The sequence below is a fragment of the Takifugu flavidus genome, chromosome 1 (assembly GCF_003711565.1).
Source record: "Takifugu flavidus isolate HTHZ2018 chromosome 1, ASM371156v2, whole genome shotgun sequence".
Taxonomy (NCBI): Eukaryota; Metazoa; Chordata; class Actinopteri; order Tetraodontiformes; family Tetraodontidae; genus Takifugu; species Takifugu flavidus.
Window position 1 is genome coordinate 17,862,102 of NC_079520.1, and position 59,124 is coordinate 17,921,225.

At 42.9% G+C, this 59,124-nt stretch overlaps 4 protein-coding genes and 1 long non-coding RNA gene across 6 annotated transcripts; 3 read left to right on the forward strand and 2 right to left on the reverse strand.

The window, feature by feature from the left end:
• Positions 1 to 2,838: 2,838 nt before the first annotated feature.
• ace (angiotensin I converting enzyme (peptidyl-dipeptidase A) 1) lies at positions 2,839 to 16,874 on the forward strand. Its single transcript, XM_057038072.1, has 25 exons — positions 2,839 to 3,518; positions 6,321 to 6,485; positions 6,591 to 6,678; positions 7,102 to 7,245; positions 7,352 to 7,543; positions 8,414 to 8,511; positions 8,622 to 8,791; positions 8,891 to 9,114; positions 9,200 to 9,344; positions 10,078 to 10,176; positions 10,572 to 10,694; positions 10,787 to 10,992; positions 11,109 to 11,245; positions 11,502 to 11,660; positions 12,406 to 12,493; positions 12,625 to 12,768; positions 12,866 to 13,057; positions 13,275 to 13,372; positions 13,492 to 13,664; positions 14,571 to 14,794; positions 14,876 to 15,020; positions 15,185 to 15,283; positions 15,401 to 15,523; positions 15,664 to 15,854; positions 16,365 to 16,874. The coding sequence occupies exons 1-25, from the start codon at positions 3,291 to 3,293 to the stop codon at positions 16,565 to 16,567; spliced, it is 3,858 nt and encodes a 1,285-aa protein (XP_056894052.1). The 5' UTR covers positions 2,839 to 3,290; the 3' UTR covers positions 16,568 to 16,874.
• Positions 16,875 to 17,067: 193 nt separating this feature from the next.
• itga3b (integrin, alpha 3b) lies at positions 17,068 to 35,565 on the reverse strand. Of its 2 annotated transcripts, XM_057038086.1 has the most exons (26): positions 35,257 to 35,565; positions 27,208 to 27,335; positions 26,176 to 26,258; positions 25,642 to 25,879; positions 25,047 to 25,139; positions 24,759 to 24,963; positions 24,344 to 24,537; positions 24,010 to 24,098; positions 23,792 to 23,928; positions 23,605 to 23,691; positions 23,452 to 23,519; positions 23,130 to 23,275; positions 22,892 to 23,038; positions 22,721 to 22,818; positions 22,284 to 22,452; positions 21,661 to 21,735; positions 21,503 to 21,582; positions 21,336 to 21,413; positions 21,152 to 21,254; positions 20,767 to 20,937; positions 19,934 to 20,059; positions 19,680 to 19,793; positions 19,477 to 19,575; positions 19,129 to 19,254; positions 18,806 to 18,958; positions 17,068 to 18,488 (listed from the first exon to the last, which is right to left on the reverse strand). In XM_057038086.1, the coding sequence occupies exons 1-25, from the start codon at positions 35,430 to 35,432 to the stop codon at positions 18,848 to 18,850; spliced, it is 3,141 nt and encodes a 1,046-aa protein (XP_056894066.1). In that variant the 5' UTR covers positions 35,433 to 35,565; the 3' UTR covers positions 17,068 to 18,488; positions 18,806 to 18,847. The 2 variants fall into 2 exon arrangements, with proteins under 2 accessions (XP_056894066.1, XP_056894060.1); XM_057038080.1 differs by lacking the exon at positions 18,806 to 18,958.
• Positions 35,566 to 46,335: 10,770 nt separating this feature from the next.
• Positions 46,336 to 48,886, forward strand: dlx3b (distal-less homeobox 3b). Its single transcript, XM_057050784.1, has 3 exons — positions 46,336 to 46,832; positions 47,474 to 47,658; positions 47,978 to 48,886. Exons 1-3 carry the CDS (start codon positions 46,493 to 46,495, stop codon positions 48,290 to 48,292), a joined length of 840 nt encoding a protein of 279 aa, XP_056906764.1. The 5' UTR covers positions 46,336 to 46,492; the 3' UTR covers positions 48,293 to 48,886.
• A 3,196-nt stretch (positions 48,887 to 52,082) lies between these two features.
• dlx4b (distal-less homeobox 4b) lies at positions 52,083 to 55,178 on the reverse strand. Its single transcript, XM_057049409.1, has 3 exons — positions 54,615 to 55,178; positions 53,772 to 53,965; positions 52,083 to 52,638 (listed from the first exon to the last, which is right to left on the reverse strand). Exons 1-3 carry the CDS (start codon positions 54,934 to 54,936, stop codon positions 52,387 to 52,389), a joined length of 768 nt encoding a protein of 255 aa, XP_056905389.1. The 5' UTR covers positions 54,937 to 55,178; the 3' UTR covers positions 52,083 to 52,386.
• Positions 55,179 to 55,835: 657 nt separating this feature from the next.
• LOC130534831 (uncharacterized) lies at positions 55,836 to 57,783 on the forward strand. The gene is made up of 3 exons (XR_008952974.1): positions 55,836 to 57,045; positions 57,293 to 57,401; positions 57,544 to 57,783. It is a non-coding gene; the product is annotated as an uncharacterized LOC130534831 (long non-coding RNA).
• The last annotated feature ends 1,341 nt before the right edge of the window (positions 57,784 to 59,124 follow it).

The following is a 59,124-nucleotide window of genomic DNA, read 5'->3' on the forward strand; positions in this document are numbered from 1 at the left end:
GAAAAAAAATGGTTGAGACTTTTACAGCTTTATTGCTGCTTTATTGTTTTTTTAGAATGGTTGTTTTCAATACTGAGCCAGCAATAAATTTGTCTCCGACAATAAACTGTAGCTGTAAATTTTGTCCCTGTTGATTTTCTGCACAATTTATTAGCTGGTCTGTCACTCTGCTTTCCTCAGCAGCTGGATGCAAACAGGTCCCCGTTCACAGCAACGGACAATTTCCATAAAACAATCAGCCACAACATCATTAACACTGTCCCAGCTTGATTAGATTTTTGATAATTAATTAAAACATTATCTTTCTTGCAAAGCTTGAAATGATCTTTAATAGATTTCTTAAATAAGGTGCCAAGCCACACCTCCTGCCTTTGACACACAATGCGCGAGCACACACACACACACACACACACACACACACACACACACACACACACACGTGTACGCTCTTGCATTTGGATCTTGCAAATGTGGCAGAAGAGATAGAGCTCCAGGTGTGCATCCAGGAGTTGCTCTCCCACGATGCATCTGTACAGGCTGGAAGACGCTCCCTTAGAGGGCCAAGGACACGTGCATATGGCCTACAGACACGAGCAGTACATGTGTGGAGCTCAATTTTATTTGAAACCTGTCAATGTTAGCAACTTTACAGCTTTGAATATTTCATTATGAAATTGTTACGTTAATGTTCTTCAACTATTTGATCAGTTTATGAGTTTTAAGTATTGAAGATTATGATAATTGCCTCATCTTTTTTTTGCAAAGTAATAGTAAATTTGAGTCTTGCCTTTATCAACTCGACTGCACACACACACACACACACACACACACACACACACACACACACACCACACACACACACACACACACACACACACACACACACAGAAAGATGTCCAAGGGTGTGCAACATATTTTGGTGTTTGTAGATTGGATATTTGCATCCGTAATAGCTTCTTCACACTTCACAGACTTCCATTAAAGGAAAAAGCAGATTCAATTATTGTGTTCCAGAGTTTGAGGCTGCCAAAATCACACACACACACACACTCTCTCTCTCTCTCACACACACACACACACACACACACACACACACACACACACACTGGCGTGCACGCAGACACACACCAGTTATTCTTCAGCCTTCTGCTTTTCATTCACAAACACACATTGTAAAAATGTGGCAAAGAAAATAAATAGGATTTTTCTGCTTGAAAGCATGATTTCTGTTCTCATCAAAGTTGTCCAACATGCAGTCATCAGCCACGGCTCAGTCTAGAACCTGGCAGGTCTATTCTGTGTAGCACATGTTCCACGCATGTCACGTGTTTCCAAATCAGGAGAACTTTGGCAACACCTTGTGTATCAGCTACTTTATTGTAATATAGCAGCATGTCAACATCAAGGAGGACATCTTCTGCCGTTGCTCTGTGATAAAGAGGAGTAGAAGGTCATAAACCAGACAACGTGATGTGAATCAGGTGATTAAATGTTTTACTGTGGGCTGATAAAAGCCTGAAAAATAGTCCTTAGACTGACAGTCAGAGTTGTTTTTTTTTCCTGCCTTCTCTAGCTGGGATCCAGATTAATTTCTGAACTCTTCCCCAGGCATCTTTTATGGCCTCTTTCAGTCCCTGTGTCATGCTGGCCTCACTGAGTAGCTTAAAACACAGTCTATCCTTCAGAAGTGCTGAATGTCAAAGGTGAAGCCAACATTTTCAAAAATAGTTTGCCATAGTTTAATCATTCATTGCTACGAGCTGACTCAGGCGTTCTTATGAGCGTAATTGGTGGAAACAGAAGCACAAGATAGAGAAGCACTTCAATTGTAAGCTGTAGTCTTAAACTTCTCCCATATCATCAAACCTTAAAACAAATGTGCAGTAGGTTATCTAAACATAGAGAAGATATATTTTTGATGATGCAAGTTGCAATTTGACAGGTCCAGTGTCAAAGCAACTATAGGTGAGCGAGGCTAATGCACATTACTGATGTATCAGGAATCTCATTATTCATTAAACAGCCCATATGTGCGAGAAGCTGATGCTAGAGGAGAAAGTTGAAGGGCTCTGAATTATTCAAGTCTTGCTAGGGAAGTATGGAGTCAGACTGTAGGCAAATATTCTCTTTTGCCTTAAAAAGAGTGTTGAGAAACCAGATATTTCTTTGTAGACACTGCAAACATGAGTGTGTTTCTGAGTTTGCACATGCACGCCGTATTATTCCAATGGGACGAAGAACCAATTTAATTTTCTCCAGAAGCATGATATCACATCTGGAATGTTGAATAGAACTCTTAATGAGTTCATTGTGTTCTCAGAAAGTTTTTGGGAGAAGTGACAACATGCAGAAGAGTCCAGATTGGCATTTGAAGCCCACCAAATGAGCTGGGTTTATTTACTCTGTACTTAGGCTAGAAAAGTGGACATGTGTTTCCATGTGTTTCCTTTCCCCCCCATCAGGCAGAAAACAGGAACCGCTAAGTGGAACATTCCATCTGAAGGATACACCAACAAGCTGGATGAGCTGCAGGCTGGTCTGTATCACTGATGTTTGCTGGACATCAGATGAATAGAATATAGATTCTATATAAAGAGGACCAGAACTGGTTTGGCAGTTGCTGTTTTTTTTGTTTTTAATGCAGAAGGAGGAATTTCATAATCCTCTCTCACCTTTTCTGTTGTCTGCATCCCTCAGACTTGAGTCCAGTCACACCTGCCTGTTTCATTCCTCGCTTCACATGCTCTCTTTCATTACCCCATCTTCATGTCCCCCCCCTCCCTTCTGAAGGAGGGGACTGAGAGCTCAGTATGTGGAGTCCCTCCCAGACTCTCCAGAGCTGGTTATTGAGTCTTCACCACTGTCCAGGCAGGCAGACAGGCACTTGCACTATCCTGGTGTGCAGTATCTTATCTATATCTATATCTTATCTAGCATCGCTCTGAGTAAGGGAAACGTGGATATTATGATGGAAAATTGCCATCCGTATTCTGACAGGGTGGTAAAATAAAGGTAGGGGAAGAGATATTGAGGAGGAGACCTGGGGGGTGGACATGTCTATCGCTGTTATGTGTGGGCAGGGTTAAACTGGCACTTTAAAAGAGACTTGAATTGACTTTTCTTCATTCATCAGAAAGGCAGGCAGGTTAAACAGGCAGGGAGAACTAGGTGGATGAGAAAATAGCTGGAGGGGAAGGTTTACGCTCACTCCACCGAAGATTAGTCTCACCAGTGAACTCCTTCAGTGTACAGGCTTTCTCTTTCTCCTCTTGTGGTGACCGGCCACGGGAATGGGAATGGACAGGATTCTGTGGACAGTCCTTGTGCTGCTGCAAGGGCTGGCACCTTCTGAGGCTCTGAGAGAGGAATGGCAGCCAGCAGACTATTTAGACTCTTTGGAACAAGCAAGGCAGTTCCTCGCTGACTACAACAGTACTGCAGAGGAGGTACTTTTCTTTTCCCAGTCTGCCTCCTGGAACTACAACACCAACATTACAGACTACAACTCCAAGCTTCAGGTAAGAGAGATTCGGGAGCTTTAGTTTAGATGACATGCTAGCAATGCTGTTAAATGTGTGCATAGTCAGGCATTTCCATTTAACTAAGCTCAGTTTGATTTGGATATCACCCCTATAGTCATCTCTGTCCAGAAGTGCACACAGTGCAGCCAGATCCGCTTGAAGGTTTCTGTAAGTGTTGGCTGCATCTTCTCCTTTCAAATTCGTTTCCCAGGGCTCATGCATATTTTTGAAATCAGCTATCCTTTGATATTAGCTGCTTATTTTGTAGTATTTTTGTCTATGAAAATGGCTTCCATCTAACTACCAGACAGAATCCATGGGTCAATATTTGATCAAATGTGTTACCATACTTCAGGATCATCTGCCTTATAGATATTTGTGTTGCAGTTGATTATATATTGATTTTAGAAAAGAAAAGGGAAGAGACAGGTGGAGCCACAGATGAAATCCATACATGTATATTTATAAATTACTAACAGTAATTATTAAAACAAAAGATCCCAGTTCAAGGCTTTAGGCATTTTAGACTAGCTATCATCATCCAGGTCTGCGGAGGACTCCAGGATGTGTCCAATACAAAAGGTAAAAGATGAGCAGGATGGACTTTTTTCTTTTGATGAGTCCATTTCTTCACCAGGACAGTGTACACATAGGATAAAAGTGGATTAGTGCACTGAGCTCATGTGACCTGGCAGCCACGACACAGAGAAATCCCCTAATTGTGCTGCACAAAGACAGGAGTGGACGGATGAATAGAGATGAGTTGATGCCTTTGTGAATAAAACTGGGGTGTTAGAGGATAAAACAGAGAAAGGATCAGCTCAGACGCTTCTAATCTGGGGGAAAATCAACGCCTGTTAGTCTTTAAACCACAGAACGAACTGCCAGCAAGTGTCATCATTAAACTTTTCATTTCAATGCTTTAGAATATCATTAAAGCAGATTATCATTTAAAATGATTGCAAATAAATCACCAGCTTTAGTTCATCACATTTGCCTCAGAAGAAATTGTGACAGGGTTGGACTTTAGTGCTTCTTTCTCCATGTAACTGTGACTCATTGGTTCACAAAACTGTTATTGTAACCATGGGCCTGTTCAAAAATTACCGTATAACAATGACAACATCCTGATCTCACCGCAAATCAGCCAAAAAAGGAGGTGAAGAGTAGTGTGTCATCCTTATCTTCACTGTGACTGCTGCAAATACAGAGATGGACCGTACGGCAGCATGCTGGAAACAAGATATTGAGAGGAAAAGGGAGATTGTGAGAAAGAGACAGAGGTCAGAGTTAATACTTCTACTCACTGTCACCAGATTAGCCTGTTATTTCAGTGAAGGCTTGGAAAAGACTGATAAGAAAGGCTTCAATGAAAACATCACTAGAATGAAGCTGCAGTCCTGCCCGTTAACGCAGGATGTGTGTTTCATTGACAGTACCTGCAGCCTTTTACATTTCAGCTCTTCCACTGAAGCTCAGTCTATGTTCTGGTGTGAACTGTGTGGAGTTGCCTCACAATAATATCGTTACACACTGATAATCCATTAATCTGAACAATGATCGTCAGCAGCCTTGACTCCTACTACTCTGTAGTAAGGCCTGTGTGCTGAGACCCCTCTGCTGTGACCTTCCACGTCGCCATAAAAGGAAAGCTGATGGTGTTCGCAGAGGTCCTGAATGAACACTTGACGCAGGCATTTTTCATACACATCATCCTTGGATCTGGTTGTTCGGCTTCTGTCCTTGCTCCTGTCATCCAGGAAGAGGGCTTCGTTTGTGAGCTTGAGTTCATAAAACTGTCAAAGAAGGAAGGAGATGAGGATGAATTACCGTAGTATGTTACATAACAAAACTGCCAAACCTGTACGTTATGCTAATCTCTCACCAGGTCGGTTCACAAAAAAACACCTTTGTCTGTGCCAAAATGCAACAGGTGTGAACTATTTCACTGAAAGCTGCAACTCTTAAGTCTTCTTAATGTGAATCATTTCTCTTCTACTTCTACTAAGTGGCATAAGTGTCATTTGACTATCCAAACATAAAACCTCTTTTTCTAGTTATTCACATTGTTGAGGGCTGTGCTTAACTGGTGTAGCTGTGTATTAACGCTAACGTTAATACATTTGAAATTAGAAAAAAAGGTCCTCAAGGAAAAGTACTTGTCAGGTACAGGTGACAACTTTCTTTATCAACGTTCCTGAGAAATGAAGTTTCTGCTGGTTATTTCAGCTGCAGTTTTTGGAAAAAGAATATTTATACTGTAGAAAAAAAACAGCTGACAGAATCCTCTTTCCATGGCTTCATCCAAGAGCATGTTGTTTCTGGGTTTTACCTCCTTTTTTTGGTCAAACCTTTCCTTTTGGATCCTAATCTGTCATCAGTCTTTCCTCTTGGCTTTTGTGAGGACCAACATTAGCTGGCAGTAAAGACAAAAACCCATTAATCCATCCACATCGTGCTTGACTGGTACCCCTGTGACAGCAGGGCTTCCTACTCTCTCCCTGGAAAACATGGAAGCCATAATCTTAATTTATGGAATGGGCCATTTGAGTTTAAAATGCTGTGGAATCCTGCTTGAACCGTCATCCTTTCAGCTCAACACAAGGACAAAACCACAAGCTGGAGCCACAATCACAATCTAATATCAGAGCAGATCATTTTTCACGCTGTCATATTAAGATGACCCTTGACCTCAACAGAATAAACTCTGTCACTGCTGCTCAGCCACAAAAGTGTACTACAGGACAGTCTCAGCCATTTCTGCAATACAATACTTTGTTTTCCTCCTCTTGCCTTCAGGTAAATGCGTCTCTGGAAGAACAGGCCTTTACATCAGCATGGGGGTCGAAAGCCAAGACAACTTTCGTAAAAGCTTTGGACTCACTTTCCGAGTCTGAAAAGAAACTGATGAATAAGATCAAAGTTTTGGGATCTGCTAATCTGCCCCTGGATGAAAGAGAGAAGGTTTGTTTCACAGCCGTTATTCCTAAAAGTCAAATCAGGGTTTTTATTTGTCATTCCAGTTGGGTCATCTGAGTCTGACCAGAAATGTCTTTCTTTTTTCTCCAGTATAACACAATTCTTAGCGTCATGGAGAACATCTACTCCACGGCTAAGGTGCATCCACAGCCAAATGTAAGCTGGAGCCTCGAACCTGGTGAGTAAATGCAGTTTTGGAGTTTGGGATCAGACCAGTCTTGAACATGGGGTGTAACAGATCAGGACTAAAACTATCAGGATGGGAAAATTAGTGCGGAGCAGTCGCCAAAGGAAGTGTTACTGACAACCCGTGAAGGTTAAAAAAATACAACCGTAGAAAAAGCTTTTAAGGCAGGCTGCAAAGATCGTGAACAATGGTTCTGCGTTTAACTGTCATCAGTAATCGTGGGAAATTCCTGCCAGCTGACAGCCTGATGAGAGCTTGGTTTATTAATCTTGGAGGAGTTTTCAAACAAGGATACACTCCTTCACAGACAACGTGGATTTACAGCTGTGGCTTTCTGCCTTTGTGCCTTCCTGCCATTTTTAAAAAATTCCGTTGCATCCTTCTATATTTCCTCATGTTGTATTTTTTTCCCAGAGCTTACTGACATCATGGCAAATTCTAGGAGCTACAAGAAGCTGTTGTACGCCTGGGAGGGCTGGCACAATGCATCCGGTGATCCTCTCAGGGAGCACTACAAGAACTTTGTGGAGCTCAGTAACAAAGCTTATCGAAGCGATGGTGAGAACCTCACCTTCAGCAGCCACAAATGAACACTGCTGGCAGTCACACGGGAGCGTTGGCCGAAAGGATGGAAAATAAAAGGGAATGTTTTTCTCCTGTTCAGGTTTCGCAGACACTGGAGCCTACTGGCGCTCTTGGTATGAGAGTGACACCTTTGAGCAGGATCTCGAGGAGCTCTACAAAACCATAGAGCCCCTCTATCACAACCTGCATGCCTTTGTGAGGCGGAAGCTCTACAACCAATACGGCCCCAAATACATCAACCTCAAAGGTCCCATCCCTGCCCACCTGCTAGGTACGATCAGGTGTTTTTCACCTTTGACAGACAGACGCACTGGTCTGCTGCCTGAGTCTTTAAATGCACCCGACACACCACTTTATCAGTAGGTTTAAATTTTTTTTGTTTTTTTTTGCTCGACAAACATGCATCTACTTTAGTTTTTTTTGTTTTGTTGCATTTTCTCTATAAAAAATAGACGTGAATCATTCCTACTAGGATTTCCAGATAGGACCTAACATTTCCTCATGAACTAACAAGGTCGTCATCATCATGGACTGATCTTTGTTTTATTATTTTCTTTTGTCCTGTGGTGGCATTAACCATGCAAGTTTTTTAACATAGCAAATTCTGATGACATTTCGTCCTTGGTGCTTTTTTGTTGGACTGCTGTGTCAGCAGAAAGTTTTTCATGCTGGCATTGTGGAAGTATTTTATTGGAGGTGAACATTAACCTGAGGAGTTAATCGTTGCAGCTCTTACGCTGCATCATTTGCTAGTAAACACAAGGCTACAGCAATTGGCCCTCCTCCTTATCTTATCTAAAGCATATCATGCTTCGATAAAGGGTAAATAGGATTTTTTCCCCCTCAGCTCCTTGTGAGAATGCCTGCTCCACCTCCAAAGCAAGGCATTTCATATTTACAGAAGTTTTAGCTGGCTTAATCAGAGCATAAACACACAAATACTGGCTTGCTTTCTTGCATGAGCGTACATTGTATGGCATCATAAATTCTAACAGCATTGCTTTAGCCCTCTTAGACAATACGATAGTGATCTTAAGTCTTTTTTCATCATTGCTGTGGAGGAAACATTTTCCTAGATTCACTCTGAGCAACGAGCTGGTTGGAAATTCCTTCCTAATTATGTTTTCTTCCTCACTTGCAGGAAACATGTGGGCCCAGTCTTGGAACAATCTGTATAGTTTGATGGTCCCATTTCCTGACAAGCCCAACATCGATGTGACCGACGAAATGGTTAAACAAGTAAGTGTGTATTCCACTGCTGCTGGAAAAGCAATCATTCTCGAGATCACTCACAAGTCCTTGTTATCCCAGGTCTGTCTGCTAACTGGATAATTCTTTCCTGTCCACAGGGCTATAACGCCACACATATGTTTGTCGTGGCTGAAGAATTTTTCACGTCTCTGAATTTAGATCCCATGCCCGATGAGTTCTGGGAAGAATCTATGCTGGTTAAGCCTGCAGATCGAGAGGTAGTGTGCCACGCGTCTGCCTGGGACTTTTACAACCGTAAAGACTTTAGGTAAAACCAGCAGAAATTTCCTAAGCTGACCATCACCATGAGTAACTGAGGGTAGAATGCACCATTGATAGAACACAACCAATTTTCCATCCGCTGCAGAATCAAGCAGTGCACCACGGTGACGATGTCGCAGCTCTCAACTGTTCACCACGAGATGGGACACATCCAGTATTATTTACAATACAAGAACCAGCCAGTGGGCTACCGCCGTGGGGCCAACCCTGGCTTTCACGAGGCCATCGGGGATGTCTTGGCACTTTCCGTTTCCACGCCCAAACATCTGCACACCATTAAGCTGCTGGACTCTCTAGTCTCAGATTCTGGTAAGGAAACATCCCATCCTTTAGATTACACTCTAATGAGTTGGATGAATGGAAAACATCCTTAAAGGGCCTATTGTTTGTTCAGAAATGGATACCAACTACCTGCTAAAGATGGCTCTGGAAAAGATTGCTTTCCTTCCTTTTGGCTACCTCATTGACCAGTGGAGATGGGGTGTGTTCAGTGGACGCACACCTCCTGAGAGCTACAATTCTGAATGGTGGTACCTCCGGTGGGTAATATGGAGAGTTTAAAATTTAAAAGCATTTGATCATATTCAGTGATCTTTAGAAGGTCAATTGTGGGTGGTCGCTCAGTTTTGGGGGGTTCAAGCCCTGCTGCAGACAAAACTTGGCAGGTGTTCTGGCAGCAGGGGGAGGTGCTACGACACCCTCAAAGCACCACTGATGTACCCTTGGGCAAGGTACTGAAACCCCCAAATGCTCACACAGGTCAACTCATCCAGTGGTGGATCTGGCCTTTGCCCATAAGCAGCTGGGATTGGCTCCAGCACCATCCCTGTGACCCTGAGGGGTATGGTAGTCATGTTTTTAACCAATGCATGATACCTATAAAAGTTGCCCTTGGATGTCATCATAGTTCTGTAACTAATGAGGGAACACACATTTAAGATCTATTATCAAGGCTCCAAGATAAAAACAAGCCTAAGGAAACACAACTGGTTTTCAGCCAAGGTTGCTGCCTGGTGAAAAGGAGCCAGTGTACCTTCAAGCCCTGTGAACAGAACACATGCAGTTTCCCCCCAAATGTTCTTATTCTGCCCCTGTTAGAGCGAACTAAAACCAAAGTCATATCAATAATTATCTGCAGGGTCTTCACCATTTACGGACACTTATCATTGGTTTCACGCCATCGTTGTTAAATATTGACAAAATAATGACAGGGTGATATCAGTTGATATTTAACTCATGCAGTGTGGTTTCAAGTGTCTTTTTCTCAAAAAGGACAAAGTATCAAGGAATCTGCCCGGGCACCAAGCGTACCGCGGCGCACTTTGATCCTGGAGCAAAGTTCCACATCCCTGGAAACACACCATATATCAGGTAGAAACTACCATATTGTGAACACACTCACTATTCTACTTCTAGCCAATTTTTCTAGAAGACAGCAAGGTTATAACTCTTTTTTCTTATGCATACCTTTACTGTATATCAGTGCCTGTATTCTATACTCTGTGGTGAATTACCACATGAGAGGGATTCTTAAACAGCAGAAGTCCAACAATAGCAGGAAGTTCCATAATGACTTTCCCGACCGTGGATTTTATCTTTAACAATATAGGACACAACACCCAGTTACTTAACAGCAAATTTCTCTCTTGATATAATAACTGATGTAATTAGGCGTGATGAAGAAACTCATTTTAAAATGTTGTCCATGTGCTTGGATTGAAATGTAATATCCTGAAAAGATAACTGAGCCAATCCCTCCCCTGCAGGTATTTTGTCAGCTTTATCTTGCAGTTCCAGCTTCATGAGAAACTGTGTGCGGCAGCGAATCACACTGGTCCCCTTCACCAGTGTGACATCTACCGCTCTGAAGACGCAGGAGCCATTCTGAAGTTAGTAATCTGACTGGTCTTCTGTTAAACCCAACATCTATAAAATGCTTTGTAGAAGCACCGATGTACCATAACACAATTGTATCATCCAGGAAAATTCTTCAGGCTGGTTCATCCAAACCTTGGCCAGAGGTGCTTCAAGATGCCATTGGGGTCAACAAGTTAAATGCTTCAGCTCTGATGGAATACTTCAAACCCATTACTGATTGGCTCAAAATGCAAAATGTGAATGAGACCTTGGGATGGCCTGATTTTAATTGGGTTCCACCCATTCCTGAGGGTTACCCAGAGGATATCGGTGAGCCATAAATCCAAACTACTAACACACAATGAATGGATTACCTTCTTATAGAGTCCACTTGTTTGTACCAGCCACTGGTTGAACCTGTTGTTTACATTGTCTTCTTCTTTCAGGCATGAATACAGATGAGGTTGATGCACAAGCATTTCTGAGTGAATACAACAGCACGGCAGAGGGTGTGTGGAACGCATACACCGAGGCCTCCTGGAAGTACAACACTGACATCAACGATGCCAATAAGAATGCGATGGTGAGATCAGCTCGCTGACTGACTCCACTATGATCACCTCAATACTGTTCAGCCATCACCTATCAACAATCAAACAAAAACCCGTCTTTGATTTTTGCTTGCAACCAAATAAATCAAATTATTTAAATATGTCTCAGTGAATTAACATCCGGAACTAATCAACATCTATATGCATGTCTCATCTGTCTAATCATCATTAACTCAGCATGCTCCAACAAAAAATAGAACATTCAAAGTGTCTGTTATTCTTCATTAGCTTGAAAAAAACCTGGAGATGTCTGCTCACACGCTGCGGTATGGACAAAGGGCCCGCGAGTACGACACCACCGACTTCCAGGACGTCTCGGTCAAACGCATCATTGAAAAACTCAGTGACATAGACAGGGCAGCACTGCCGAAAGAAGAGCTGGAAGAGGTGTGAAGGGAAATCTTTACCTTTTCTTTCATAACACACAACTGTTCTGGACACACAAATAGTTGTGTTGGTTGGTGGTGAAGTGTCAGCTGTCTATGAACACATGAACAAAAGACACAAAATATTTCCTGTTGGCTGCACCCCAGTTAAGGAACACACATAACCTCTGTGGTAACTCCAGCATATACAAAAGGTAGCGATTACATGACCCTGGACATAGATCCATTAAAGTGGATGCATTTCAACTTCAAGGTAGGATAAGAGCAGAGTGTGTGTCAGGGTGTTACACACCCCACAGATAATGTACATTAAACACTGTCACATAAAGTTTCTGATGGAACCTGTAGTCATGGGAACCAAACTAGGTACACACAGTAACTCCGGCACAAACTTGAAACAGGGTAACACACAAAAACACTCACATCCACACAAGCACACACACATTCACGTACGCACGCGCACGCATGCGCACGTACGCACCCATGTCATGTAAATGCCAGATTTGCATGTGAACACAACTTCTTCAACAGAATTCAGGTTAAACCAGATTTCCTAGTGGTAAAATACATGACCAGGTTAATAGGAATTGTTGCTGGTATCTTTTTAGTTATACATTTTACAGCTCTTTCATTATGCAGCCATATCCAGTCTCTGTTTAAAGGTTATGAATCCTTCATCTGGTTATATTTATTACTAAAACCATATACCAGGTTTTCTTTGTTGCTAATATTTTTCCCCCTTTCAGTTCAACACCCTCCTGTCCAACATGGAAGCCAATTACAGTGTAGCTGTTGTCTGCAGAGAAGATGGGACATGCCATCCACTGGATCCAGGTATGAAACTGAAGCCTTGTGTCTGCCTGTTGAAAAAGAAACGTAAAACAAATGTATAAGTGTTTGACCAGAAAGCAATATATGCCCTCTTAGAAAGGCAACACGTTGTAAAGGAAAGAGTTCTGTTTCAGATCTTCAGAAGATCATGGCAGAGTCCAGGGACTATGATGAGCTTTTGTTTGCCTGGAAAGGATGGAGAGATTCTGCTGGGAAAGTGCTTCGCCAGGGTTACAAAAGATATGTTGAACTGGCCAACAAAGCGGCTACACTCAATGGTATGGCCTCTGTAGGGGTCGTTTTACACGCACACCCACATTCAGGATTTTAGTGCTCCTCATTGATGAATGGTTCCGTCCCTGGCTGTGCTCGCAGGTCACTCTGACAACGGAGCATTCTGGCGTTCCCTGTATGAATCCCCTACCTTTGAGCAGGACCTGGAGGTCCTGTGGAAGGAGCTGGAGCCACTCTATCACAACGTGCACGCATACGTTCGCAGGGCACTGTACAAAAAGTATGGCCCTGAACGCATCAACCTAAAAGGGCCCATCCCTGCTCATTTGCTAGGTATATTTATGACAAAGATCCTTTGGTCAAATCTATACTTAAGTTGTTTTTTCACTGTGGAATTTAAGGGATCTAAAATGTAGGACGACCTATTGTTGTTCCGTCAACATTGGGTCGGCTTCAGCCCATAACATGTCACGGTTGACTCAGTCAGAAGCCTCGTGTTTTAATAAGACTAAGGATGAGTCACAACCTAAATCGTCCTTTGTCATCTTAGGCAACATGTGGGCACAGACCTGGTCTGGAATAATGGATTTAGTCATTCCCTACCCAGATGCCACGCAGGTCGATGCCACCCCAGCTATGCAGGCACAGGTGAATGAACATCAATTAAGAGCCCACACTCATGTATCAACTGTGGAGGATGATCTGCTCTGAGCAGATGGGAACAGAATGAACAGTTCATTCAGTCAGAATGCTTTTTCTTCATTCAGAAATGGAACGCCACCAGAATGTTCCAGGAATCAGACAAGTTTTTCACATCACTTGGTCTGGAACCAATGCCTCAAGAGTTTTGGGACAAATCGATGCTGGAGAAACCTTCTGATGGGCGTCAGGTGGTGTGTCACGCTTCAGCATGGGACTTTTATAACCGAAAAGACTTCAGGTAAAAACGCCGCTGTTGTCATGACAACATGCAAAGTTAAAAAGCTGTTAGTTCCTATCAGTCTACTGAAAATAGAAGACATGTCTAGACAGTTAAATTGAGCCTGACTCCACCTAGTCAGCTCTGCAAGAGGAAGTTGGGGAGGTCAGGGAGAAATCAAAGACCACACTGAGGCAACGATGGGGATTCTGTAGCTTTATCAGGTGACATTGTGTATACAAGCAAGGATGGGTGTGTAAACGTGATTGCACAACTTAAGTGGACTACTTGATCCAACCATTGTGGGATTTCTTCAGTATTTTATACTAGGGACAAAGGTGTAATGTGTTGAGAAAGTATTTGTTTGTCAAGCAAAAACCCCGTCAGGCCTGAACAGGAGTCAGATGCAGAGATTGTTTAACAGCAAATGCCAACTTTAAGCAGAAAAAATTAACCTCACTATAAAGTGAGAAAATAAACATGCTATAAAACAGTAAAATACGAATCCCTGATTGAGTAAATAACCCTGTGAAAGATTGCCCAAATCAAAATCGCTCCTTCAAAAAGGAGGCTCTACAAAATCTATCTCAAAATCAAAATCACTCCCAATGGAGGAAAACAAAATAACTTTGGGAGCTTAGGTTACTTAGGATATTACAATTAAATTACAACATTTACAAGTGAAAGGTCACTCTTGATTTGGAAAATGGCAGCCAAGTAAAATAGCCAGGTAACACATGAGGGAAGGACAAGTGATCTGAAAGGAGACAGGAGAAACCTTTCAAAATAAAACAGGAAGTCAGGTGATAAACCTCAGTGCAGTGTGACACGCTCAGGTGTGGAAGAGTCACACAAAGTGAGCCAACTAAAATCCCATATACGTGAGATTTAATGCCCTCAGTTTTAAACTGTGATATTTGTCTCCAGGATCAAACAGTGCACGGTTGTGACCATGGACGACCTGATCACAGTCCACCATGAGATGGGCCACGTGCAGTATTTTCTGCAGTATAAAGACCAGCCTGTGTCCTTCCGTGATGGAGCCAACCCTGGCTTCCACGAGGCCATCGGCGATGTCCTGGCCCTATCTGTGTCCACACCCAAACATCTTCAGAGCATCGGCCTCCTGGACAAAGTGGAAAACAACCCTGGTGTGTAACTTCAGCCACATGCGGCACGGAATGGCAAAGCTTTGTTACTCAAGAGTTCTGTGGTTCTGTCCCTTACCCCAGAGAGCGACATCAACTTCTTGCTGAGCATGGCGCTTGACAAGATTGCTTTCCTCCCATTTGGCTACCTGATGGACCAATGGAGATGGAAGGTCTTTGATGGTCGTATCTCATCATCTGAGTACAATAAAGAATGGTGGAACCTCAGGTAAAGTTCAAGAACCTTTGTTCCTACAATTATAAGGTGCAAGGGCTATTGTGATGTAAAAAAACAAATCATAAAAGTTATTCAAGACTGACTATTGATTTTAAAACAATAAATAAATTGATTGTAAAATGATTCACTTCAGATAATGTTTTATTACATTGCAGGATGAAATATCAAGGCCTGTGCCCACCTGTCAACCGCACAGAGGAGGATTTTGACCCAGGTGCTAAGTTCCACATCCCTGCTAACGTGCCTTATGTGAGGTAAAATCACTCCTGATTCACTGATAAAAGTTTCAACATATTTTGGAAAGATAAGATGCAAAAAATGCAATAAATCATATCACATTTGTGCTTCACTTTACGATTCCCTTCAATTAGGTACTTCGTCAGCTTTGTCATCCAGTTTCAGTTCCACAAGGCCCTGTGCGCGGCTGCCAGTCATACTGGGCCTCTTCATACCTGTGATATCTACCGATCTAAAGAAGCTGGGAAGCTCCTGGGGTCAGTAAACTGGGTTGATGATGCCCAAATTTAATTAACACAGACATTTCAACAGTAGAGTGCAGTATTATCAGTGTAGTCGCTTGCCACATGCGTGTAATTATCTTTACAACACACTATCACGGTTGATCCTCTTCCAGTGACGTGATGAAACTAGGCGCCAGCAAGCCCTGGCCAGAGGCTATGGCCATGATCACCGGCCAACCAAAAATGAGTGCCGAGCCACTGATGGAGTATTTTAAACCTCTCATTGATTGGCTGGTGGAGGAGAACAAGAAGAACAACGACATTCTTGGGTGGCCTGAATACGACTGGAGACCTTGGAGCCCTGGTAAATCCAGAACCTTTACACAGACATTATGATAATCATCTGAAGCAAATCAGACCTCTGGACCCTTGCATTAGGGAAGAGTTCCTGTTTCAAAGCCAAATGGTTTTGGCCTGATGAAGAGATAAAACGTACAATGTGGCTGTACAGAGGCATCCATTCTGTCTTTCTCCTGCTGCAGCCCACAGTGAAATCAATCTCCCTTTTCTCGGCTTTGACTGATGAGATCCCGCTGAAGGGACGTTTGCAGATTAGATTGATGAGCCTCTGAGCAGGAGAGCAAAAGCGGGAGCCGGAGCATAGAGGGGACAGAGAAAATGTGCTTTTTTCACACATATTAAGAGATGAATGCAGAATACTGATGAAAAGAAAGATGAACTGTGGAGCAAGAATCTTGAGAAGCTGATTACACCAGTGTTACAATTTCACGCATGATGAAATCAGTATGGGTGATTTACAGCTGTAATTCATATATATTTAAAACACATTCTATTCCCCTCTCTTTTATTCCAGTGTGTCCAGAGGAAGTGGAAGTGAAGGTTCCTGATAAAGTAGACTTCCTGGGAATGAACGTGGATGCTTCGGGTGCCACAGCTGGCCAGTGGATCCTGTTGGTCCTGGCTGTGCTCTTTTTGCTGACCACCATTCTTATGGCCTATAAATACAGGAAGGCAAAAAAGCCCCAAAAATCTATATCCATGATGGAGATAAAGTGAGTAGACTAGCTAGCTTCAGTGAGGCTTGTCCCACTGCGGCACCGACCTCGGCGAGAACATCAGTGTTTTTGTGTAATGTACAGTGTCAACAAGTGTCAGTGTCATTTTGGTCCAATTCTTTTGTCTCAATGTCAATGGCATGCACTTAAAATTTTGCCTATGCCAAAATGATAGTTCTGTAATTTATTTGCAAATTTTGAGAGTAAATGTTTTAAAGGAGTGCTTGTATTGCCAACAATTGTGAAGGCTTTTTAAAAAATGTTTTTGGATGCTTTGCATTCATGCAATTAAAAACAGTAAATATGTATTCTGCCTGCGTGTTTCAATAAAATAGAATAACAGGATACACTTTTACCATCACAGATGAATTAAAAGCTGTTTTACTGCTGTTTTGTGCTGCATAAGCTCATAAGCTCGCTAGAGCTGACACTTTTGGTAACAGAGTTATACCGACATATAGTTGATCTCGAAAGACAGTAAACACAGTAAACCCCCAAAAGTTGATAAAAAACTATTTAATAACATTAAAAAAAACACCACAGATTTCAGAGACTGTGGCTTCCGCAGTTTCCTCTTAACTCACAGAGTCAATGGAGCCTCTGTAGTTCTCACAGATGCAGCCTGCTGGCTCTCGGGTAACAAGGACAAAGTGTAATTATTGTGCAGCACTCAGTCCCATCAGAGACTGCCGAGTAATGTCTCCTGGTCCAGACTTTCAGTGCTGCAGGTTACCCTCAGAGCAGGCTAAAATGGCTTGGAAACATTCCACAGGTCTGTCTTCTCGCTGTCGTCCTTATCGCACAAAAATACAAAGCACGAGTGAACAATAAAAACAACAACATCAATGCCATGAATTCAAAACACCCATTTCTATGTACAATTCATGATCTAATCTTTCACACATACTTTTTATTTCTTGCATTATTTAATCCAGTGTGCATGACCTCCAGTATGTGGAATCGTTCTTTTCGATACCCAGATAAAGGAACTCTTTCCCTCCCGTAACAGCATATAAGTTGTAATAAATAAGAACTAAGTGACTGTCCTCTCATCACCAAAGACTGCCCGCATACTCACAAGCAGCTATTTATTCTTTATCAGGTTGTTCTAAGAATGTGTGACTGTTGTCATGGGATTAAAAGTGGATAAATTAAAATGCGTGCAGCTGGGCTTTGAAAATCATTATTTCATAATGAATGGTCATTTTCCTGCGTACCTCAGTGAGACATGATTTTTCTCTGTAATTTAAATCCGAGACAGTTTTTTTCCATTTAGGGTCAGTGCTGTAACCAAAACAGCACTTAAGAAGTTAATGCTGGTCAAACACTGACGTTTGAAAATAATCCCAAAATTGAACGTTATGTCTTAAAAACCTTAATTTAACGACCACAAAGTGCCACGATAACAGAGAAAATCAACACTCCTCCCCTGTTATTACAGACGAAAATGAAAAAAACAAAACATGGTGAGCAATAAACAAAAGAGAAAGAAAAAAGAAAAGCACAGACAGAGTAAAAGTTCGGTAAAAGTACAATCTGCATTGGGATCAGATGGGTTTGCTCCTGAATGCTGCATGAGTGTCTGTGATAAAAGCCTCAAATCACTGAAACGTATAACTTCAGTATATTGCACTGAAAAGTGATAAAAATGAATGTGCCAAAAACAATGCACGGTCCTCGTGCGCTTAGTCTTCCTTTAGTGGCCCATGTCAAACCAGTGTGATGTGAGCAGTTCACGGTCCAAAACAAATGCCTCAGTATTCGTGATGCTGCATCTCGCTCCAGTTTGTGATCCACAACCTTTTCTGGGGCTCCTCAGGCTGAAATCCCAGGTTAAATTGATGCCGCTCAGCCCTGGAAATTCGAACCCCCTGGTGCTTCGGCATTATCCGGTAATAGACGGCGCGCTTGAAGAATCCATGCTGGAGGGAGAGGAGAGAGAAAGAGGTGACATTAACAAAGAGGATGAGCATTCAAGCTGCTGCAGACCTGGGACTGATGCAGAGGAGATTCAAGATTCAGAAGCAGAAGAGGTAGAAGACCCACACTGAGAGGAAAGAGAGTAAGCAGCATAAATAATCGCGTAAACATCAGTGGCTCAACACGTGTTAGCCCGAGCGGAGCACAGAAGCAGCAAAGAGCTGGAAAAAATTGGGTTAAGTTGAAGTTTAATCACTTCCCCCATCTCGTGCCGTAATTAGGTTAGTCACAGAAAATGCCGTGGTAGGGGTGTGATTACCCAAAAGCCCCACTGGTGCATGTTGCTGGACTCATGGGGGCCTCAGTAGTCTTCAGTTAGCCTCTCTGTCTCAGAGGGCTGAATCTTCATCTCAGCCTTCTGGGCCTTGGCCTCATACATCTCCCTCCTGTTGGCCCTCTGGAAGAAGCCACACTGGGAGAGGAGGAGGGGGGTGTACGGGTGTTAGACTTATGGCTCCATGTGGAGGTCATAGATCAGTCAAAAGAGTAAACTATCGCACCACCTGGAGGCAACAGCTGGTTTGATCTGGAGAAATTTCACACTCCAAAACAAAGAAAGTCATCGGTTCTCAGCAGACTCACCTTCCACAGGATAAGGATGATGATTCCCAGCAGTAAAATTCCTGCCACAGCTGCAGAGATGATGATCTCTAGTGGGAGTTCGTAGGGCACCTCCAGCTCCTCCACAGGGTCAATTTGTACTGTGAACTATGACAAACACAGAAATAAATTTGCAGCACAGCCGCGGCTCCTGACAGGCACTGTATCAGCTTTAAACTTGGCTTGTTCTCAGTTTTCAGTCTGCTACAGGATTCACATTAAACTGGCACCTGAAACTGGGATTTTTACAGACACCCCCATTGAAAAACAATCAAACATTGATAAAATATACATATATCATCATCCTCATCATCATCTATCATCACTCACCCAGCTGGTCTGATTTTCCATCTTGATGCTTGGGTTATTTGTGATCAGCATCAGGGTGGCTGCACCTGTGACTGTAACGCTCAGAGCATTGGGGTAATCCTGCACACACACACACACACACACACCACACACACACACAGAAGTACGCTATCAAGACCACAGTAATTTAACAATCATAGAGGTCTGTCCAAGTGCCTCCTGACCTCTAGCATTGTGCCATTCCACAAACGGGAGCGGACGTGAATCTTTGCTGAATCCGTCATGTTGAGCAACGGACAGCTGAACGTCACACACCGAGCTGTCCCCTCGTCGCATTTCTAAATCACATAATCAGAAAAAACAGAATGGTTTTGCTCACTAATGACCAGTAAGGAATTCAGTGTTGATGTGACAGTGTGACAATATGATACCATTTATTTTTTTCAATCACAGCCTGAAGTTCATTCACTTCACTCACCAACATAAAGGACTGTTTGGGAGTGAGCAGTGCCTGAGGTTTGACAATATGCTGCTGAGTCGCTTCCCCGTCGTCTATGAGGACCTGCCGTTTGGTGCGTGTATGTGTTGGTTCACTCAGCACCAGCTGGACAAGGAAGACGAGGCGTGAAAATTAAAGGAGGAAGCAGAAGAGACAGAGCCGTGACATCAGAGGTAATTGCTGCCTTAGATAAAGACATTACCAATTTCCGCTCAATATAGCACCGTCTATATCTGGATATTATGACTTTCTATTTCAGGCTGGGTAACATTTATGTAAGCTTACGCAGAAGCTTTTTTTCCAGAGTGTATTTCTGTACAGCTGTGGTTTGGCCTGAAATCCATTTTCACACTATTTTCCAGCCACATTCCTTCCTCCTGCAGGGTCTGCCTCAGATCTCACATGCCATGATTCATAAATCGTATGAATAAACCAACCTCTTAAACTCTGGCCAGTGATGAGCATGTTTAGAAGTGTAGATTTAGGCCAACAAATTGTTAATCTGGCAGAAATACTTCTTTCTAAAGACATGAATGTGGTTGTATTTATTTTGCATGGCTATTTCATTAAAGCCACGGACCTACTGTGGTTTTAAAGTCTTTTCTCCACAGTTTCATTAAAGCTGGGTTCAAAACCTTTTTTTGCTGGGATTTTGGCATCTTTTGTGTCAGACATGTAGAAATGGATAAAAAATAAAGCTTTTTAAGCAGACGTTTGAAATGTCTCTGGATGAGATTGGACATGAACAGTGATCACACCCTCATGCTGTAGTTCAGTATGCAATTAAAGCAAACTCCCAAATCGAAGCTTACATTGAGCGGATTTACAACGTTTCCCGGGGGGTTACACTCCATTTCTGATTGCCCAGAAACAACGATCTTTGTCAGGTACAGCAGCCACTTTCCATTTGCCACCTCAAAAGGCCACTTAAACTCCACAGCCAGGGTCCCCAGTTCTCCCAGTGGCTGCCCTATTAGGTTCACCTAAATACCAAAGGAAATAGTAAATGGGTTAAAAAAAAAAAAAACTGGACCATACCATCAAAAATAGCATCCACCCTGTAGTGTCTATTTCGCTTAATTTTTTTCAGATGCAGCCACACAAAAGCTCCAAAGACAGGGTGGAGATGAAGAAATGTGGGCGAGGAGCCCTCAGCGCTAGTGGTCTAATGTAGTCTGAATGAATGAAGTGACTCACATCGAAGGTGAACTCCACCAGACTGCCAATGTCACTGGTGTTGACCATGGCTGACTCGCCTTTGACCGTACCACCAAATTTGGTTTGCACCTGCGGGTTGACTCTGGAAAGAGCGTAGGTTTAAGATGAGTGCGCACAGCATCAGATGGAATGTGCAATATGTGAGTGTTTACGCGGAACCTACACGGAGAATGAAGGGATGATGGTGTTTTCAATCATCAGGGCCACAGTAACAGGCCTCAGGTCAGCCTGTTCACTAAGACTGGAAACACAACCTTCATTAGAACACTGATGATGTCAGAGTCCATCGCCACAACAATAAAAAGGGCCACAAAAAAATACTGCACTTACGTGGTGAGCATCAGTTGGGCCTCCAGCTCTCGGGTGTACAGATCGATCCCTGATGTCTCAAACTTGAGCTTAAGTGAAACCTGATCATGACATTTTTTTTTTTAAATCCTGATTAAGAGGACAAAAGAAGGAAATAGTGGGAGTTTGTCTACACTTACCTTTTCATTCCCTTTAAGAGGATTTCCCAGCTCGCATATCAACGTTTCTTCAAAACTGCATTGGACATCGTGGTCCTAAACACAGGATTCATGTACTTTTTACAGCTGAAATGCTAATTTGTGTGTCTAATGGAAATTCAGTGGTCTTTCAGGAATAAAACGCGTGTCATAAGGAAAACAAGCAGCTCAATTTTTCCACATTCTGTCTTATACCCAAAACTAATGCTCCACATGCTTGGAATACCTTCCATATATGATTCAGATTAAAGAATCAAGGCATCTGGAGAGAAATCTGAGTTGTCATCATTTAATTGTGGTTGTTGAACTTAAAAACATACAAGTTAACCAGTGCCAGTAACCTAATATAGAATATTAGGCGGTAGTAATACTAGGTTATATACTTTCGTAGGTTACTTTATGATCAAAGAATGGTAATCCGGAACATAACCAATTTAATTATGTACTCCTTTTCCCATTGCTAAAATTTCATTTAAAATTTCAATAAAATCCATTCTGGCGTTATTTTGCTTACAGCCAGCCAGCCAGACAGACAGACGCTATGACGTAATCGTAATAACGTCTACAGAGGACGACGCGCCTGTGCTGCCCCCTAGTGGACGTACCGCTGACCTGACGCCAGAGTACCTCAGCGCGTCAGGGATGGTGACGTTAAGCGCGGCCTGATGAGCGTCCTCAGCCAGCTTCCCGTTACTGGGAACATTGGTCACCTCAATCTTCAGCCTTATTATCTTCACACTGCTGTTTAACTGAAGGACCTGGAATTTGCCCTTCCTGGGACACGATATGACATTTGTTAACTCATTTTTCATTATTAATTGAAAGACAAATGCAAGCTATAGCTATTGTTTCACAATTGCATACTGCATTTTGAGATGTGTTTAGGGACTATAAAAGCTGCAATCAGCATAAAAAAGTAATTTCATGAGTTAACATCTGTCAGAAATTGCTTTGGAGAATATTTTTTAGAACTCAGAAAAAACACGTAATATATCGATACTAATAAAAAAAATAATCTGGAAATATATTTGCACTTTGCTACCTGGGATAAGAGTTGTTGTTTTCATCAATAAACCTTGCTGACACCTGCAGGTTACTGCTGCATTTATTATCGGTACCACATTCCTTCTGAAAGTTGATCTGCAGGAGAAATAAAATAAATAAATTTATCATCACATAATCTCAGGCAGGATTAGGTTACTGTTAGAGCTACCTCTGTTATTTCAGAGAGTTTCTGATCATGGCTCAGAATTGGATAAGAGTCCAGATTCTGCAGGGACCGCCTGGATTTGGGCTTTGGCTCGCTTAAGGATACACTGAGTGAAAAGTCCACGGGTTTCAGTTTGTCCATCACTGGAGTCTGCAAAGTGATTTCAAATGCTCAGATGAAGCTCATTTGTGACACAAAGATATTGCGGCACTTTGATCCTACAGAACAACTGAAATCGTACCAGCACATAAAGTTTCACAGTCTGGCACTCAGATTTAGAAGACGGAAGACTCAGGGATCCGGTGAAGGTGTCGTCGAGATTATCTTGAAAACGAACTCGAGGGCTTCTTTTTCTCCCTGTGTCTGCCTCGATTGTGTAGTTCACCGCTGTAGAACATAGAACACGTTGAGTGATTTACAGGTTTTACAGAAACTCCAGGTGGTGAAGCATTAATGTCTATGCACACTGTATGTCCAGCACAGCAGATTGAAATTCAAAACCATTACTGATTGACAAATCACATGAGTGATGGATTGTGACTGATGAGAACAACAACACTCACTGATATCTTTCTTGAAGTCCTTGTTTCCATTGCTCAGAGTGAAGGACATGCACAGAGTTGCTGTTATGCTGCCAAACAAAGACACAGAAGCTGAACATGGTTCTCAGACCGCAGGGGAAAATAACGCTGATTTAGACTCAGCAGACGACTCACCAGGGAGTGTTTGCAGGACACTGGTTTGGGTCCACAATCTTTGGCTCCACGGTGAAGTCTGTGGTTAAGTGAACAACAGGACGAGCCCTGAAAAATAACATAAGTACATAATAAATGAGACTGGGTGGACTTTAAACAGGAAAAAAAGAAATAAAACAAACAAAAAACTCTGTAAAATGTTTTTCACCTGAGCAGAGCAATGCGGTCATCCAGGGAGCCGACCAAGATGTCAGGGTAACTGTTTCCATCCATGTCCATCCCTCCATTGATCGAGTATCCGAAAGTCTTGAAGCCTCCGTTACCCAAAGTCTTACCTTCTATCACCTACAGGGGGCAGCATCGATGCAGGAGATCAGCACAACAGATGCGAAACTCTGAACGAGATCTTTCTGGGGAAAGTTTTACCTGGCTGTGCTGCTCCGAGATTCCCGTATCACTTCCAAGCCATATGTAGACCCTCCCTGTGTCTTGGAACGGAGCTCCGACTGCAAAGTCTGCAGATGAATGAAAATGAAAACGATGTGCTGAGAGGAAACTGCGGTTAGAAACTTTCTCCCCTCAAGGTGGCAGCATAGCACCAGTTGTTGGTTGTTTTTTTTGCCTAATATGGTCTGATTCTGTGCTGACATGACTGCAAATACATACAGAACCACGGGACCTTTTACACAAGCCGTGTTGTTATTTTATTCATCACTTCAGAGAAATTGTGAAAACATAAAGGAGGATTTTAGCTCCATACCTTGGAATCCATCTTGGTTGATATCACCAACAGCGGCTACAGCCAAGCCAAAAGCAGAGTTGGACGGACCTTTGAGCACCAGAGTGGCCGTCTCTTGGAAAGATCCGTTTTCATTCATGAAGATATAAACTGCTCCTCCCTGATCTTTCATGCGGTCAAAATAAAAGGGAGCGCCAACAATCAGGTCATTCCAGCTGCAAGGAAAGGTAAAAGCAGAATGTAACATGCAAACACACATAGCTGAGGAGGCCGCGCCATTAAACGGACACATGAAAAGACAGGTTTTCATTTATCATGTCATCATGCACATGCTGAAACAAGCAGAGGCTGCTAAAAACACACGCTACACCTCTGCAAAGTTCTGGTTTATGAGGAAGTAAAGGAACATCTGCTGGTATTGCTTTAACAGACGCACTCATCATTGTTAAGGTCGGTGACAGCCAGGCTGTTCCCAAAGTACGAGCCCACTTGTTCCCCAGGAATGGTAAAATCCAAGGCGATATGCCTGTTATTCTTTGTCCCGAACATCACGGCACCCTTGGACTCATACCGAGGGGACCCTGTCAATACGGTGTAATCGTCACGGCTCCGCACCTTTTTCTCCTCCAGAACTGAGTAACCTGTGGGCAAAGGCACATCAAATCTCCATCCCACCCCAACTATTACACAGTTTATCTGATGCACGCACGCGCAGGATATTTACCCATATAACTATGTGTTTTTTTCAGCTGGCCAAAGTCTTTGACCACAGAGTCCCAGGAGTTTTCTGGGTCTCTCCAGGTTACATGAACATTTCCTTTAAAACAAAGCAGAAAAGAACAATCTTACATTGCTTCAACAGAGCAATGAGCAGTCTTTCCAGACACAGAACAATGTCAATGTTAGACTGCTGAGTTTCTTTGACACTGAATCTCCATCTGTAGACGTAGCCTGTTAAAAGTGCACTTTGCGATGACATCACTTGGCATTCAAAATAAATACAAAAGAACCCAGAGTGAGCCCGCTCCTTCCCCAATTGTTTCATAAATGTCATAAACGCACCCCAGTATCTTCTCAGTGATTGCATGGAATATGATTTGTTGTATCTTGGTGCACGGCTTTTCCTTCTAGTGGTTTTTACATTTAACAACCCCCCCCTTCCATGTTATCTCCACAGACTGGGCTTTTCACAGTGTATTCAAGATGCAGGCAGCTAGCAGATCGAAGCGATTTGAGACAAAAAAGAAAACGCACTGAAACCATGCAAGATCACGCAGTGCACCATTAAATGCCCCCTCTGAGGTACTGACTCCGCCCACCTTGCCAATGGTAGCTGCCCGTTGCTCCAATGTAGACGTCAGTGTCTGTCATGCCCGCTGAGATCCCCATGTTGCACATGCCCTCAAGCTCCATGTTAAAGTTGGGGTTGCAGACCTCATATTTGTCTTCTTGCCATTCATCTAAGGGGTCATAGGTCAGGTCATTGCCCCTGACGTAGCACTTTCCAATCATCCTCCAATCAGCCAATGTGATTTTCACATAGCGATGGCCACATGCCTGGATACCAGAGGAGAAGCTTTTCTTTAATGAGTCACATGAAATTTTATAAATTGGTTTTATTTAGTCATACTCTAAAGACAGTGACAGTAACTGTTGTCGTTAGCGTATGCATAGCAAGTGAAATATCAGTACGCTGCAGTGAGGATGCTGAAGCTTAAGGATTAAAACATAAGGATTTTTATCTCCCCACATATCCTCTACTACAGATCTACAATCTTAATCTATTAACTTTGACAGCAACAGTGAAAAGGCACCCGTCTCACTGACGGTGAGTAGCGCGGTTGTCATCTCACCAGCACGCGGCCCCCTGTCTGCACTCTTTGACTGGCCACCGTCACGCCCAGCCACATGCCCTCCACCATCTCAGATTGGGTTGCTGTGGAAGATTTGAAACATTAGCAGAATAATTCAAGTTTCCATTCCCTTTCACATTTAACATTAATGTCACTCATACGCAGAGAGAACCAAGTTTCAGTCCTCAAAACATAAACAAAATTGATCAAATTCCTCAAACAGGAAACACTCATTTGGATTAGATCATGCCCAGACACATATTACCAACACAAATGTGACTGTAACCTCAACAAAGAGAAGAATCTTTTAATTATGGCTCTCCTACCTGAGGCTCTGGGAGGCCTATTCACCTTCAGATAAAACCCAGAGCCTAACAGTTAATAACCTTTCATTTAGAATGGAGCTAGTGGGGGACCCTATATATGAACGCATGTTTCACAGCACAGATGGGGAGTCTGGGGCTGAGATTCCATCCTGGGTGAATGAGGTGAAAGCTGTCTGATTATCATGTACAGGTTACAATTTACAGTTGTAACTCATCAGAAAAGAATGTTTGCAGCATCCAGCATGAATGGACGGGAGCAACACAACTGATGTTACACATGCAGTTCCAGTTACTCAGAGAGGAGACAGCTTTGGCCAACTTTGGTGATAACAGACCATATGGAGAACCTTTAAAGATGAGGCATTTCTGCAGTGAGCAGCTGTAAAGGAATAAATCCTAGTCTTAGAAAGAATCAGGGCAATCTCAAGATCTCCCCCACACACACCTTTGTGCAGCTTGGATGCCTCTGAAGTGCAGTCTGGTTTTGAGGAGCTTTGTCTATACATTAAATGGAATATCAGGAATAAGGAATTATAATCTGAGTTCATACTCCCCTCATAAAGTCCACACGTGCACCTGAAGCTGTCTGTCTCCATGAACTATCTGTTCCACTTTCACACCAACTTCCACTTCTTGCTCAGTTCTTTGAAGAACTTGTGTTTTTTAAGGGTCAAACAAAATGACTAAAAACCAAATCACTGCTCACCTGACCCGACCAGATCCATCCTGGTGCAGTCGGTGGGGTCGGCTGTGATGGGACAAGTGTAGACGCCACCAGTTTCGTTGACATTTTTCATAAATAAGGCTTTTTCTTTGGGCGCTCCTACAAGCAAACTGGAAACATGCAGACAGAAATGATAAAAATCATTAGATTATATCAGGACACCATCATGGTGTCCAGACAGTACACCGTGGCAAAAGATAATCCTTCCAGTCAAAACACACATGAGGTTAAATTTGAATATTTCACTTCCAGGTTCCATTTGACTTTTAGAAATGACTTGCAGTAAAACTCTTTAACACTCTCTTGGGGATTGGCCTGGCCTGTTTGTCCCCTCACCTGCCCTACGTCATCAATTTGAGTCATCAGAATGTTGAACTCTCCGCTGGACTGCATGTCAGGATGCATTGTTTACTATCAGCACCAGATTAATTCGCACCACTTTGTGGGAGGAAGATGTCGACAACCAGGCGTGAGACATGAGCCGGATGTTCTGGGCAGGAACTTGAACTGACACGAATGTGAGTAAAAACCATTACATCTACAAAGACATTACACCTCTTTCCATTCACACATTTGCTTTACAGCTTTTAGGAAGTGGTTGCTCTGCAGTTGATGGTGCCCACAAGGCAGGTGCAAGTGGGGAGCAAAACGTAATAAATAAACTCTTACTGATACACTTGATACTGTTTAACAAGATTCTTGGTATATTAAAAAAAATAAACCCACTTCTCAGCCCACAAATCCTGCGTCTAACATGCAGATTTGTTTTGCATTTCATGAATTCTATAGGAAATATAAGGGAAGTGTGTACCAGGCTGCACCACTCCAGCACTGCTCTCCAGTCAAACCCAGCCTCAATGCCCCCTATCCATGCAGAGCAATCATGAGAACATCTCATGAACCCTCCCTTCAAACAGTTTTCCCTCTGAAGTCACCTGAACCAGTTAGTCTTTCCCCCTAAATCAGTCATGTGAGTTTGTTTCCAGAGGATTAAGTTAGCCCATTACTGACTAGAAACCCAGCCACAATGACAAAATCTGTCAGTTGAGAAAGCAAGTGAAACAAAATGTATCCTTTTCTGAGGTAGAAGGCTGAACAACAGCAACAAAACGAGCAGCAACAAAACAAGGATGTGACCAAAAACTTGCCTCTGCCACACTGATGAGAACTAGGAAGCTCTCTGAGGGCTGTGGTTTCCTCCGCATGTCTGAGATGCTGCAAATGACTGATGCTGGTGGACATGCAGACGGACTAACTGATGATACTCTGGATGGACATCTGTAGATCTGTCTCTGTCCACTAGCATTATCGATTCTGACTCATGTAATCATCATAAAAACAGCAGCAGCCAAATAAAAAGAAACCAATCGAATTTATACGGTTATAAATTACTCAGAGGGTCAGTTTGAACTTTGCTCAGGAAGGTATTAAAAAACAGAGAGAGAGAGAATTAGGTCAAACAGTCCCGTGTCCCTAACAGGACCCTCATTAACACACTTATTATAGTCTCACGGGTAAAATGGGTCACCTGTTGTTCTGGATACGTTGACTAATGCCTTTGATTTTACAGCATAGTATGTAAAGTCATGGAAATGGTATTTTAAACTGGTTTAAAGTTATTGATTAACTGGACAAATGTGCCAAGATATTTATACAGTGACCGGTTTGGTTTCTTCTCTTTATTTTGCATGTGTCAATGATTTTGCTCCCCAGTTTTATATTTAAATGTGTCTATTGAGGCAAACTGATATGCTGAACTGGACACTCATTCCTCCCCGTGCACACACATACTTGGCTGATCTGAGTCTGATTCTGAGAGAATTGGTGCCAGTTGCATTTCTAACACTCTTGCCAAGTACTTTTAAGTCTCTGGAGTGTTCAAAAGTCACAAAAATGCTCCCACAGAGGCTCAAGCAAGCATCAGAGCTGATCTTTCATATCACTGTGATCAGGTCAAACCCTGTCAACCACCAGCACGAGGATTTGGGCTTTTCTGAAGTCTTGAGAGATAAAAGCATGGACTCGGGAATGACAACACATCTCATATCCTGTCGAGCATCAAATGCTACAACGTGACTTTTCCTTCTATCTCCCCGTGTGCTCATCACTTCCTCATAAACATGCTGCTGGAGGCCCACAAAGGGAAGGGGAGGGAGGGCAAGCGGCAGCTGCATTCCTACTGAGAACATGTTGTAGTTTGCCCCCTCTGACGAACAAGTGATCGGAACGGCTGGCTAAATCAAACATTCTCTTCAAACACACCTTGTGGAGCCGAAGGTGTGGCCCGCTTCGTTCCGTCGGGAAAGGAAAAATTCCCAGCAGGAGGAAGTTCTGTGGCATCACACAGGAGAAGGTCAGGAGGAGTGAGAGACGGATGGAAGGGGAGGTCAGGCTCCCTATGAGCAAGAACACGCACCGTGCTTAGGACCCCACGTTTGCTGAGGGGCCCCATTTTAAGAAATATGCGCAGTTGAGCAATCGCTTGATCGATGCGCATATAAGACGCACGATGAGCACCATCAGCAAAGGTAACGACAGCTGTAATCTGACACCACGCACGGCGTCCTGATGATCGTCAACCAAAGCAACATATGCAGTTAATGAAATTCACACCTTTTTCAAGGACTTCCCCTAAAAGAAACCCAGATGACCTTGTATCATCCCCCGTCAGAAGGAGACAGGGCCAGTCAGGACAAAACCGCTCTTGTTTAGAGGTCATCTGTCTTCTTCATTGGAATCCAGACTGAGCAGGCGTGCGAAGAGATCCCTGACACAACTCTTTTCCCCGCTGTCCCTGCACGTAAATGTCAAGAGTTCATAATGAGAATTGAAAAAAAGAGTGAAAGTGAGAGAAAGTGCCAAAGTCAGAGCTGAATGCTCGTCAGCTGTGTGCAGATTACTCTTTTACCAAACGCTCCCGGGTTTGGGTATTTTTTATGCCTGTGCCTGCTCGGGTGTTTCGGCTGCAGTTAGTGTGTTTGACTGGGATAGATCACTTTTGCAGGTACGCTTCAGTTGGACCAGTTTGTGTCAGGGTGTGGCCTCGGCCCTCAGGGCTAAGAAAGAGAAAATCCTCACATACAGAACCTCAGGGGGCTTTTTTCCCCCACCTGAACAGGTCTTTTTAGAAATCATTCATAAAACATGACAGACGTCAGACAGCTCCTCTAAACAGCTGAACTCCTCAATATTGAAACGGATAAAAAAAATAAAACAGTAAGTTAGATGGATCTCACTTTTTCATCTCGTCTAACTTCTCTGCTTGCTGTGTGTTATCTACATAAACCACTGTCAACAGGTACACTCATGCAACGTTACCATCTGCTAACCATGTGTTCCTCATTCTACCACACAAAATGAACAGAGGCTCCATGTGATAACGTCCGTTGAGCTAAGTAACTCCTTATTTATCCTTCATCTTCTGTGGAGCTGCAGCACCATTAGCGCAACCTTTTTTTTGTAACACCTGGACACCGAGAAGCCTGTCGGGATGCAGGTGACGAACAGGAAACGGACGTGGGCCAAATTTCTGCCTCTTTTAATCAGTAACACATCTGCTGGAGGTTGAAAATGAAATCGGTGAGCAAAGATATTGGGCAAGGCTAATTTATAGTGGTGATTCATTTCCAAAGAATAAGACCGAACAAGAAAGCACAAGAAAACACAGTTAGTGTGTGTTTTTTTTAATCGTTGTCTGTTTCAGAAGCGCTCTGATATACCACTGTCTCACAGGCACATAGTAATCACACTAGTCACACTCAGCACACCCAGCTAGTCACACATTGACCGAGGATGCGTGCGTGAAACCGTTGCTACAGATGAGCTGATTCTGTACCTTATGTACATTGAACAGCATTAAGCTCAAATGACAATCAGTCCATCCCCATGTTCTTTACACACACACACACGCACATGTGCAACTTCTAACGCCGTATCTCAGCTGGACAAACATCCTGTTTGAAGACCACCATCTGCCATTGGTGAAACAGTAACAACAAAGCAAATGAAGCAGGTCATCCAAGCAAACTCGCCTCCCATTAGAACGAGAAAAAGCTTATCTGTTGTGATGGTCGGTCTGGTGTCTCTACGATGCTCCAACAGCGTACACCCATGTAGCCTTTTGCTGTCCCTGCATGAATGATTGCAGGTGTCTGACACAGGCAGTCATGCTACCTAGCAAGCTACAGATACTGTACTTGCAAAGAAACTGCACGGATGAAGCAGGCACTGGCACAGCTGGTCTATCTCGCAACTCGAAAGGAGCGCCACAAACTCGGCAGGTAACAGCCAGCCAGCCTGTATCCAGCCAGTTTAAAAAGCTGGATTATTCCAATGTATCAATAATTTCTAATGCTACTAATGACAGACAGCACGTTACCACATACAGTGGCGCCCACACTACCCAGTGTAAACTGATACTTCAGGATCATTTGTCTTCAAAGATCAAAAACGACATAAAGGGGCAAAGGTATTGAAGCATATAGTTTTTCTAGCTCCTGGAAGCCCTCATTAGCCCGGAGGCTGCCACTACCTTCTTTTCCTTGCTGTGTGGGGGCATTTGTACAGCCAGGAGAAAAAAGACGGGTTCTCTTACACTTTTGTTAGTCCTCTCTGCGGGGACAGTCAATGAAAGCCCCACCACGGAGGTTCTCCTCTGTGGGGAGCAGCGGGATGCCTGGGCCTCCACCGCGATCTTTTTTAGCGTGTTATTAGAAGCTGTCATTCATTTAGCTGCTGCGGAAAATGCAGCCGAGGCTATTACCGCCTCACTAGGGTCAGCTAATAAACGCCATAAAGTTTAGAGACAGGCAGAATAGACAAGCTTATTTTACTGAGCACTTCAGCAGCTGCCAACCCTTAACTCAGGCTCCAATAAATGTGGGTAACAAACAGTGTGTGACACACAACTCCACCTCCTGCATTGGTGTTTCACTTTACAGCATTTACTGATGAAATCATATTATTTCCTAACAATTAATCTTGTAAAAATTAACAAATTAGGACTTTGTTCATTTCTAACTTTCAAAAATAGGACAGTTTAATGATAAAAACAAAAGACTGGGCGACAAATCAATTCACATAGGTCCAGAACTGAGCCAAACCAAAAGATTTTTTCTAAACTGAACTAAAAGTGAACATGTTGAGGTTGGCCAACAGTGTTTCATATGAACATTTTACAAAGTCCCGATCCAACCTTTTCTTTTATTGCAGGAAAGCCTTTTGTCTGAGTTGCTTGTACTACTGCACGAGGGTCAACCAGACAATGCTGGATTATCACAGCTTGTCACTGTGGCGCTATGAGACGAAGAGCAGCTCCACGAATGAGAGAATGCTGGGTCACCCCCACGACTTACCCACCAGCATCATTTAAACTAACTTGGCCTTACACAACACTGAAAATGAGGTTGGAGGAAAACGAGAGGGCGACCTTCTGCGTGTTCAAACTCAACATGAGATGGTTTGTGTTTTTAAAGCTGTTTAATCCTTTTATGTCTCAGCTGAAAAGGGAAGGGCCCTGTCAAATTGAATGGCTGACTTTCATGGCTTCAGGCCACAGCAGTCAGACAGAGATGAGCACTTCAGCTCTGATTAGCTACTCATCAGTGAGGCAAGTTAAATTCCTCCCCCCTGGTCGCAGATGCTCCTGACTGTGAAATGAAGGCAGCAGCGCCTGCTCACAAATTTAAATTTTAGCGCGTTTGTTTGTGTTGTGCAGGAACACCCCCCACAAACACACACACACACACACCCATCCCCAGAAAACGTCCTTCTTGCTCCTGTCTTGTCTCAACCTGAAACCTGGCAGGTTGTGACTGTGCAGAGAAGGGCGATACATTCCAAACATACCACGGGGTCAGTGGACTGGAAGAGCCAATAGGTGGCCAGCTGACTGCCCAGTCCCTCCTCCCGCCTTCAACAGAGAACAAAAAAGCCCTCTGAAGGGAAAAAAAATCCCACTAAATGGCTGATCCAAAAGAAAAGTGGGATTGGAGAATACCCAGTACAAATTAGCCTCAGGTAGCTTATAGTTATTCAGCAAACTATTTTACTACGTGATTATGCACTATGCTGAATTTTAAATGACACTTTTCTACCAGGATACACTTATAATCTAGACTATTTATAATATCTTACAGCAATTTGAACAATGGGAACGGGAACCCATTTCTCTCAATACCTCATCTGGTTTGACTCACGAATGTGCAAAGACTGGCCACTGCTGTGCGTGTCGTGGCTGGTTTTTCTGATTGCACTTTTCAAATATTCACACTGCAGCCCACACCACTAATGGGCAGACGTGTTGCAAAAAGAAACAGCTCTGGATCCAAACAACAGGGCCATAAAAGCAGCCATGGGGCACATTGGGAAGCTGCAGAATCACTGACTTGGCCTGTGTGCACAGCTCCGTGCGTGCTCAAGGAACATTTTCAGTCAACATTGGAGGCTGCAGGATTACACTGCTGCAACAGCAAAAAGATTTCAGCTCACAAAAGACAGACTGATAACAAGGAAGTGAGTGTGAGAAAGTTCAGCATCAAATTTAAACCTGTCTGTGTTCCCCTTTTAAAGACACCTAGTGACAGCTTCAAACCCACTACATACATTTCTACTTACAGGAACATGAGCGGGGTGTACTTTATTTTGGACAGTATACTTGATTTGCCACACTGTTAGATGCAATGGCCTATTATATGGTCACAAAAGCTAGGCTAGCTATGTATACAGGTGGTTTGATGCAAGTGTCAAGAGCCAGGAGACTTTAAAACTATTTCTGGTTTAACAAATGATAGATAGCAAGGCAAGGTAATTAAATTAAATTTGACCAATGCCATGTGCTTATAGCTGCACATGGCATTACCTTTCTGAAAGTTGGCCTCACCCGTATAAAACTTACAGATTTGAGTCCTGCTGTCGGCGTTGCCTTATTTAAATGCAGTGGTAGACACCCTGAGTGGGGAGAGCACTTTATTAGACTTTGTGGGGGTCCAAACACAACAGATTACTCATGGGAAACCTTTGACTCCACCCACAGCAGTTTCTGATAAGTAGAGTTACAACTTTTCTGTAGGTGTGCACCGTTTGTTGATCGTCACATAATCTATCAGAGTTTACAATATTGTTTTAACAAAGCAGAGCGTTGAGTCTTTTTGAACCAATCAGGCCACCTTATAATGATGGGATCTCTCTTTTTGGAGTGCTTTTGATTTAGCATTTGCTAACTGCTAATCTCCGTACATTCATCACTGCCACTTCACACCAACATTAGTCTGTGTTGAACCCATAGATGTAAATGCAAATTAATGTTACTTATTTGGTGGTTTACAATATTCTTTTCCACTATATTACAACAAACGCAGATAATAATAATTATGTGCTGCCTGGGTACTCGTCGGTGTGAGAAGGGAGCCTCAACTGTCTGGGTGAAATCAGAAAAAACTGATGAATTTTGATTTAAGTGTCAAAACATTAATGGGAATGTTTAATGTTAATCTTTCTGATAGAAGATAAAAAGGTGCCAATGAATGAAATCCAAAAGACTAAAAAGCACCATCTACAGGCATATCACGAGCAGAATCCACAATGTAAATGTATAAAATAAAATAAACGGAATAAGGTAGGCTGCCGAAAAAAAATCATTCATTCAAAGAAATCCAGAACGACATCACCATCATCTTTTTCAAATCTGTGTGGCTCCAGAACACCAGACACAGCAGTGAAAGGACACATTTTAGATGACGTTTCGCTTTCGCAAACAGGTGGATTAAAGAACTACTTTTCCTGTTGGGGAAAAGAGGAAGTGTGTCGCGAATAACAGACAGAATAAGAGCTGTTGCAGACGAATCTAAAACGCAATAAAAGTCTCATCACCAGGTTGTGCGTTGAAACAGACACGTGTCGGTTCTGCGGAGCGTGAAGTGCGCAGTTTTACGCCTCCCGACAAAAGCAGGTGCGAACCTACAACCTGCGCGTTACATGGATCACTATAATAAAGGCGCACACCTCTCGCATGTGCACAAAATGATGACTTACAGGTACTTTGTGGAGCCGACAGTCTGCTTATGTTGAGCCACAGAGAATCCAAAGAAGCTCCCGCTGGTTTTGCCTTCCTTGATCACAGGAAAGCGCTCATCTATGTTAAATCCAGCGCACGTCTGCGTCCCGTAGAAAACAACCAAAAGGGTGGAAAGCAGGAGTCGTGGAGACATGTTTGTGCGGAATCCACGTACACTGTGGGCCCTGGCCGGCACTGAGCTCCAACAGGTAGGTTGCGCTTCACAGAGAGCTTCCCGTGGAGACTCTCCTCTGCGCCTTCACACTCGGCGTAAAAGCGCTCTCTCTCTCTCTTTCTCTCTTTCTCTCTCTCTCCCCCCTCTCTCCTCTCTCTCTCTCTCTCTCTCTCCTCTCTCTCTCTCTCTCTCTCTCTCTCCTCTCTCTCTCTCTCTCTCTCAACACGTATTATGTTCACTCACTACAATGCGCTCAACTACCCCCTCCCGTGAGCCTCTACGCATATTTATTTTAAATTAGATAGGCTACTGAATAGATTATTACACATTATATTATTGTTTCATTATATTATATATAATTCATTAAATATTCCATTAATATACTTTTCATCTTGATGCAACCTTCAGAATGGGTTGGTCTTCTTTGTAGAAAGACAACCACGGGAACTTTAATTTGGTCTCTTGTGTGAAATTAGAGTAAAAATATGATCAGGCTTCTTTGACTGTACTATGTGCTTTAGTTTTATCGTACCCGGAGTCCTGATATGGGAGTCTTTTTTTTAACTCGTTCTATCTGGATGTATTTTGGCAGTTTAAAGCCAGGAAAAGGCATGTGTGGCTTTGATATGTCTCTGCACATAAAATCACCATACAGACCCATTTTAACAGGATTTTTTGCCGTCACAGTGAGGGTAAAAACTTAGAATAGAATCTCAACCCATCCTGCATGCACCTCTCCTCTGTTTGCTTGTATCTGTGCACTACTTTGAAACCCTTCATCAGGCTGACTGATTCCTGGCCAAACTCTGACATCAATTAAATAATGAGGTGAACTCCCTCTCTGCTTGTCCTGACGCTGTCAGAGTCTCTCTCACCCAGAGGCAATCTATCCCTCATCCTTCAGATCTGCTGAAGTACCCTGAAAACAAGTTGAAGCACATTCCAAAAATGAGTTGCAATACAAATCTTGGTCATAATCTGTGTTTGGGCATGTGTGTCTGTACCACTGAGGCCAAGAACCTAACAGAATCTATCAAGTTGCCAGTGTTAACCCAGGTGTAGACCTTGAGCTTTTGCATTTTAATGTTATTTACCATGCAAAGGCTTTATAGCCTTGAGGCAAATGTGGAACATGCATGTGTATACAGTGTCAACATCCTGTTGCTTTATCTTCATCTGCAACTCTTACAGCAGTGACGTTGCACAGATCCATGTGATAAGTGTCGCTGGAGATGTGACACAAAATGACTTAGAAACAGGGAGGAATTTAAAGCCACCAAGTCACAATAGGGAGGCGCTCTGACCTCTCTCCATTTGGCTCCGTGTCATTGATTCCACTGCTTTTTGGCTGCACAAACACCCGATCCCTGAAGCCCCCCAGGGGTCTCAAACCTAACCTTAAATATCTGCAACGTGTCACTTAGGTGAACTGACAGCTGATACTGACAAATGTTCAAAATATTGGCAACAAAAGGCCATGTCGCTCCCGCTCCAGTCATTGTATTTATACTCCCATATGATGCATCGGTGTAAACCTGCGCATGAGAGTTGCAAATACTGACTTTGCATTTTGTCCCAGCTCAGTGTAGCACTGATTTTTTACTGCTAGGTCACGTGTTGTATAGTGTCAATCGCACAATATTGTCCTTTCAAGACGGGTTTTGAGAGAGGGCTGCTGGGATTGAAGAGTGGGATGCTATGTGGAGATGTGAACGTGTGATAATGCAAATGGACGGCAGCGTGGGACAGAGGAAATGTAAAGACGGCATTCCTTTGTTCCATAATAGCACCATTACGCTTATCTCGACTTGTTATTGACTCGTTCTTTGTGTAAAATCTTCATGGCAAGAGCAGCTTAGTGCTGGATTTTTCTACGTCGACAAAATTAAACATCATTGTGGACGAAATGGATGGATCAGAGTCAGGTCATATGGACGTGAATATTAAATCTTATTAGCCAGCCTGGTGGATTTAACATAAAGAACAGGACATTGGATGAGTTTGAAACACAGCACGCTCTCACGCTGAGTCCTCGCTGCACCCTGACAACAGAGCGAGTCGTTGCCATGGAGCTGAGAGTTGCAATGGAGTCAATATGTAGTGAGCGGTGATGGAAAGACAGTGTGGTCTGTTTTGGCACCAACCAGAAGCTCAGATAACCTTTCAGTGGAATACAACATGATGTTCCCCGTCCAGCTCAGCAAACCTGGGTGTTAACAACCGAAACACAAACACATTTATAGACTCTGACCACAGCGACCAGTAACGTGCTCTTTCTGGTTGCAAGGACCCATCATGCTTATGTCAAGGTCGTGGCATTGTCAGTCATAATTCCTCGTATACACAAAATCTAATGAGTTGGTGTTTGCATGCAGCAAGTCTTAGTTCTCAGGACAGGTTAGAGCTAAAATTATTCATGAAAAAGAATACAGTCTTCTTTTCAGCTAACCACCCCATTGTCAACAGAGAAACGTTTCTATTTTACTTGTTTTATTGAGACACAATGCATGATGGAACTGCAGAGGAGTTTTGGCATGTGTGTGTACTGTATATAAATATGTGTGTTTTTGTAAGGAAGGAAATGCAGCAGTGGTTTTGGAAAGCTTGCTGCTTGCTGCAGTTGCCGTGTGCTGGAATGTATAGCCTCAGGAGGAAGGTGTGGATCTGTGCACCCTCCCACTGTTCAGTGGCACCTGTTTTGCAGCTTAGCTTCCGGAGTGATGGGAGACGCTGGACTCGCTCGCTGTGTTGTGGAAACAAAAGTGCTGCTACACAAACTCCTGTTATAATACTACTGGGGTAACAATGAACCTTCCACATTCATTCAAATCTGCATCAAGCGGCGCTCACTTGGGCTTGGGTCATTTTCAGTTCAGACTGAGGAATTCACCCAAATCCCAGCAAAACTCAGTAATACATTTATAAACTACAAAGATTAAAATATAACCTCCTCACATGGGTTTTGGTTGGAATCAACACGAGAAAAGCAAAACAGCAGAACAAGGAGACAGTAAGACAAATGTCTTAATGGCGTCTGGAAGATGTTTAAATGCACATAAAGTGGACTGATTATTTCCAACGTTCAGCTCATTTGCAGTTTTCATCATTCTTGAGTAAACAGTTAAGACAAATTTCTTTCAAAAAGCAATAAAAGTGTCAGAAATCATACAAACCACTTAAATCCTCACTGTATTAACGGTGCCAGGAGCTCCTGGCGGAGTCTGTGATTCATGAAGCACAAAAATGAAACTGACACACTTTCTTGACAATGGCCCAGCGTTAGTGGTGTTTAATCATTAGAGGAGGGAGACACTGTGAGCAGCATTCCTTTCTCAGCCCCAGAGACACTTGTGTTCAAAACTAACACTTCTGTTTTGAGGAGTCAAAGGTAAAGAGAGAAGTGTTTGCAGGGAGGCTGAATTTGCTGTGGCCTTGTGCCCAGAGGATTGATAACCTTGGGCAAGGGAATTAAATCTCAGATAGAGGCCAAGTGACTACCAGAAGAAGAAATGTTGCAGACAGTTGCTTCCCTTTTATGGTGGTTCAGGTAAGTTACAGATCGACAGCGAAACAGCTCTGAGGGGGAGTAAGAGGGTTAAAGAGCTGAGTCCACGGAGAATAACACCAGGCTGACCTTTAGCTAGAGCTTACTCATAACAGGACTCCCTGGGTGTGTGTTTAACTACAAGTAATGGTGGCTGTGGTCAGAATGCCTTAATATATTACCTTAGGACGTCACCCTTGACAACCAACTGTAACCTACAAATCACCCTTCTGCAGTGTTTGCTCAAGAAGTCACAATATAGGAAACAAACAGTGGGCTTTTATTGCCTTTGTGGGTTCGCAGCAGAAATACACACACACACACACACACACACACACCACACACACACACACACACACACACAAATGCAATTATAAACACAGTTGTCTGTGGACATGAAATATCACAAAATGGTTCGGAATATTGGTTTTCAATTGTCTCATGGGTTATTTTCCAATCTCTGTTCAGTTAATCCAGTTACCCAGAGCGCTGTCATTGTTGACCCTGGATAATAGGTGAATGTATAGGGTCGTAAATCTGATGCATGACAGTGGGACTGGCCCTAATGTAATCTGGGGGACAGACAGCAGAATGATGACACTATCTGGAGCGTCGCGGCAGTAAATAGCAGCGCTTGCTTGCTTCTGTGCCACCCATCCTCACTCCTCTGAGTTGCTATGATTCACAGATGACCTTGCAAAACCCTTTTGCTGCCTGAACAGCCTGTATGGCTGTATGGTTGCATGGTCACTGACCCCACCTGCATACGTCTGTCGTCCTTCAGACTCTTTATAAACATGTTGGATTTCTTCTCCTCTCATCTTTGTACTGCCAGTTGCATCCTGTCTAACTGTATGTGTTTATGACTGAACTTGTATGACCTGCAGATGAGTTCAGGGACATAACAGGATGGGTTAATGTGGAACACATCTGTAGTATGTCAGTATTGAGGGCTGTACTTGCTATTTGTGTTCAATGAGGCCTCAACTATTCACAACTTTACAATTACAAATATTGTTACAAATATATAAATATATTCTTACAGTTTTTGTCAATTGCTTTGGCTCAATTTAGAATCAATGGCCCAAAACACTGCACTCAATTAGCAGAACAGATTCCTTCCAAGATTCTTTGCAAAATGAAACACTAGTAAAAGAAACTATACACCACTTTATAAAAACAATATTTTGTTAAACACACACTTAGACCTAATTCTGTCTGAAGCTGTGCTTAACCTGAAGCACTTTTGGCAATTCTACTTCTCAGTGTTTTTAATACTGTAAGTCAAGTACAGAGAAAGGGCAAATATACAATACAAAATATTCACCAAAAACAAGACAAGACCAATGCTGCAGCTGGATTAATGTAATTTATTTCTCTCTATATACTCAAATCAGTCAGTATTTTAACAAAACGTGTGATACATGGATAAGGATATACAATTTGATTTAGTGCCTAACACGTAACAAAAATACACAGGCAATATCTTCATTGGCAGGACGATGAGGGAAGAACCACCATGAATGTTGAAACCATCTTTGAATGACATCTATTTGGTCCCAGGCCTGATGGGCACCTGAGCCTGGGGATGGAATTAAGAAACGTTCCACTTCCTTTTTGAGGAGAACTCCTTGATTAGATTCAGAAATGGAGAGGACAGTGGAAACCATTTCTGGACCAGTTTAGAGCGGTGGAATAATACAGTCCCAGATGACAACGTATTGTATCTATTGCATTGAGTTCACTGTGATGCTGCTGTATTAAAGTTCTCATTTGTGCTCAAGTGTGTGAAGACTAGTGAGGATCGGCATGCTGTGTTTGTTTTCAGCCCCCTCTCAGACCAGGGTGCTGAGCCGCCGCAGGCCTCTCGAGGGCACGTGCGAATATGGGGCTCTGCTCTTTGTCTCCTGCAACAAGCGGAGCCGTGCTCTCTAGACCTGCACATTTTCTACTCAATTGAATGACCCTGTCGGATCATTAAATGTCCATTCACGCGGGCTGGGAGTCCACATTAGGCCGAATGCAGAGGGGCCTGTCCAGGGGCCACAGCAGTCCAGAACGCTGTGGGTGGTTTCATGCAAATACTGTCAAAAGTTGCAGATTTTCAGTAGAATTTTCATGTGCAATTGTTGGTTTTGACATGAATGAATCATTAATGGACACAATTGAAAAATGATCTGTCAGTACTTCCCAAATCACCTGCAACATCGTTACTTATTTGTTCCTAAGTACGTCTATTTTTAATTGTTTCCTTATCTTAGTTTACCAACCTGACTGAGTCACTGCTGATGTTGACTAAAGGGGTCTGGCTGCACTTCACTGACGGAGGTGAAAGACTGTGGTGGGGCTCTTGAGTGTGTGTGTGTGTGTGTGTGTGTGGTGTGTGTGTGTGTGTGTGTGTGTGCTAAGGAGAAAAGCTTGCGGGGGGAGAACGGGAACTTCTGAAATCTGCCGTGCTTGGGCATGCCTGAAAAAAATGACAGCTCTCTTTGCTTTGTTAACAAGCCGAGCAAATAAGCAGGTGATGTCTCACACCAGACTTTTCTGTGATTTCCTGTCTACAAAAGGTTTCCTGTCAGGGGCATTTGAGTACATTTGTTGTGGGCATTTGAACTATGTAGATGACAAACACCTGAACAAAGGTTCTGGATGTTTTTTTTAATCACAGGAGATGTTTTTGAAGATGCGATTGATTTTTTTTTCCTCAATTTTATCGATCACAGGCTCAGTCCCTTCATCTGACTGTTGGAACGACAGTAAACGCATTTGCCTGCGCTGGAGCGATGGAGATGGTGCGGATTGATAATCAGCAGATAGTAAAGACCAGCTCCATCTAAACTTCTATGCGGTTTAGTCTCAGCCAAAACAAACATGCTGGGATCAGGGTGGAGCTTCCTGCTAAAATCCTGGGAGAGGGCATCTCAACCCGACACACTCAAGGAGAGCTGAGCTCTGAACCAAGGCTATTTATTCACTCGTCGGTGATAACTGCCAAAAGAGATCGCAACAAAGGGTTGAAAGGTCAAAAAGAACTGTGGGATAATGGGGATGTTACTATCGTCATGGGAGAATAGGATGGGATTTTTGGGTTTTTTTTGTTTTTTTAAACATAAATTTTTGGTTTAAAAGAGAATCACAAAGGACAGATGTTTTGAATTAGGCTATAAACAGAATGTTTCTAATCAGAAATAGATGTGAGGATAACTTCACCCCACAAAACGGCGTTATCGCTGTGTTTTATCCTGGCTCACAGCCCATTCAGAAAGTGGCCCCAGTGAATGTGAAAGTTTGAGTGGAAGGCGAACAAAGAGGCAGTAATCAAAGAAGTCTCTCCCTCTCTTTTGATCACTCGCTGAGCAGCTGCTTCCTCGGACCGCTCTTACTCATCCACTCCTGGCAAAGTAGGGCCAAGAGAAGAGGTGAATTCTTGTCAGGGTGGCTGCTGTTGCCAGGATGGGGTGCTGGTACAGATGCCTGTGTGCAGCTTGGGCTCTGTGAGGAGATTCTCAGAAGATGGGTCATGTGAGGAGTAAGGGATCAGAGAGGTGGGAGAGGGAGGAAACTATATGATCTTCTGTCTTTTCTTTAAGAGATCTATGCTCGAGCTGAAAAGAATGGACTCAAACTGGTTCATTGTACAACTCATTGAGCCACTCAATTAGTGAGCACTGTTGCAAATGCTAATTGACATGGAATTCGTTCCAGGTCAGAGGCCCATTTTCTCTGTCTTTGGGATGTTTGTTTACATCCCACAAGTATGCCCTCACATTTGGAGGCCTGAATATCATAGTAGTGAAACAAGGCGTGAAACTTACTGTGTGGCCATTTCCCATTACTCCTTTTTTAGCTTCAACATCAGAGATGATCACAACTGCCGTTTGTCAGTGGAATTGAATGACAGTGACATCCTTCAAGGAACATGTGCCCCTCTGCTTGAGTTTGCATGCTAAAGCAGCAGTTGCCATCACTTTGAGGAGTTTTGGACATGTACTCCTTTGCTGCACTATTTGCCTGACAGCAACTTCAACCATTCATCCATGAGGTTGACTATCCCATTTAGATGCTGTTTTGAGTATGTTGTGTGTGTAACATAGTGTGTGGGGTGTTTGGGAGAAGGGCATGTCCTTTAACATCTGGCAACATCTGTCTTCCATTAGCGTTTTGACTGTTTGACAGCTGTGGACACATTACCCAGGCTTTACCTGGTCTCTGCTCCTCTGATGTGAAGCCACATGTAGCACACGCACCATGACAGGACAGCGTGCCGCCCCAGCAGCTTGGGAACATTGAATAGAATCCATGTAGCTGAGGAGACAGAAATTTGGAGAAAATAAATTATAAGGTGCTTCCCTACCTGCATGTACAGATCTGTATTATTATTCAAAGGCCTTGAGTCATTCTCTATTCAACTGTAATCGGGACTGAAGAAGGAGGGGGCGAGGGGAAGAAGGAAAGACTTACCAGGTTGACGTAGTTGCAGTTCTCCCACTCAAGAGTGTCCCGACTGCCTGAATGAAGCAGCCATTCAGTCAGACCGACACAACCCTGCCAGTGGGCATTATTATCTCAAGGAGCTCCACAGAGCCTCCTTGAAGTTTTCAAAGGAAGTCTAAATTACGCTGATGGTTGTGGGGGTGTAGGAAGCAAGGAGAGGAGTTGGTTTTGTGATGTCACCAGCTCTCTCATAATTAAAGTCCAAACTACTCCTCTGCAGTGTAGGTGTATGATTTTGTTGATGTAGACCCTTTGTTTCATTTTCAATAAAATTGTCATTGCAGAATTCTTTATTTTGCAGTTGAAACAGCCAACAGCAGAGTGGTTTCTTCCATTGGATGTGAGAAAACAGAGTGCACCCTGAGTTCTTTGTCCCACTCTGAGGAAGAAACAATTCAATCTGGAATGTTGAAACGGGCATTTTAAAATTGAAAAACCAGAGGGCAGCTGCAAAGGGAACTGCGGAAAGTACATCTTCTACCAGAGGAGAAACATTTATTTATTATTTTTATCCCCAGAGCCAATTGTATTAGAGTTGTACAGAAGTTCCCCTCCTGTGTCACATTGGGGCAGCACTAGTCTCAATGTTGCTACTGCTGGATCTAGTGTTGATTTCCCTGATGGCTCAGAAAGATCAGGCAGGATGAAAATGCAACTAAAATTCACTTTTGTTTTGTTTGGAATCGATCAACCCCAGTTAGTCTGTAATTACTTGGGACCTCTATGTTATATTAGAGCTATTGTCCTGTGCTGGAGCTGAGCCAGTTGCTCCACTTTTACACATGACATTAGAAAAGAACAAAACACATCCCAGAAAGCCCTCTCATGTTACCGAGGTCTGAAGGCTCAATCCTTTGGCTGCAGAGAGTTCACCTGACCGCACACAGGATCCATTTTCATGCAAATACGTACTCTTTTCAAGAAACTCTTGGGACTTTCAGAACTGACAGCTGAGAAACTACATCAGTAGCTGCAACTGTAAAGTCTCCACACGGTTGGTGTCTGGAAAGACATTTGCAAATTAGACAAAAACACAGATTATGGTGCCTGTTGTCTGCAATAATATGATGGCTTCCCACAGGTGTAACCCAAGGCAACCGAACAGAGGCAAAAGTTTGAAATGATTCTTTTGAAAAGCTAGTTTCTGTGAATCATAATAATAAAACGTAACCTTAATAATTAGTCCAGTACTTAATCTGTATACCATCCACTCCCTGAACAGAAATAAATGATAACATCATAGTCCAAAACACCCAAACCACCATCGCTAACTTGACAGAATGCTCAAATTCACTTTATTATTTTTCCCCCCTCTATGTTCCCACATCTTTACCTCTATCGCTCTATGTGGACGCGTTTGAGTGTGACGGAAGAAACGTGCATATTATTTTCAAGATATTAGTGCCATCTCCTGGTTATTACTGGTTACTGCAAGATGGCGGCTTCTGAAATACTACACTTTGTTATTGTTGCTGCAGACAAATGTTCTCGCGAGAACTAAATTTCTAAGCTATTATCGATTCTTTAATAGCGCTTGTACTCAGATTCAAACGGATTTGAGTAAAAAAAACAAGTAAAAAAAGTAAAGTAAAAAAAACAAGACAATTGCATGGAAAAGAACGTTTATATTTCAATACTTCAAATTTATATAATTTTATAGATTCTAGTTATAGTTTTATTTTATTTATCCGAAGAGATTACTCGTATTGATGCGATGTGTGTAGTATTTTATAATTAGCCTGTAATTTGTGCCACATAATGCGTTTTAAAAGTTTGTCAACCAATCTTTAAATTGACACAAATTATGTGATGGCACAAATTATGCATGTATGCTTTCTGAATAAACACCAGTACCTCTGTATCATAAGAAAATACACACTAGTATTTGGTAGTCAAGTGGTAACGAACGCATATGTAGATTAATGGGAACAGTAGCAAAGTAAAATACACGTCACTATTGTAATACATGTAGTTCTTCACAAAAAGACCAATAGATGGCGGTATCGGATAGAACAGACGGAATTTGTGTGTTATTTTACACTGTCGTTTAAAGACAGGCTCGTGTGAAAATATCAATTTTAATAACTCATCAAAACATTGTTTTATTCGTAACGCAGACGTTATTTTATTGTTTGTGCAATAAACGGAGGGTCATCGGCGGATGACGCCAGTAGGAGGCGCTGTGAACCGTCGTTTTCGCCTCAGTTCCAACAACCCATCAAAATCTTCCGCGTTTAATTTTGTGATACTTTTATTGTGCTGCATTAAATATTCAGGGCAACTTCGCTTTAATAATACGACAACAATACTAGAAATATTTGATCTATGGATGAATATGTGCGTACACGCACAGAGAGCGCACACACAGCTCGTGTAGAGGAATTTACCCACAGGCGATCATCGGTTGAACGAGTCTTTAACCTATCGCTTCCATCTCTTTGCGTAAAGTTCACTGTCTGCCATCACCTTTGAATGACAATAGTGGTCTGTGAAGAAGCTGAGTGGGGGTCTTTCAGTGCTCTGAATAAAGTCTGATCTTAGAATTTCTTGGAACTGTTAAGAAAACACAGGCTAAAAAAGGGCGACCTGCTGGCAGCGTCGTCCTGAGGTTTACAGGCCGCTCTTGTGCCTACCTGTGGGCTTTTGACGGACAGACGGTACCTGTCAGGTCACCAGTGTTGTAAAGTGAGCCAGTAAAAGTAAATCGACAGTCACCAGGCACTGCTATGTGTTCATATGCAATAGCTGAAGGCTGAGTTTGCCTGAAGCGCAGGAGCTGGGAGGGGGGGGGGGGAGAAGCCGAGCCAATGAGGAGGCGGCTCCCAGCTCTCTATAACCCTGTGTCTCAGAAGCAGCGATGCTACAGTCAGGATTCTGCAGCTGGGAGAGTTTCAGAGGATTATAGGCCGGTGCGTCCAAACCACTTCTGCTCCGCGCTCTGCTGAAGGGAAGACTCCACCAGTGGACCTTTCTCTCACCGTGGAGGCTTGTTTTTATTACCATGAGCGTCGGACAGACCTATGAGAAGAAAATCGCTTGCATTTTGACCGATCTTCCAGGATCTATGAGTTGCCACCCGAACTCCAAGGACTCCCCTACTCTCCCCGAGTCCTCGGTGACGGATATGGGCTATTACAGCGGACAGACGGCGCACAGCCAGCACGAATATTATCAGAGCCCGCCGTACGGACAGCCCATGAACTCTTACCATCATCAGTTTAATCTGAACGGGATGGGGGGCGCCGGAGCGTACGCCACCAAATCAGAATACTACACAAACGGCTACAGACAGTTCGGACATTACAACAGAGATCACCTGCAGGCTTCGCCCCCCAGCTCAGGTAAGTGTGACAATCGTGCAGATGTTTACTGCGCTTGTGTTTGTCTGCGAGTTCAAGATAACACCCCCCCCCCCCCCCCCCCCCCCCACTACGAAACCCCACGCATTCTCTATTTTATTCTCTTCATTTCGCCATGATTTCGTTTGACTGTCCTTGAATTTGTTTAGAATGCTAAAAGAATTTCATTTAAATATAGGCCGCAGCCGATTACTTGTTTTTATACGTGTTTCTCATACATATTTAAACACACATTTTAAAAGGAAGAAAAAAAAATCAGGTCTCACTTAGTACATGTCGCCTGTGGTTAATGTCTTGTTTTAACTGCTGGCCTGGGAACGAGCTGGCCATTAACAGCTGTCCATAAAACAATAATGATTAATTAAAGATAATAAAATTCGCTCAGTCACTTTTAATGCCACTAATAGCCCGCCAGAGTGGGGATTCAAAGTGCGTGTAGCATTATTTAATTCGTGATATGTGTTTTGTGTTAATTTATGATGTCGTTGATGTATTAGTAAGACAAAGCATGTGTCTTTATGCATCACATGAGCAGACCTGTATAATTTTTCGAAATATTCTTTCCTCTTCTTCTTTTTCCAAGCATTTCCCTAATGTCAGTGCATTTTCCCTGTGATTTATAGTAAAAGAAGAGCCAGAGCCCGAGGTGCGCATGGTGAACGGAAAACCAAAGAAGATCCGCAAACCGAGAACCATCTATTCCAGCTACCAACTCGCCGCGCTGCAGAGGCGCTTCCAGAAGGCGCAGTACCTTGCTCTGCCCGAGAGAGCAGAACTGGCGGCTCAGCTCGGCCTCACTCAGACGCAGGTAGGCTGACAAAATAGCTAATATAGCACAAGATTGCTTTCTCTTGTTTCGAAAAATTTGTGCGCAATTGTGCATGGTGTGCAGGGTGCCCGTGTATTTTTTTTTTCTGTTATTTTTAAAATAATGACAAGGTTTCACTGCGTGCGAAAATAATAAAAAATAGTCTCGTTAACTGCAGCTGTGCTTAAAGGCATTATATGTAAACCAATATTTACAGTAATATTATGAAATAATAATAATAATAATAATAATAATAATAATAATAATAATAATAATTACGATTTGTGCATTACAGTTAACACACGTGTCACTCTTCCAGGTCAAGATTTGGTTCCAGAACCGGAGGTCTAAGTTCAAGAAGCTGTACAAAAACGGCGAAGTCCCCCTGGATCACAGCCCCAACGCCAGCGACTCCATGGCCTGTAACTCTCCGCCCTCCCCCGCCGTGTGGGAGAACAGCACCGCACAGAACACCCCGATCAACAGACCTCAGGTCCCGCAGCCGACGCACAACTCGTCGCCGCCCTATCTGGAGGATTATAACAACCACTGGTACCAGCAGGGATCACATCTACAGCACCCGGGCACCGTGCACCATCCAGTCCCTCAGCAGAGCGTGGGAGCGGTTTATTGACAGTGACTCAAAAGCACATATTAAGTTTTATTTTTTAAAACGAGGTCTGTCAACAAGGACTGCATCTTGGACCGGGAAGCAGACCTGGAAGTAAAACGCTCAGTGTTTTGTTGGTTTTTATGGATGATTTTAAAAAAAATAATCCTGAGCTGGCTTTCCCTTTTCAAAGAACATGAGGGAATTCTGATCACTCGTGGCAGCATATTTAACGGACAACTGGCGTGTTTTTTAAGTTATTTATCTCTTATGTTATATTTCTTCGTTTTCTTTTGTAAATGATTATGCAATTTTGAAACAAGTAACCTAAGCAAAAACTACATATATTAGCAAAAACTGTGCTGTTGATCCACGTTAAATTCGATTTTGACATACGGGCTGGTCAAAAACAGATAACAGAAACACCTCAGGTCATATTTATATGGACGTGTGCAAACTGCCGAAGGCTGTAAATATATGTCAATATGCAGGACCACTAGGATCATGTGTGTTTGAAACGGCACGACTGCACTGTGGTGCTTCCAAAATCATTTCCATATTCATGTTATTAGTTCACTTTGTTGCCTTCTTGTCGAATGAATAAAGGTGTTACTTGGACGCATGTCTCAACCCTCTTTATGAACAAGCTGCTCTTCAGCCTTTGCGGGAACACAAAAATGAAACAGCAGCAACAATCATCTATAAAACTTCATCCATATTTGATGTTGTTCGTGTTAATGTATTTTTAAGCACTATTTGTCGCAGTTCTGTTCTGTTTTGCGCAGCGCACTAGAGGCGATACACAGGCAGACATGTTGGAGTCACCACTGGTTTATTGATGTTATGTGGCTAGATAAGAGGATCCTGCCCCTTCCCTCTCTCTCTCTCTCTCTCACACACACACACACACACACACACCTGAAACCTGTGTAAAAGGTTGAAAACACCTCAATTCCGATAATGACTATTATGAGAGCGACATTGAGACGGTGACACAAAACTTCCTTATCGTCGTCTACCCAGCAAATAACTATAGACAGCAAACTCTAAGCCGCGTTTGGCAGCGTTGCCAATCATTAAATATGTTGCAGAAGAAAGTACATGATGAAGAAACCGCTGACGGCAGCGTCGTCCATGGCGTCATGGACCACCGCTGCGTCATGACGCGCAGAGCGGAAGTTTTCCCGTGGGGTTCAAGTGGTTTCACGTCCTTCATTACTGCTTCCAGTTTGGATGGCGGTGTGCACTCCTGGTCGGATTTTCGGCATATTGCGTTCTGCCAACTGAAAGTTCGCAACAGTGCAGGTGGTCAAAAAATGTTACAAAAAAAAACAACGAATTAACTTTTTAATTAACGGCACCAACAACGGCTATAACAATCTATGTTTGTGTATAATACAACAATCGACCTAATAGTACACAACAACAATACAACTACCAATAATTAAAACAACATAAAAGTGTTCTATTGTGATTATGAAACAAACAATTCACCACTTTTCCTTATTAAAAAAAAGAATTTGTATCCAGAAAAGTATGCCTACGATTTAAATCTGAAACATTTTAGATTATTGTTAAAAATGTTGTTGTCTCATGTAAAAATATATAACTACATGTAGTGAAAAAGTGTTTTTTTTACCACATTAATTTTATTGTGAAAAGCGCTTATTATAGAGATACAAAAGTGTTTAAACATTCTGCGGTAAAAAAATTAAATACGTCATAGCTCCTAAAGCTGTATTCCCTTGAAGCCAAGTACCCTGAACACAACACCAGTTGTCTATTGCATCACTCATCATTTTAGAACCCTGTGCTGATTTGACAAAAGCGCCACGATTACTATTGCCTTTTAATATAAATGAAATCTCATCAAGGGTGCATGTGAGCCCCCTTTGGTGACTCCCTCATCATGTGTGGGCCCAGCTTTAGTTGTCAGGGAATACATTTGCACTGAAGACAAACGCGTGTTTGCTACAGGCTGCACTTGCGTGTGTGGGCTGTCGGACATGTCCATATATGTCAACTCGAAACATTAACATGTCTAAGTAGCCGTGGAGATGAACTGTTGAACTTGAATGTGATCCTGCATGGCCCAACATCACAGCACCCTAAATAGAGTGTCCTGTCCCCTATGTAAGCCATCCCTCCTCACAACAGTCAACAGTGGGTTGTTGTCGGCACTTGTCCCTGGAGTGCTGCAATATGGCCTGAGATGGAGGTCAGGAACTGGAATGCATCCATGGAAAGACTTCCAGCAGCTGTCCAGCTCTCTGGCCTGGCCTGGCCAACATTAGGATCACTCAGTCCGTCCATTTTTCTGTAAACCAGGGTGAAATGATGGAAGAAAGGCATCCTTGACAGCTGTGGACTCTTGAACCCTGGCTGACCTCCGGCCAGTGTACCAATGCTTCACAGTCCAATCCCTAAATCGTGAGATCAAGTGCACCCAGCATCCATCTACAAACTGAAGTGTTATCTTATGACTCTCCATAACCCCAAAATTTGAAAATGAATGACATTTCTCCTCACACATTTTTGTTTCTGACCCATTTCAATTCCTTCCTATGTGTGTGTCCATGTGTGTGTCTGTGTGTGTGTGTGTGCCAAGCTATAAAAGTCAACCCTTCCCATAACCGAATCATGTGTTCATTCACTGCACCAGCAAAGCTGCTCCCGATTATGTTATGCGAGACATCGCTCAAGTTAATAACAATAATCGCCCCAGAGACCTGCTCTGCCACTCTTCCATTGAAAGCTAGTGGGATTTAATAACAAGCTATTCTCCCTCTCATCACTATCCTGCAATTAATACCCATCAGACACCTCATCTGATCAATTCAGCCAGCCCCAACATTGATACAGTCAGACCTGTCCCTTTCATAGCCCGTCAACGTGTCTCTCAGGCTTCTGTCTCCTCTCAGCTTGTCCCCTCAGTCTTCCTGGTTAATAATCGCATACCCAGTTGAAAGGTACTACTCTGTCTGTCCAAATCCACAAAGCCATTATTCCATTCTGAAGATGTAAAATTGCCTATAATTTCCCTGACGGCTTGTCACTTAATTGAGCAATTCTCACCTTCTTTCCCAGAGCCTCTATGTTTAAACATTAATATAATGGTTATGGAGATGAGGGCTCGAGGATGGACACCTTTATAAAGGAGATGGTGCTGGTTGTGTGAGGAAATCATTTTGCCAATTTGAAGGCACAGACAGTTAACTTCAAAGGTAAGACTCTGCATCTATGCTATTTTAAATGTGTGTGCGTGTCTCTTCAAAACTCTACACCCCCCTCAAGGAGTCTATCACCATTTGTTTTGTTTAAAGATGAAAATCATCAAAGAAACTGCGCTCATTTTTTTTGTCATAACCAGGAGGGAAAGTAACAATTTAAAGAATGATAAGCATTCAACTTATGCATTATAGGACAACGGGCGGCTGCTTCAGAAGTATTCATTTAGAGTGTTGTTAAAGTGTCTTCATGGTTCTCTGAAGCATTAACGCTTTCGTCGCAACCTTGTTTGTGCGCAAAGCTGAAGGCAATTTTTCGTCCCTTTATCGCGCAAGCTTTAAATTAAAAAAAAAAATTAAAACACTAAGATATAAAACGCGTTCTGTATGATACCTCACGGGCTACTGATGGTCTAAATATAGGCTCGATGTTGTAATTTATCCATAGAGAGTGAAGGATTTACTGTCACAGCTGAGTCTTCAGTTTTCAGCGACACTGGCTTGATAAATCAAATCACGCACACCTGTCTATTTCCTTTTAAGCTCTTTCCATGACTGAGGGTATATAACAAAAATATGCACATATATACAGACAACATCAAACCGGCAGGCTTTTATTTGTAAAATGTCAGATCAATTTTCTGAAATTTGTTTTGCGATCAAATTTAATCATGCACAAAATAAGGTCGGGTAAAAACGCAGAATTAACTGCACGCGTCAACTTTTCGGCGCATGCGGTGATGTCGTGAATTGAGGTGATGTCAGAGCCAGGTGACGTCTTTGCATCGTAAATCTGGTATACGCTAAAGTTTTAATGACACGCGTGGAAGGGGTGGGGGTTGAGGTTGAAGGTCCCAGCATTTGGCCTGCGTGAAATCAAAAGCAAAGCACTCACATCATCTGAGGCCTGGGCATGGCGTCCTGGTGAGGAGGGTGGTTTGGATACCAGTGGCCAAAACTGTTCATGTAACTATTTGGATGCATGTGGCCTCCTTTGTTCGCCATTGAGACCTCCCAAAGTTGGGGCAGCCCAGGTGAGCAGGGGGAGATCGAGCTGCTGCTGTGGAGATGCTCTTCTGATCCGCTGCCATGTTTCATGATTTTTTTGTATTTGGAGCGCTTATTCTGGAACCATATTTTCACCTAGAAGCAAATAAAACCACACAAAGTGCAACGCTGTTAGCAATCAACACCGATACTTGAAAGGAAATTTCAGCCAAGTGCTTTTTATTGGCATATTTTTCCAAATTAAGCACAATGCGCCCTTTAAAGCGGCAATAAAATCCAACATTGGAGGGCAGTAAAAAGAAACGTTCCTCATAACGCGCATCTTCGTTTCGTTATTTGGCGAATCCCGGCGCGAATGCTGGCGCACGTTAAGCCGTTCAGCTTTATGGCTGAGTGACACTTGTGATCCATTACAACAAAGCTCTTTTCATTCGACGTTTTATGGGTCCAGCGGTGCGCCAGACCAACGGCTGCAAAAGCAACCTCAAATGAGCGCTGGGTGATTAAAATATCCGCTGATTCCAAAGGCGATCATCAATGGCATGGATTTTTAGAACACAATCTTTAAACATCTAAGCACGAAGAACTGCTGAATAATCAGGGAGATAAATGCCGAGATCAACGCTGTGAGTTTAAAGACGCGGGGGAGTTGAGCCACAATATTTTAATGCACATGTCACACTATTAATTATGCAGGTTCTAAAATAGTCGCTGGAAGAATGAATATTACACTAATCAAACGTTAATGTCATGTCTGCTTTGGCTTTATTTTAGAGTTTACCAAGGCTCCTTTGGATATAAAAGCAGTTTTTTTTAAACGCAATGGGATTTTTCCGGTTAAATAAAGGGGAAAACGTAGCTCATAATGATGCACGTGTAAACAACTGATTTGAATTGAAACGTTGTCATAATAGTGTCTCTTTTTGTATTTCTGCTGATAATTTTAGAGACCAGGGTTCATTCATCAAGAGATTTTCAAGGATGAGTCTCAACAAAGGAAATGTGCACCGTAAATAAGCGGCGCATTAAGGGATCGAGTCACGAATCACAACACTGTGGCTCACACTTGATCTTCGTGATCCTCAATAACACCGGAGATGAGAGGTATCCTTTTCAATCCGTTTCTCTCAGTGATACTTTTCTGCGTTTGTTTTAACCTCATTAATATAAAAAAAATAAGTTTTTAAGTATTTTATTGTTATCTTCTTTTATGTTTTATGAATTAATGATCCCACGCTCATCCCCCTTTAGGAGTGTTTAAAGCCCACCTGAGTCTGAGTGAGTCCCAGTTTGGCCGCCAGGTCTGCGCGCTCCGGTAAGGCCAGGTACTGGGTCTGCTGGAAGCGCTGGTGCAGAGCTTGGAGCTGCAGACTGGAGTAGATGGTTCGAGGCTTCCGGATTTTTTTGCCTTTTCCATTTAGACGAAGCTCCCGACTGTCAATCACCGCCGGGTTCCCGCGATCTTATAGATTAATTGGAGGAGACAAATCAGATGAAAGATAGAGAACTACGAGATTTACCCACGTCTGTGAGGCTGTAGATCAAAATAAATGTGTGTCCAAACAGGACGGTCTCTTACAGAGTTAGAAAACACACTATAAGCACACTCTTTAGTCTTGCAAGAGGGGGAAAAAAATCCTGTTTTACTGGCCAGACTGAAGGAGTCACCAACGTAATTTAGGCATGACCAGATATAAGGAGTATAATAGAAAATAAAAAAATTGTATAAAGAACGTAACAATAATTTATCATCAATCATTAAGGAGCTGCCACTTTCTGTTTCACCAAGGCAAACAGCAATATGGACACATCTGGCTCATGGTGCACCGGCTTTAGTTCAGCCTGGGAAAATCATGGTTAGTAAAACTACAAGCACAATCACGCGTACAGGCAAGAGTGGTAAACAAGCAGACACAGGCCACATTTTGATATTGACGATGGAGTAATGGAATCGTCTTGAACTGATTAAAACATGTTTTGGAGCTAACTTCTTGTTGACTTCGTTCGAGCAGGCTGCTGTTTTCCACCAAATCAAGAAACAAGGACATTACTGTGCGTAATCCAAAATTACAGACTGATTCAACGGTCAACTTCCTCTCAAACAGATTTACCTGTATGATCTAATCTCCCGTGGGCCAGACTGCTGCTATTGCTGTGATTGCTGTGCTGGTACGACATGTAAGCAGACGCTGGGTGAGTGTTCACTGCACCAGGGTAGGCGTAACCCAAAGAGCGCCCGTAGGACGCATTGCCGGGAAAAGGGCTTTCATGCTGGGAATACGCAGCGTTGTGGAGACCGTGAACGGGATAAATGCTTGAAAGTCCGGAGGGGTGTTGCTGGTGCGCCGGATGTCCGTGGCCAAACTCTAGAAAGGCCGATTTGGAGGACTCAGAGGCATTCAGGCTGTCAGGAATGAAACCCATAGACATCATTAGCTAATACACGAGTCCAGAAACGCGTCGCTCTGAGGAGGGTTTCATGAGTTCTGCCGAGCAAAAAAGATCAAATCCACAGATAAATCCGACAAACTGCGCGAGTGAAAAAACTGTAGCGAATAATAGTGTGCATGTTAGCCGGCATTTAGAAGGAAAACGCCGAATAAAAGCTAAACATCACTGACGGAGATGACATTGTTCTTCAAACACCTCTTGCCTGCACAGCCTCAAACAAACTGCCTTCCATCAGCCAGCAATCTGATTGGTCTTCAGCAGCCAGCTGTCACTGAAGCTCCACCATTAACCCTATTAACATGTGATCCAGGATACATGAGCAGCCAGCTACAGCCTCCATTTATGACACAATTTGTGATTTTCATATAAAGATATTTAATTTTGTTGAAATTAAAATGAGCAATCGCAACGTATTGGAATTTTCTTGCAGTGCAAATGAAAAGACAAATAAAATTTTAATTCTAAAAAGCTAAAGCTTAATAAACAATGTAGAATAAATAATTCATTTTAGTGCAATTTTCCTACTAATACTCAAATATGTATTGATACTTATTGAAATTTGCCAAATGAGTTTAACAAACGAATTGTGCATAATTTAGAAAACAAATGTATATTATTACCAATATATTATTACCAATATACATTTTGTTTGTCAATAGGTTTGGAAAAACTTCGGCTGCAATTACAGCATGTAGAAAGAAATCAAGTCTTGGCCGTCAAATATGAAATAGGTCAACAGGAGTAGCCTATTTTATGGAAAATCGCAGAAAACAAGACTGTCTATTTTCAATTTTAGCCTGGATAAGTTAGATTTTTTTTATGACATATGTCGCTATACATAAATACATTGCTCCACTAAGCGAGTTATATCGCAGCAAAAACACTACATTTATTTGTTTGTTTGTTTACCTGTCGTGATTTCTTGACCTTTTTTTGTCAAAGATTGCAGAGAGCAGTCATGCCTTCCTGTTTCTGCCTGATCTTCAGAGGAACTTGGGAATAAATAGAGGCCGTTTACTTTAAGGTCGATCTAAGAGAGCCGCCATGTGCTGGAGGCCATAATGTTGCACCTCCGTGCCCTCACACGAGTCGCAGTTAAATAATGAGCAGTGTGTGAGTGTTTGGCGGGATGAGCGCGGTGCTGAGTTGCTCTTCAACCCCGTCATTTTGGTCATGTCCCATATACCCTGCCTGCAACTACTGAGAGCCCAGCAGCACCGAAGGCCTGCTGAGGGCTGGACCGCTTCCCGACTCCTACACAGGCCCCAGCCGACCAGCCCGCCAGAACAAAGCCGCAAATTATTATCATACAGAAATATCCAGTCACACAGAAAAAGACTGCAGCATTGTGGGTGTAAATTTTTGACTTCACGTTCGAAGCCTCCCAGCTGTAAATCCTCACTGGGAAATTATATCATGGGAGAATGTTGTACTGTGGCTTTGTCTATTAGCGATTCACTGCAATTATAGCGGCAATATAATAATTTAACTTGACACAGCGCGATTTCTGTGGCTGATGGAGCAGGTGTTGGGTATTATGAGGGCGGTGGGAACTTAATGTCATTGCTTTTGAGAGTCGGATGCGGAGAGCGAGGCCAGAATGGAGACACACAGAATGTGAGGCGCACAAACCTGCGCAGCTATGGGGGTCTGGTTGTGCATGTCTGTCAAGAATCTACCAATCTACGCTAAGGGGAAAGGGAAGGGAAGAAACAGGTCGAAGCTTTTTAAGGCTTGTAATTACGTCTGTGTTATGAGGAGAAAGAAAGCCGAGCCCTGCAGTTATGAAGGGATCAGTCCTCCATGCTGCTGTTCTCACTACACCGAATCAGGTATAATGTTGGAGAGAAAAAAATCCCTCAGCGCAACCCAGACTTACTGGCGTCTACATATGGGCAGAGGTGTGTCACAGGTGCGTGTTTTCTGCGCGCCCAGTCGAGTTTTTCCACCACGCATTTCTGAAGAAGAGTGACAGCTTTCTCTGGGAGGGAAACTGTGAGTGGATTACGCAAATAAATGTCACCCCCATGGACGACTGACACGCCGAGAACAAGCGCTCATGTGCGGCTGGTCCCCGACTTATGTTCAAAAGTGAGGCCAAAAAAAAAAATGCAGAGAGCTCAAGTCGCAGGCTCAGATAAAATCTAGATTGTTCGCAGCGGTGCAACATCTGGAAAAATATACGATCATGCGCATTATTGCTATGATTATTATTTTAATGAAACAAACCGCTCTATGTTTGTTGATTGTTGCAATTTAATATATATATGTTGCGTCAACTGCCTTTAGTGAGATTTATGGGTTGTTGTTTTTTTTTTTTGGTCTAACTGTGCTGCAGGAAAAAGGACAAGCTTGAGCCGTGTCGAGGATTATCCCACCACCCCCACCTCCACTCCCCCAGGTGCGTCGCAAAGAGGCAATTTTACGCGCAGCACCGGCATGTCAAGGTGCAGTAGTTCTGTGTTGGCAGCGCACCGACGGCACCCACGAACGTGCTGAATCTAAAACGAACAAGGTTTTTTTTTGTTTGTTGTTGTTTAACCATTTATTCTATTAATTTACCGCTTTTCTGTCACATTTTTGTCTCAGGAATAAGAAGATCGGTACCTGATACTCTCAACAGACGAAGGCAACAGATTGACAGTTTGGGTGAAAAGTTAATTTTATGTTTTTGTAAATTTGTTGATTTATGATCTTTTAAGTAGGCATAATCAATGAATAATTAAATGACGAAAGTCCAAAACTGCATTTTTAATTGTATCGTTGAGGATCAATTGTTTATCGTCTAATGGAAGTAAAACTTTCAATTTATTTTGAACAAACAATGAATTTTCGACCTAATGACCTCATGTTTTGGGACACCTGTTTTGCTTTTATTTTGCCCTAAATGGAAGTCGTTTTGGCGTGTTTAGCGGTCCTAAATTGAAGGGAAAATTATTAAGTCTGAAGGTGTTGATGCGCGGTCAGATGGACCAATAATGAATTCAGTCAAGTTTAAAGAAAATAAACAAACAAACAAACAAAAATCCCAGTAGATTCAGACACAGAACAGTAACAGACCTGAGACCCGGCGTGAATGCAGTGCGTGGGAAAAGTGGGAGTGTGTTTGCTTTGCTTTGGCTTGAGCTTTGAATTCATCATTTGGCATAATTGTTACCAGACAGTGGATGACAGCAACACAGCCCTCTGCCGCCGAATGTTAGACTTTTAATTGATTGGCTGAATAACGTGGTTCTGGCAAGTCAGGAGACACAGGAATAAAAACCTGCTAGAACTTAACTTCAGTGTCACACAGGACATGTGCTGGGAGCGGATTCTTTTGTGGACACGGCGCTCATCGGTCCCCATCACACTATTTCTCGCTTTGCGCTGGAGTTGTCTAGCGCAAAAGAGCATTTGGAAGCAATTCTGACGTTGGGATCAAGATTAATGTTCTCTGCCTTCACACAAAATTTATTAGCAGCACTTTATTTTTTTTCACTTTATTAGCATTTAAATCTGATGTGTGTGTGTGTGTGCGCGCGCGTGTGCTTGCTGCCGGTGCGCGCAGGTGTTCGGTATCCCTCCGAAAAAATACGCAAGACTGCTATTATTTGCGGGATGGCAGACTATAGTGCAGAGCGAGCGGGACAGGAAGTCGGATAAAGAAGAGAAAATAAATCATCCAGTGAATTTTCAAAATAAAATAGCCCGTGTTTACGGTGGGTCAGTTTTAAGTGAGCCGAAAGAACCCGCATTTCAAAATATATTTGTCTGAGAGAAAAACCCCAGCACCACACAGTAAATGGGGCAGTGGTGCTGAGAAGTGAAAGCCCCTGGTTCAATTCCTGGCTTTGGACATTTGGAAGGTGTGCTAATGGCAGGAGAGGTGCCAGAACAACTGCTGTGGCACCCGTGAGCAAGGCGCCGAACCCTCTTCCAGGGGTGTTCCCTGCCTTCGCCTGTATGCAACTGGGATAGGCTCCAGCACCCTTCCCACAACGCTGCAATGGGAATAGTGGTCAAGAAAGAAAAAACAAACCCACAATAAATAATCTTTCCATCCACTTCTCTGGATGGAAAAAAAGTTTAAAATAATGTCTCCTTTTGTGGCAACTCAGAAGTTCCGCAATGCAAACACAACCAGTGTATTATCAGGGTGAGCTGCACTAATAGCGAGTGTCTGCATCA

Coding starts and splice junctions, on each gene's coding strand:
- ace (XM_057038072.1), top strand. CDS start 3,291: ATGGGAATGGACAGGATTCTGTGGACAGTCCTTGTGCTGCTGCAAGGG. Junction 13,665..14,570: donor TATAACCGAAAAGACTTCAG/GTAAAAACGCCG, acceptor ATTTGTCTCCAG/GATCAAACAGTGCACGGTTG. Junction 14,795..14,875: donor CAAAGTGGAAAACAACCCTG/GTGTGTAACTTC, acceptor CCCTTACCCCAG/AGAGCGACATCAACTTCTTG.
- itga3b (XM_057038080.1), bottom strand. CDS start 35,432: ATGTCTCCACGACTCCTGCTTTCCACCCTTTTGGTTGTTTTCTACGGG. Junction 21,255..21,335: donor ATCATCCCTTCATTCTCCGT/GTAGGTTCCGCG, acceptor CGCTCTTTCCAG/AGTCAACCCGCAGGTGCAAA. Junction 18,489..19,128: donor TCATCCTTATCCTGTGGAAG/GTGAGTCTGCTG, acceptor CTCTCCCTCCAG/CATGGATTCTTCAAGCGCGC.
- dlx3b (XM_057050784.1), top strand. CDS start 46,493: ATGAGCGTCGGACAGACCTATGAGAAGAAAATCGCTTGCATTTTGACC. Junction 46,833..47,473: donor GGCTTCGCCCCCCAGCTCAG/GTAAGTGTGACA, acceptor TGTGATTTATAG/TAAAAGAAGAGCCAGAGCCC. Junction 47,659..47,977: donor TCGGCCTCACTCAGACGCAG/GTAGGCTGACAA, acceptor TCACTCTTCCAG/GTCAAGATTTGGTTCCAGAA.
- dlx4b (XM_057049409.1), bottom strand. CDS start 54,936: ATGATGTCTATGGGTTTCATTCCTGACAGCCTGAATGCCTCTGAGTCC. Junction 53,966..54,614: donor CGGGAGATTAGATCATACAG/GTAAATCTGTTT, acceptor TTAATCTATAAG/ATCGCGGGAACCCGGCGGTG. Junction 52,639..53,771: donor TGGGACTCACTCAGACTCAG/GTGGGCTTTAAA, acceptor ATTTGCTTCTAG/GTGAAAATATGGTTCCAGAA.